We start from the raw sequence: 71,920 nt of genomic DNA, 5'->3' as shown, positions 1-71,920 counted from the left end.
TTTCCAGGTTAAAAAGAATTTTTAAGCGATGGGTGCACATTACCTCGGTGGAAGGGGTGGGTGTGACAAAGAGACAATCTCTCACAAAATTCGGATTTTTTGCAAAATTGATTTGATGTTGATTTGTGATGAATTTATGTTTTAAAAGCTCTTTAAAGTTGTATTTTGCTAAAATTATGGTCTTTGTGAAAGTTTGGAAGCTATCTGTGAAAATTGATCTTTATATACTTTATGTATGCTATATTTAATTATTTGAAAATTATTGAGGCACTATCGATCAGCTCAGATGTGCATACATTGTGGCGAGGCATGACCTTAGTAGATCACTGTTAGAGTATGAAAGCTGAGTCGGGGTTGAGTCAAGATGCGAGTGGGTCCCCTCTATTTGTTGGTGTGGTGATCTTGTAGTGATTGTACCCTGCAAATTGGAGATAATTATATTTATTAGTATTTATGTACTTGAACTACGTGGTTGGTGTAAAGTTGTAAATCGAGATCACGTAAGTACGATTTGGTTTTTGAGAGGTGTCAATTTTCTAGTTAAAAATGGATTTTTAGCGATGGGTGCTAGCATTTATCTCGATAGAAGGGAATTGGGTGTGACAACAATTATGTATTTTGGTTGTGTTATATCTCAATGAATTTTTTTATATCATGATTTTAGGATACAAAAATTTCATTAAGTTGTGTTGTATGCAAATCCACTTTTGTAATGTACTCCCACTTTATTTGCAAATTAAACTAGAGAGAGGGAGCGTGTTGTGTCTATACTTAAAAATTTTCGCATATGAAAAATAAATGTCTATATATATTTTAGTATTTGGTTATAAGATGCAAATCTTAATTTTAAAAAGTATAATTCCTAAAGTTCCCTACTACTTTTTCAAATTTATCTTTTAATCTCATTACTTTGAATTGTAGCTTTGTGGCCCCTTTACAATTTTTAATTTAGCCATGTCGGGTCTCCATAAACCCTAAACTTTTAATCCTAAACCATCAAAAGAGGGGCTAAAATGGCTCGCTTAAATATAGTAAAGGGACTAAAAATGTTACAATTTAAAGTGATGGACTAAAAAGATAGTTTGATACAGGGAACTATTTAGAAATTATACCTTTTATTAAAATGATTATATTTATATTAGTTTATAACTTACTTCCTCCATTCATATTAATTTGTCACATTTGAATATTGCACAAATATTAAATTTGTCAATCTCCTAAAATTTAAAAATATTATAATAAAAACACTTTTTACTATTGTCAGAGTTATTTATTTTGCATTAACACACACCTTTCTCTAAATGAGACAAAATTAGAAAAATAATAATAATTAATGTTTTATAGAACTTTTTAAATGTGACAAATTATTTTGATCAAATATAACAGTTAGTATAGAGGAATAAATAATTTTAATGTCTCCAAAAATCCTCATATATATATATATATATATTACAATTAAAACTCATAACTTTGTTTTACATCGTCACAAAATCTAAAAATTATACAAAATATACCCAAACTATTAGAGAAATCATATTGGCTCCAAAATTATCTTTTCATTTTTTCCTCTTCATACTTTCTTTTATTTATAAACATGCTATCAATAGTAACATAGTGAATATTTTAATTTTTTTTAAAAGAAAACATTAAAATTTATATAGCATCTAGTCTATTATATTCAGCTTTGGAATCCAGCATAAAATGTAACAGGTTTAGTTTTTATTTTTAGTATTTGTTCTAAAATTATATTACATTATAAAAGTAATCAAGTAATTCCAACATTCATTTAAAAATCTATTTTCCATAATTTTGCCCTCACATGTATATATTAATATATATATATATATATATATATATAAAAGACGACTCAAGGTAATTAAAGGTTCAGAGTCAAACTTCAAAAATTAAGCCTCTAATTCATTTAATAAAAGGAAAAAAATTACCTGTTCATACTCTGTCATTTTTCAAAAACTTCCCAAAACCCCTCAACTTTTTGACACTAGGACAGCCCTCGTTATATTTTTACATTCCCTTTAACCCCCGCCGATGAGTTGAAGTGGGTCCATGATATGAAAATTCCTTTTTGCCCTTGCAAAGGAGGGAAAAATGGCGCCCAATCACATCATGTCGAACTTTATGCATAGTTTTCAATGCTTCACGTCTTGCTTTTTACTCAAACAAAGTTTAGGGGTGCTCATATCTTGTTCTTCTTATTCTTGTTCTTATTCTTGTTCTTATTCTTTTTCTTCTTCTCATTTGGTGTACTCAATTTTAGCTCTTCCGATTAAATTATGGAGAGTTTTTGTGCTGTCGCCATTGCCACCCTTCCGGTCCGCAAGTTGTGTTGTACCATTACCACGCTTCCGGTCACAATCGTAGATCGTGCAATGAATCTGTTGCCGAGTAGGCATTGTGTATATACTTCTTAGTATTGTTTAAATATTGAACTTTAGATTTACATATATACTTGTTATTGTTTTAAATATTAAGCTTCATGTTTAAATTTGTTCTTTTATCGTTTAATGCTGTATTTTTATCAAGCTAAAATATGTCTGATGTGATGGTGGCGAAAGTGGTCCTCAGCGTAATTAATGCTGCAATTTCGGTTACAAAGCAGTTTTCAGCTGCCGTCCTATACCCTTATAAAATCGAGAGCGCGAGCGGCGATGAGTGCTGTTGGATTTCGCGGTATAAATGGGAAGAAGAACCGTTTTAGACTGAGCGTACTCTCTGGCGCCACCACTCACTCTTCCTCTTCTCTTAACGCTGTACATGATGAGTCGTCACAATCGAATTCGAGACATTTGAGTGATTCGCGACATTACGCTTTCATTCGAAACCACATAGATCATGGACATTTCACCGGGATGTGTCATGATTGTTTTCCTAACTTATCGTCCCTAAAGCGACTGTGGGTGAAAACTCTTGCCCAGAGTCGAAATGCTGCGCCTTCTTGCTCTACTCTCACGGAGTGAAAAGCAATGGCGGAAGTGCGTTTAGCCTTGGGTCGAGAAAAGGATTTCACCTACGAAAGTTGATGTATGGATGATTACTTGAAAGAAGGTTCGTCAGCGTATCCTTTAAAAGAACTTAATCGATAGTAGTGGTATGGTAGGTGCAGTGTTGCTGTGACACCGTAAATACGCTGGTACTTGATCTACTCCTTGATGACGCAATAGTGATCGAAGTTACGTCGATGCGTTAAGCAGGAAGTTTGGAAGCTTAAAGCAAGAATTTTGTATTTGTCTTACAGTCTATGCTCGAGAGATTTGTATTTTAAGTGATGGTGGAATTTTGTAATTACTTTGATATTTAATAATAAAATGGATATGTTGTATTGTGTGTGTGATACGTGTATTTTTAATACAAGAGATTTGTATTTTAAAGTACATTTCATTGTAATTACGATTGATACTTTATAAGAAAATGTTAAAGCGATAAAATCGAAATTTAAGCGAGGGCCGAGGAAATAAAGATAATATTGAATAAGAATGTTATCGAGATATATATTTTCAAATTTAAAGCGGAGGCATGAAAGAAACGGCATTGTAAACAATACAAGCAGTTATCGATAATCGATTTACTCTTTAAGCAATGTAGTCGGGTGTTTAATCACATCACGAAAAGATGTTTTAAAGCGTTTTACATATTATTTATATTATATAGACTTTTAGTTAAAAAGGTAAAACCATTATTTTTAAACACTGTATACATTCTACATAAAAAGCAGCGTTTAGCAGAGACTCGTGTTGGTGAGAACTTTTCATTCCCGGCGATGACATATATGTCTTCCTGCGTGACATTGACATATATTTCCTTTGCCCTTGGGATGGAGGGAAAAATACACGCCCAAGTGAGATTGGACTGCGAATTAAATAACAAACAGCATCGGTCGAATAATTAAAGAACTTACCATGTCCCATAGCGTGCTCGCTAGTACCCAGCAAGAATAATCACGCATCTCACATTTGTCATTGTCAGGGGCAGCGACAGCAGGTAGCCATTCATTATGATCGGAGATAACAATTTAGAACTTCATGCCTTGATGCATCTCCGATCCTAGCCATAGTTGTCTCATGTCGTCATCTTTGACATAAGCAGTATGCGATGCTTATAATGGGTACCGCTTCTTGTAGGGATATGGCGCTGCTCGTGACTTTTTATTATGCATCTAGCGTCCATCCATCATCTGCGACCATCTCCTTCCTCAGCGGCTATAAATTAGCACGTGTGGTCTGTGAGCAGTGATCATTCTTCACTGCAGCCGAGTCTTTGAGATAAGCGATACGTGAGATATAATTAGCCCATATTCTAAATAGTTAAATGATATTATCAGATGTTGAATGATATTATAAATAATTAGCGTTAATGAAAACTTAAGCGATAACATATAAACATTTAAACAATATCAATAGAAAATTAAACACTATAAAACAAAATTTAAACACTATAGAGAAAACTTTAAACTTACACATCCATCTGTGATTAAGAAAGATCATCCATCAGACTCCGCTCGTACTTGTTAAGCCGAGATTGCTGACCCATCTTGAGCGAAGACTTGCAGCCGTCTTGTCCCATTGTTGATTGGCCTTGATCGTCTCTCATGCGTTGATCGGTCGGGGGTCTTCATGGAATCTGTCGTTGTGCCTTGAAGATTATTCGGCCAGATAGCATCTTCCTCGATCGGCAGACCGGCCATCTCAACATGGACATGCCATCCTTACGTGGTTGTTCTTGTTGTGGGATTGTGTACGACGGCGTCATGCGGGGGCGGCGGCAGCATCAACCGTGACGAGCGTATCCTTATATGGTTTTGTTGTTGTGGGATTGTGTCTGCTGATGCGATACGATCGCGCACAGCGGAATCAACTTCTTCGACGGTAGCCCGCGCGGCGGCATCATCGGGGAACCAGATCCTTAGCTTGTTCTTATTCTTGAGGATTGTGTCCGTCGTTTTGATCTGACTCGCCAATCCTCGGTAAGCCGGTTCGGCGAGATCGTGGTTCGTTAACAAGAGAGTTAACGTCTATCTTCTTTGACGATAGCGCACTCGTCTCCACGATGTCCTCGTCGTCGTGGCCGTGTCATCCTTGTGACAGCTCGATAGCGGCATCCGGCTGAGTGGTTTTGCTTATTGTTTCGTCGATGACGTCGGTACGCGGTGAGCAGGAAACGAGGCGATGTGATTACTCTCTTTTACGCCGTCTCTCTCGAATGTAGCGTCTTGGAATGGCTTCTGCTGATGATGTATTCGTCGTCAAATCGAATCTCCGCCTCGATACGTCCGGGTGCCCGGTCAGTTTGGAGAGCACGCGCGTCGATTGTCGAAACGTCGCTTCGAGCCTCGGCCACGACGAAGCGAGCCGAGAAACTCGATACGTCGATATCTGAAGCCTACTTGCGTAAAAGTTGCGGTGGCGTCTTAGCGTAATGCATGGGTAGGGCTGCCGCAGTCTGAAGTACGCCACTGATCAGGCCCTTGTCGTTAGTCGTGGTGAAGTATTACCGATCGTGATGGTGGGCGGGGCTTCTCACGTCGAGAATGCGTCTGGCGTGGTGAAATGCGAGATACGCGAAACGTTGGCAGCGCCGCGATGCGCGACCGTCTCATCAGCAGCCTTGAGCAAGTGGTTACGAGGCGATAAGCGTCCCTCCGTCGGTTGGCGACTATATATTTCCTTCTTGACTCTTTCCAGAAATAGGAACCCGGCCTACGAGCTAACGTATGTAAAGCGAACAATTTCGGTGAAATGCATTCCGGTTTAAACTATCACTTGACTAAGTTAAACATGAGTATATATATTAAACGTTGTCAATTTATTTAAATGGAAGCTTACAATGTTTAAACCTTTCAATAATAAATTTTACCGACAGATAAATTAACATTTAAGCGCTAAATACAATGTTTAAACATCAGACTTATGTTAAACTTATTGTCCGTGATTTCCAATACCTCTTTTATTGAGCCCAGCGATGACAGAGTTAACATGGCTGGTTTCTCACCGTACGCATGGGCTAACGACTTCTCACGCCCATGCACATCCTTGGGATCTTACCGAATGGGACTTTCTTTCCCGTTCGTCGGCTCGTAAAACGTCGTTTAAAGCGCGTGACCAAAGAGCACCCTTAATATATCACGTGTTGGTGCTTATTTCTGTGGCGCATCTATCTTGCGCGTGGCGGTTTGCTTGTGGAATGTCCTCCGCCGGCCACTTGTGCGTCGCTGCGCCATGAGTGCTCGCCCCATGGCGGGTAGATCGTCGAGCGTAATCGATGATCCGATTCGGGCGAGGCGTGATGTAGTTTGGGAAAGTACATGTACACGCGAGGTACACGTCGAGTTTGACAAAATTTTCTTCTGCCCTACCGGCGAACAAGTTGGACGAGCGCTCTTGATGGAGTCTGTGCGTGTCTCGTAGAGTTTTTGATAAATATCTATCTTGAACCACAGTCGGATATTATCTGTACACACAATGCAGTCGCCCTTGCCGCCTGTGAGACCAGAGCGAGGCCACATCTTGGGCACACTGCAAACTTCGTGAGCTTTCCCAGTCGTGAATTTATTGAGTGCGGCCGCCATTACCTTTGCAGCTAGAGAAATCGAGAAAGGGCCCTACTCTTGGTAGATAGCTTCGGCTCGGTGAATGCGCTATGGCTTAGTGTCACTTACGGATGATCTCCCAGGTGTCGGCGTAAGTTGTTATCTTCCGGTCAACCGGGTCTCCGCTGCGATGTAGCCGAATAGCATCGCCGTTAACTAGGTTGACCGCCCGTGAGTCAAAAGCTGCGACAGTATGCCAACACACGTTAGGAAATAAAGAGTTTTAAATGGTAGCGTTCGGGTTGATAAGCGGAGATGCTCAGTTTTGTTAAGCAGAGAACTGGTTTATTAAGCGAGAGGCACGACGACATTTAAAGCTGTAACGTCTCATTTGTTAAATGTAAACCTCGTTTTAAAAGCTGATATATCGAATGAGTGTGCGTTATAAAAGTATTGCGCAAAATCATGTGATCGATGTTCGAATGAGTGTGTCTGAGAACCAGCGCATAAGCAAACCAAAACCCTAAGCGAGAAATCTCCCGCGGACTAACAAAACGGTGAGGAGGAAATCCGCGCGACTTGATATCTTGCGACAGCGGAGCGTGACAACCAAACCCAGAAAATGCTAACTTTGTAGCGAGGCAATTAACACTAAAAGCCAGTACTACGATCTCCTTGGTTTGCAGGCGGTGAAATGCCTGACTACTTTTGCCTTGAGGGGACTTCTCGCCCGAGATCTTTGGTGGAAAGGGAAAAGCTGCGTGATTCTGAGAGAGGCCGATGATGAACCAACCGGAGGCGACGCAGGAAAGTGGTTTCGCCGAAGACTACTAGTTGAGATAACTACACGAGCTCCGATGAGATTCCTCTCTCTTAGAGTTACCCTGCACGGAGAAAACACTTTTCCTCATCGAGCAAGTCGCGAAATGGCTGCGGTCCCGACGTCGATGCGAGGGCGTTTTGTCCATAAAATTTTAAAATAACGACCATTTGACATCCGATTACGTCTACTGCAGTTGAAAAGCGTGGAAATAAAGGAAGGGGTTTTTGAGTGCAAAGCCAACCTGTGAGGTGTTTTTAGCGATAATCTGTAGCTTAGAGAAGTGTTTTTGCAGCAATTCCACTAAAAATTATTTAAATTTCCGTTTACAAATACCTATGTCACAGATAAGTAAAACGACACGAGAAAACATATAACAATATAAATAAATTATATAACTATGTATTTATAATTAAAATATTATATTAGTTTGGAGTGATATTAGTTTCTAAATAGGCTAATAAAGAGGATAAAGAGGATATTAGTTGAGCAAATATACGGAATTTTATTGACAATTAATTTTAAAATATTTAATACTTTAATTCATTATTCAATATCTCGTAAGTTGCCACCATATAATATTGATTAACCAATACAATTATAAGATCTTAATTTACTATAATAAATAATTATAAGGATCCATTGAAAATTTTAAGACTTTTATATTATTACATTTAAAAAGTCGGGCAAGAGGGTTTTGAGTCTAGTGGTACTAAGCTGATGTCACTACATCTCGAGTCTCTTATACAAATTATTCATTGTCAAAAGTTCAAAATGTACTTAGATGTAGTGCATGAACAGAACGATCAGTCTCTATGTGCGCACGTTAGCACGTAACAGCGCATATCCATTTTATTAAAATATATTAAGGTTTAAAATTAAAGTAAAAGTGCGTGCTTAGCCTCCACCTTTCACGCCGCCCTGAAATATAAATATATATACACATATATCTTAATTTATACTTATATTTTATATACTAATAACTAATCATAATCTGACTTTCACACACTATCAAATTGGGATGTCAATATGAAATCTCTCATGCATGAATTCTTAGATGGAGTGCCTGACCTTCTATATTGTTGATAGTGAAAGAGGCCCTAGCTCTTATTATAGATGCTACAAAGTCTTTGTGTATCATTCATTGGTCCTGCCCTAAAACCAAAAAGTCTGTATGTTTCAATTGAAATATGGTTTTTAAAGCTCATCAAGTTGCAACAGTGTCCAAAGCCCATGAACCTTTGGGGGAGGACCTTAAGTATGGCCAACATGTATTTCCTAACTAACTCATGTTGGTTCATTAATGATTTTTCTTTTCTTTTTCAACATCCTTCCGACAAGAAGAACTCAATGTTTGAGTGAAAAGCGATTTATCTTCATGAGTGTATTGATGAAAAGATAAAATCTAAACTACAAAATATTGTTTTAATTAATTGACAATAATTGTTTTTATAAAAAAGATTCATATGTAAAATAAATTGAAAATGTTATTAAACTAATGTAATAATTAATTATTACTATAGTATCACCTCCGCAATAAAGGCAGTAGGTATTTCATTTAACTTGTAATTCAAAGATTAGCTAATTGAAAATGTTATTAAACTAATGTAATAATTAACTATTACTATAGTATCACCTCTGCAATAAAAGCAGTTAGGTATTTCAGTAACTTGCTAACTCAAGGTCAAAGCTAATTCAATGGTCGAAAGTTCAAATCCTAACTTAGTCTTATTATTTTCCTTTATTTTTAAAACTTTTTAGTAAAAAGTGATTAAGAGGTGGTTCAAATGTGAGTCTCACTCTGGCTTTGTGTGATAAATATCATGGTGATACTACACCAACCAAAATTATTGGAAGGATGAAAAAATTATAAAGAAATAAACATCACATTCTTCTTTGCATTTTATTAGTGTCGGCTCAATATGACTTCTGTTCATCTTGCAATATTTATTTTTATTTAATTTTTGTCATTTTTTTTCGTTAGGGTTTTGCATGGGATCTCCATCTTTGCTTACTTTAGGTTTGGCATCTTGAGGGCCTATAATGGGGGCCAAACCATTTGATGTCACATGCATGGATTGATATACACTTGCTTTTATATTGTGGAAGATTAAGTGACACATTACCAGTATGGTTTATGATCATGATTATATTTTATAGTTTTATTTTATTAGTTTGTTTTAGAGAAAGTGGATATAGCACAAATAATTAATCACATCGGAAGAGAATTCAACCCTCGACTTTTTACTGCAAGAAAAATTAATTATTACTACTCTTTTAATTAAGAGAAAAGTATAATTTATATTTTTAAGATAAAAACTGCAAGAGAAATAAAATATTACTACTCTTTTAATTAAGAGAAAAGTATAGTTTATATTTTTAATAATTATTATTTTTTTATTTAAAAAATCAATTTAGAGACAAGAAAATGATGATGAAGAATATTCAACGTATGGGTGCTCTCTCTCTTTCTCTCTCTCTCTCTCTCTCTCTCTATATATATATATATATATATAAAATTAAAATGTAGAAATGCAATTTTAAAATATAATTGTCTTAAATACAAGAGACAAAGTTTGAAAAAATTGATAGGGATTGGACATAAATATTCAATTGGGGAAGAAGTGGTTTTTATTCAACTCCAAATCCATCAACTTATTTGGTGAGATATATATATAGTACACTTAAATTTGCTTTTTATTCTGATAAATATCTGAGATTTTTGACTTGTAAATATTGAAAAATTTTAATTTAATTTTATAGACTTTTATTTACAAGTAGAAAAATAGCAACATGTTTCATTTCATAATATACAATCATATATATATATATATATACTGCAATCAATTTAAATTCTAATCATTGTTAAGGTATGAGATGAGCCAAAAGCTAGCAGCTGAAGCCCCTCTTGGCGTCGAGGAGATTATCTTTCATGCTATATAAAGATTTATTAAATTGGGTTTTTTATTCAAATTAATGTAAAATAAAATATTTAGACGACTTGAAATTAAAAGTATATATTTGTGATTTAGTGGTTAGTGGGCGTTCAAATCCTCTTTGATGCATCTTGGTATTTTTACATTCCATTTTTAATTATTAGGATTTCAAAAATTTAAATAAAAATTTTTAGCAATTTTAAAAAAGTTTAAAATATATATATATATATATATATATAGCGTATGATATCATGATGTGAGGAGGGATAGATTTTACCATATTTTTATACAAAACTTGAGATATATTCTTATTAGTTGAATTATTTGAAAATCTTATATATTTGCTATATAGATAACAAAGTTTTTAAATTATACTTTATTTTTAATATATGTATTTAAATTTTTCTTTATATTAGCATATTATTGTTCATTTAAAATAATCATTTTATTGGATTTTTATATTTTTATGTTTTGCCTTTAGATTTTTGAGCTCCTCCTACCATCAAGCTCCTGGCTCGTTCCTCGTATTAAAATGATATATTTTTTAAAGTTGTTGAAATAATATTTGATTGTACATATTAGCATCTTTATATAATATTAATTATATCTATATATAAAAACCAGTTATCTTATGAACGCAAACATAAATGATATCTGTTTATAGTATTATTATTCAAAAGGAAGATTATGCTATCATTTGAATAGGGAAGTTTTTCAAAAAGAAAAACACTAAAAAAACAATTATACTATCATTTAAATAGGAAGATTTTTAAACTTTAAATGTACAGTTGGGATGTTTATATTTTGTGCTGATTATAAAATTTCTGAACTCTTTGTGAGACAATTTAGAATACAAAGATAAAAAATTAGATAGCGTTTTTATAATACCATTGTTTTTAATTATCTTTTTTTTTTTCTCAAAAACTTGAATCTCAATTTATGAATTTACAAAAAATTAGCATAGGTTTTTCCTCTCCCTTAGTACATTATCAATGATAAAGTTGTTTGTTTTTACAGGAGTGGATTGAGGAGAATAGAGATATGAATGAAAAATAAGAAGGAATGGATTAGGAATAATAAGAAGAAAATGTGTTTCAGTCGAGAAAGTATAAGAGAGAGTAATTACATCGTGAAATCGAGAAAAATAAGAGAGGTAAAATCGTAGTAAAAAAACTTTTTATACCCTTAATACAAGTTAATAAGAAAAAAAAATATTATGTTAGATAATAATTATCTTTTATAATAAATAATAATTATTTTTAATTTAAATTATTTTGACTATTGTTATTTTCATTTAACTAAATATTTCACTTTAATTATTATTTATTATTAAAATTATCTATTTAATTATTATTTAAACTAGATTATTATTTTTTTGACATTATTATTTATTGTTAAAATTATTTATTTAATTATTATTCGAACTAGATTATTATATTTAATTAGTAGTTACTATTATTTCACATTAATTATTATTTATTATTCAAATAACCTAATTAATTATTATTTTATTTATCAATTATTATTATTTTTACTTTTAATAATTATTTATTATTAGAATTATATATTTAATTATTATTAAATTAAATTATTTTTAATTATTAAATAAGAGGGAGCAAATGTGATATTTCACCCCTAAGTGTTTGAGAGAAATGAGCAATTTTTATTTTTATATTTTTATTTTTTGAGGATTGTCACTTACTTCTCACTCCTCACTCCTCCATTTCTTTCTCACTCACATACATGGTAATCCAAATAAAATATTAAAATCATTTTTACTCAATGCCTTACAACAAAACACTCCCTTAAAAATGATGTTTCAATTGTTCCGGGATAGAAGACTTTATATATATATATATAGAGAGAGAGAGAGTTTATTTTTTAACATATTCTATGTTACATCTAAGTAAATTTATTATTCTATTTCTTGCAACTTGATCTGTATTAATTTGATTATTTAAATTAATCATGTTATGATGATATTTTCCTAAATTAATTCCTAATGATATTAAGAGATCAAATGTTGTATTTGGTTGGCTATTTTCTTGATGCATTGAATGATGGAAGATATTTTTATAGTTATTAAAATAACACTTGTGTTTAAATTGTTCCAGCTTTACTATCTTCCTTCCAATATTGGATATTGCTAGATCTAAATATTCTCTTTTTAATTCCATTTTTATGTGTAACATATGTGCTTCTATTGTTTCTAGGCTAATAAGTAATCTTTTTTCCATTTTTTTCAAATAATCTAGCTTTCTTTGGAGTTCTTCTGGATATAATTTTTTTCTTCTATAAAACTTAATTACCCATTCTCCGTTAAGCTTATGTCTTTTTTCATGGCTTATTACTTCTTCTCCTTCTAAAAAATATATTCTTTTTATTTTTGAAATCTTTCTTACACCTAATAACCACGCAGCCTTTCTTCCTTTAATTTGATCTTCTACTCGTATATTTAACCTAATTACATATTTTATTAATGGTATTAAATAATTTTCTATTGTTTCTAGATCTATTTCTTTTAACAATTCTCTCATTTTTGAAAATTTCCTATACTATGGTATTGATCGATTATTCCATGTTTATGGTATATTATTTGTTGTTCACAATGATCATATTCTCTAGGGTTCCATTCCTTTCGTTTTATCCATGCTATGTAGAAGTATTCATTCCCTTTCTCATCTATTTGTTTATTATGAGTTTCACAATACTGTTCCCACCTTCTAATATGATAATTCTTATTTTTTAAATATCTTTTAAGTTGTATTAACCATAACACTCTTCTATATTTAATTATATCTTTCTTTCTTCTATTTCCCTTAGTAATATATTGGCGTAAAGGTCCTAAAACAATATCTAATCTTTTGCAAGGCTATACTTAATTCTTCGTTTATACCTACTGGAAGATCTATTAGTTCTGTCATTATATAATCAGGCCTTTGATACCAATTTTAAGGGTCTACTATACTATACTTAGCTATATTCCACAATCTCACTCAAAGTCACTACTGTATGTGTATTCATTATATATTACTTGTAATATACCGCGATAATGCATTAATATGTGGTAGTATATCAGTTTATATCCTAAGTCCTCTTCATTGAGAAAAGTGTTATATATATTATTATATAAACTATTAATATATTCATATATTTCTAGTACAGTGATCATAGCCAATATAGTATAAGAGCCTAGGATCTAAATGGAATACGGGTATTCCTGAGAGGTGTGCAAGTGAACTCTTTTAGGGAGTAAAAAAATGGTCAGACCAGACTGAGTCTCCTTATTTTCCTTGTTGCCCATAGCTCTTTTAACATAAACAATATACTCCATTACTATAACATAAATTTTTACAAGAATAAAATGATAAGATTATTTGAATTTAAATAAACTATTGCATTAGTAAATAAATAAACTAGATCTTCTTCTAGTAAATACACTAAACTATCTTGGAGAAAATAAATTACACTACTTTGCTTGTAAGAAATTAAATCATCTTTGGAAACTATAAACCGCGAACCAATCTTCCTGCTGTTGTGGAGAAGTATATGAACAAGGTGATGATTGAAATTTCAGAAATCATTCTCACATTTTGTTATCTAAGTCCTTGTTCTGATAACTAATGCAAGAGCTAGAACTAGAGAAATTCATCACCCATGAACTGTATTCGCCGAGATCAACAAGGCTTACGAGTTCATGCTCAACGATGATAGTCTCCGCTGCATCATTCGCATGGATGGTTGATCTGATTACTACATTTTCTTGTAAGGAATAACTGTCGTTCATAATCGAAATAAGTTGTGGAGTTCTCAGTAACTCTTGTAACTTCGCATATAAAATATATTTGCTTGTTTAAGATGTCAAAGTTTTGGCAACAGACCCTTCATTGAAAAGAATTATATGAAACAATTGCAACACTAAAAAAAAATACCAAAGTTCAGTAGAATTAGTGCTTTCAATTACGGCAAATGCATTCGGGAAGTGGATTTTCATAGAAAGATTCTTCGGTCCTAAGACAGTTTTTTCCTTTCATTCCTGGTAGAGAACCATATCGTTTCCTTGGAGATCCTTGTCTGTCAAATAACAAATTCAATATCAGTAGTTTATTAAGAGGTGGTTACACAAATGCCATCGACATTACCTTGATTTATGCATTCGAGTTACAAGTGGCTGTTCTGAAGGCTGGAGTGGGTTCAAGTAACCAGGCAAAGGATTTAAATCCAGAGCATGTGATGGGGAGGTTGTTGGCTGATTCAGCAAGTGACGAGGCAGGAGAAAAGCTGAGTGGGCGAAGAAGCCAAAGGATAAGAAGGGCCAATACAAGAATGGAGGGGTTCGTTACTGGTGCCAGCGTGTCCAAGCCTTGTTGAGAAGGAGGTACAACTTTAGAGAAGCCTTTACACCTACGTGGCAGTGAGATATACAAAGGCCGTAAAGAAGGGAAAAAGGGTAAGAAGAAAGAAGAGAAAGCTAGGCCTACTGTTGGTTGTTATACATTTTGATGGACCGTTGGTTCCATGGTACCAAATGTTGAAGAAATCTGGTATCTTAACATCTTGGACAACATTAATTAAAGCATTAGAACAAGCTTATGGACCCTCAATATATGAAAGCCCTGCTTATGCGCTGTTTAAGCTCATTCAGGAGGATTTTGTTGCCAATTATTACGCCAATTTTACAGCCCTAGCAGATAGAGTGGAGGGAATGTCTGATTCAGCATTCCTGGCTTATTTTATCATTGGGTTAAAACGAGATATTCAAAGAGATGTTATACCGTGGTAGCCAGAATCAATTCCGGTAACAGTATCTCTGGCTAGAGTATATGAAGAGAAGTACCCAATGGCTGGTAGAGCAGTGAATAGAAGGCCAACTTTCAGCCCAGACATCAATGCTATCTACAATCCTGGTAAAGGAGTGGCCACTCCCACACTTGCAATTAAAGCAGGTCCAGGACTACCAACTTTGGGACCACCTGTTGGGTATGTGGAGCCTGATTGTGTGACACCTCAGGAAGTGCAGGAGAGCATCGGTTTAGGTTGGAGGTGCGAGGAGAACTCCCTGCAGTAGGATACAAGGGTAATTTGTATATGGTTAGGATTATAGTTTTATAATCTTGTAAATTGTACCCAGATAGGATTTATATCCAGATAGGTTTAGGATTTGGATAAGTTTAGGATCCAGATAGGGTTAGGATCCAGATATGATTTACCCTCTTCCAGGTATGCATCAGAGTTCTAATCCGGATATGCCTCAAAGCTCTAATCCAGATATACCTCAGATTTCTTCTATATATAGGCAGTCCCTTGTAAGATGTATGTGTGCTTCAGATATTGAAATAAAACCCTAGTGCGGCCGTGGACGTAGGCAATCTTGCTGAACCACGTAAATCTTGTCTTTCTTGTGATTGTTTTCTACTTTATTTTTCTCTCTCGATCTTCAGTGGGAATCCGAATTCCCAACACCACCAACTACACAACCAGCTCTAGTGCCATCAGGTAATTACACTCATCCATATCGGAAAATTATTTTCAATGAAATGCAAATAAGGAAGGCAAAGGGATTGTGCTTTAACTGTGATGAGAAATTCACTCCATCACTAAAATGTGCAAATAGAAGGCCAACGACCTGCGGGTCTATTGGTACACGGGTCACCGATAGAGCTCTCACCAAGTGGTGAGAGTTCGATTCTTGGCTGGGGCACATTTCTGGGAGTTGTGAATAGTGGTTGTGTACGAGTGGTTCCAGCGCCCACGTGAGCGCGGCCTCGTGCCCACTTGTTCCACCGAGGCTTGTGCACGTCCCTGGGTCTCTAGTGGGTTCGCCCCGCTACTCTTCCCAAAAAAAAATGTGCAAATAGAAGGCTATTATTGTCGTAGTGGGATGAAGAACCACCAGATAAAATACAGCAAGAAGATACTGAATTTTTGGTAGAGATGGAAAACAATCTTCAGGTTGAAGAATCAGAACCTAAGAGTTCACATAATGCCATGACTAGTGCAGCGGTAACAAGCACCTTGAGGTTTTGGGGAAGTATTAATGGGCATCCAGTGATAATACTGTTAGATGGAGGAAGCGATGACAACTTTATTCAACCAAGATTGGCTTAATTTTTGAATTTGGAGATTCAACCCACAAAACCTTTTAAGGTTCTAGTAGGCAATGGACATGCATCACAGGTTGAAGGAATGGTGAGAGAATTATCGATTAAGGTACAAGGCTACATGCTGAATTTTCCAGTTTTCTTATTACAATAGCAGGAGCTGAAGTGATAGTGGGTGCATCATGGCTGGCAACCTTGGGAGCACGCATGGTGGACTACAATAAACTATCAATACAATTCTATCATAATGGTTAATTCATAACCTTGCATGATGATTAGGACATTGCTCCAAAACCATTGACAATGCATCAATTGAATAGATTGTCTTCTATGAAAGGAATTATTGAGTGTTATGAAATGTCTGTGGAGGAATTGAAAATTTTCATTTCTAACTTAAATTAGCAACAGATTAGAAACGGAAAAAGCTATTTTTAAACTGTGAATTTGTTGCAGTGAAAAGCAAACATCATTAATGATGTCCAATTACCTTTTAATTATTTATTTATCTAATTCCCAAATTATCAAATAATAATAATAATAATAATAATAATAATAATAATAATGTTTCAACGAGTTTGACGTATCATCCTAAGTATAAATAACTAAATAAATATGACAAAAAGTTTTCTTTGATGCATCTGTTTGGTGACCTATTTTGTTCCAATTTTTCTTCTATAACTTTTGACCATTCACATCTTATTATTTATTATTTTATGTAATGATCTGATATAGAAACAAGTTGTATATTATACTATCAAATGCCGAACATTCAGCGGTAACTAACACTTCTGATTGGCAGTGTTTTGGATTACAACAACACAGATGGAAATATCAACATCCTTCCATTGCTCAAAACCATAATCAGCCACAAAATACCAGTATGGATCTTCAGGCAAGATGTTACTAATTTATTCTTCGAATCAAATTGCATATTTAGAACATAACCAAAAAGATTAATTGATGAACAAACACTGTTCTATTTACTTTACAGTGGTGATCAAGACTCAGTTGTTCCATTGTTAGGATCTCGAACACTTGTCCGAGAACTAGCACATGAGATGAAACACAGCATTACAGTTCCATATCGTGCATGGTTCTATAAAGACCAGGTATATACACATATTCGTATGATGTCGAATTAATGTTGATATAGATTAGCTAATATCTAAAGATGGTATATATACTTGTGATTCAATTAAGGTGGGAGGATGGATGACAGAGTATGGGAAACTGCTGACATTTGCTACAGTGAGAGGTGCTGCTCATATGGTTCCTTATGCACAACCAGGAAGAGCTCTGCAACTCTTCAAGTCATTTGTGAAAGGACAGAGACTTCCAAACATAACACAAACTTCCTTTTGATCTTTTGTTTTTGTACTGTTTCAAATCACATTTTTGTGAACTTTTGAAGAAGCACAAATAATAACAGAAGAATAGTTTGTGTTATATAATATATATAAGAGTTTGTGTCTGTATATGGGATTTTAGTCCCACATCAGCTGGGGAGTGAGAATGGTCATGGATGAAGGCTATAAATAAAGGAAGGGAGGCCTATAAGAAGGTATGATCCTTCAGGCAGTCCAATGGGAGGTGATGAGTGGTAAAAGCTTGCGCTTTGATGCGTGATGGGTGTGCGCCCAAAGCCTGTTACGACAATGAGCACACTCTAATCTTTACCAATCTGATCCCTAATTTATTTAAATATTTGTAATTAATTTAAATTATTACTATTTTTATAGTCAAGATTATTTAAAATTATATCATATTTACATATTTTGATTTTATTTATTGTATTAATGGACCACATTTTGTAGGTGTGTTTTTATGTTAGGAGATGAGTTTGGTATTGCAATTTTAGCTGGAAAGTGGGAGCACAAATAATATAAGTGAGTTTGGTGTTTGTATGGTGTTTTTTTGTTTTTTTTTTTTTGTTTTGAGATATCAATTTTTGTATTTTTTTTTTAGAGATATCAATTTACCCTGAATTGGACGGTGAATTTGATTCAAATTCATCGGAGTAGGAGAGGTTAAAATTTGGTCTCCGATGGTGGTGAATTCTTTCCTCGCCCTCACCTTAAATATAAAATTTAAATATTTTGTACATATATATAATATTAAATATTAAATAAAAATATATTAATTATATTTGATGTATGTATATGATAAAAATAAATAAATAGATGAAAAAACTCAGCTCAGGAATCTCTTAAGTTCTGTAATTTCTGTGGTATATTATGTGGGAACAAGGATTAAGAAATCTAGTGAGAATGGGATCGAAAAAAATTTTCTCTTGAAAATGAGTCCGAAAATGGGGTAGTCCAGGAATATATTTTTAGTGAATTTCTGTTATATTGATATTTCTGTCTTCCCTAGAGATCTCTATATTTTTATTAAAGATGAGTTTGAAGTTTTAAATTTTAATTGTAGTTGTACATTGAAGGCATAAATAGACTAAAGAGTTAATCTTACTTAAAGAAAATATCAAAGAATTAGTTGTAGCTCAAATGTTTTTTTTTTTTTAATAAAATTATTATATAATTAATTTTTTTAAATTTGCTTTTATATTTTTTTTAGAAATTTAGAAGATTTGAGTTAAGCAAAATTCGAAAATTCAAACTCATTTAATTTAGACAAATTATTTTTGAAGGATTTTCTAATTGATAAATAGAGCATTAGGTGGGATATTGCTTTCAACCAGTGAGAAAAATCAGTAGTTTGATGTAGAAAAAGTCATTTTGCAAGCCAATAATTTTGCTTACCAAATCAATTATCTAGATGCATGATGTCTGTTTGTGTCTATATATGTACCTTGAGATAGAGAGATTTTGATTTCTTTTTTTCAGCTATCAATTTCACCTTTTAATCAGACACTCAAATGAGAATCATTTTTTTTTTTTTTGAATAAAGTGGATAAACCACAAATTTATTAAAAAGGAGTAAATTGGAAGCAATAAAGTACAAATGAAAATACAACAAACACTGAAGCAAAACAGAAGTCTGTTATCCTCACCAGGGATGAGAATAACAGAGAACAAGGAAAGCGTAAAGGAAGATAAAAGAGGAAGCAATCAGCTGCGAAATCAACTATATGGAGACACGAGGCCACTCGGAGGAGAAGAAGGCGGACTACTCTTGAATCGATCGGGCGCGATCACCCAGTGCGAGTCAGGAGGATCCGGGACCCGGGGAAATGAAGGGAACGCTGATCTTCGAGTACCCTCCGAGTCGTGGGCGTCAGAGTCTGCAGTAATCCAAGAAAGAATCATATTAGCCGTTTTATAAATTGTAACAGAAGTTTGTAAACATTTTTGGTTAAAAATACGGTTATCGCGTTCCAGCCAGATATTCCAGAAAATGGCTCTGGAACAGAGGTCCCAGATATTTCTGAGGGGAGAATAAATAGAGGGAATCCAATTGGTCCAAATGTTATATACTGAGGAAGGTAGAATTTCGGCATCGAATAAACATTTGAAGAATGACCAAATTCGCTCAGCGTAGAGACAGTTTAAGAAAAGGTCGTCCACTGAGTCAGTGTTATTATGGCAAAGGGTACATGTGTCAGTGGCAGAAGGGTTGCTCCCTTTTTTGAAAAGGTTTTCAAGAGTTAGAATTTTGTTATCCCAGGCAAGCCAACAGAATAAGGTGATTATGCTAGGAGACTTAGTTTTCCAGAAATTGGAATAAAGTTGATTGCGAAGTCCTCCATCAATTAGAAAATTGTAAAAAGATTTGATCGTGAAAGTTCCATTCTTTTCTAATGACCAGGAGTAAGAATCATCATGATCATTGGAACAATCCGGTAAAGAATTTAGAAGTCTGGTAAGATCAGTTGAAGTGGTTGATCTAAAGAGATTACCACGGAGTTGACAATATGAATAAATTGTTTTAAAGGTAATCCAAGGGTAAGGGACAGGTCGAGAAAAGAGATTCATAACAGTTTCTAGGTGACCTGCCCTCAAGCCATCTATCAAACCAGAATAAAGTTTTTTCTCCATTGCCAATTGATTTGGTTAGATAGGAGCGGAATGAATGAAGTATGGTATTAATTCCGGCCCAAAAGAAAGATTTATTTCTTGGGGGTTGTGAGAAAAGAAAGGTTGGGGAATTACTGTATAAATAATTGGCTTTAATGATCGTGGACCAGCATGAATCTGGTGTAGTAATGAATTTCCACCACCATTTGCCAAGTAAGGCTTTATTGAATTCCTGAAGATTAAGGATGCCCAGCCACCCATGCTTCTGGGACGACAGATTCTGTTCCAAGCAATTAATCTTATCCCCTTAGATCCCAGGTCTGGACCTTTCCAAAGAAAGTCTCTCCTGATTTTGTCAATATCATGTATGACCCAGGTAGGAAGTTTGAAAATTGACATCCAATAAACTGGGATGGAAGATAACACAGAATTGATAAGAGTTAAGCGACCCCCCAAAGAGAGGTAAATTGCTTTCTATGGAGTGAGTCGAGTACGAACAGAATCAATCAACATCGCCCAGTCAGCTCTTCTAGAGCGTCTGCCAGAGAGGGGTACCCCTAGGTAAGTGATGGGGAGACAATCTCTATTGCAATTAAGAATTCTTGCGGAGGAGAAATTCGGTTGGTAACCAAAAAAGGTGGAGTAAAGGCAGCTCTTTGAGAAGTTGATTGAGAGACCGAAGCAGCCTTCAAAGAGGTAAAGAATTAATTTAACAATTTTAAGATCTTCATGTCCACCCCCCGAGAAAATGATAAGATCATCAGCATAGTGTAAATGGCAAATGCTATTAGATTGGTCAAGTTGTACCCCCGAGAAAATGAGAATCATATTCCTAACTCATAATTGTACGTGAAAAAATGAGTTTAAAAAATAATTGTTTTTCCAATCACTTGCATGTATGAATAAATAAAAGAAAAATCCATTTTTTTTATTCTCGTATAGGGTCAAGGTTGTCACAAAGGATAAATATTCTATAGTAATATTTACCTAACTTGTAATTCTTGTTTTCATAATTTTTTTTTTTAAAAAATCGATCACAAGGGTTTTATATTTTTTTACAAAATATGGATAAATCAGGGAAAACATATATAGCATTGAAATAGTTCCATAAATTGTTTCATATATATATATAATAATAATAATAATATTGGTAATTAATAATATATATATATATATATATTGAAAAAAATTAATGGATGACAACTTTATTACAAGCACCAAGAGTCACAAACAAGGGAACAATCAAACAAGCACATCAGATGCAAAGACAAGCATAAACCTTAGGCTAAGGGAGAGTTTCCGCTTAGAGAAAAAACAAGTAAAGCAGAAAGGACACTGGCCAGCAATTAAATCAGGGGTATGTGTCTCCAAATCGCACTTGTCGCCTGTGGGTGAGCCAAGGAAGTGGATAGACCTCCTCACTGCCACTAAAACAGACTCAAGATTATGTCTCTTATCGGCTAGTGAAGCTTCATGAGAGCGTCATGTGGTTCCTTTTTTCCTTTCCGTCTATGAGAACGTGTATCGAGAAAATTTTTTCCCAAACTCATGTTTGAGAATGGGGTTAGACATAGATTTGGTAAGTCAGTCCAGGGAATACATTTTTGGTGAATTTCTGTTCTGTTGACATTTACTATCTTCGCTAGATATCTCTATGTTTTTACTAGAGATGAGTTTGTAGCTTGAATTTTAATTGTTGCTGCACATTGAAGGTATAAATGGATTGAAGTTTTACTGTTATGTAAAAAAATATCAAATATTGGAAGACAAATTAGTTGCAGCTCAAATTTTTTTTTTATAAAATTATTATATAATTAATTTTTTTAAATTTGCTTTTATATGATTCAGTTGTTTTTTTTTCTTATAAATTTAGAAGATTTGAGTTAAGCGAAATTAGAAATTTCAAACTCATTTAATTTAGACAAATTATTTTTGAAGGATTTTCTAATTGATAAATAGCGCAATAGGTGGGATATTGCTTTCAACCAGTGAGACAAATCAGTAGTTTGATGTAGAAAAGTCATTTTGCAAGCCAATAATTTTGCTTACCAAATCAATCATTTAGATGCATGCATGATGTCTGTTTGTGTCTATATATGTACCTTGAGATAGAGAGATTTTGATTTCTTTTTTTCAGCTATCAATTTCACCTTTTAATCAGACACTCAAATGAGAATCATATTCCTAACTCATAATTGTACGTGAAAAAATGAGATTAAAAAATAATTGTTTTTCCAAACACTTGCACGTATCAATAAATAAAAAACAAAAATAAAAAAAAAATCCATTTTTTTATTCTCATATAGGGTCAAAGTTGTCACGAATGATAAATATTCTAGTATTTACCAAACTCGTAATTCTTGTTTTCATAAATTTTTTTTTTTTAAAATCGACAACAAAGGTTTTATATATATTTTATTTATAAAATATGAATAAATCATGGAAGACATATAGCACTGAAATAGTTCCATAAAGTTGTTTCTTATATATATATTTTTCATTTTTTTCATATAAATAAATAATACAAGTCATCCGCCCAGTAAATAATAATAATAAATAATAACAACAATAATAATATTGATAATTAATAAAATAATATATATTGAAAAAAATGGATAAACTATAACTTTATTACATTAAGTACCAAGGAACAATAAAACGTATAAGGATCCACTAGAGGTGGAGACAACAAAAAAACAAAAAAGACAATCAAACAAGCACACCAAAAGCAAAGACAAGCATAAACCCTGGGCTAAAGGAGAGTTTCCGCCCAAAAACAAAAACAAGTATAGCAGAAAGGACACTTGTCGACAGTAGGATTAGGTGCTTGTGTTTCCGGGTCGTGCTTGTCGCATGTGGGTAAGCCTAGGAAGTGGATAGACCTCCTCACCGCAGTTGAAGCAGACTCAAGCTTCTGTCTCTTATCAGTCAATGAAGCTTCAAGAGAGCATCATGTGGTTCTTTTTCTCTTTCTTATCCTTGGGGGTGTTACAAAGTAGCCTGCCTTCTTGTTCCAACATGAGGATGGCTTCTTTGGTCTAAATGCTGCGCCAACTAGCAGGTGGGACCTTTTTAGGAGTTGAGGTATAGGTGTTAGTACTTTCAAAAAATGCTGCACTTTCTCTGCAAAATTTGATATTGAGTCGTCTAACATTGACTCAAGCAGAATAGGGTTGTCTGAGTTCTTGCCATCATTCCTTGTAAGTAACTCCGATGTTATCGGATTGTAGTCAGGGATATGATCCTGTGAGTCATTATCGATCCAATCTTCTCCTTCCTCTTACCTGATTCAAGGATTATAAGGGCATGAGCCAAGAGTCAATGAAATCCAAGTTCTTTTTTGGAACAAAAGACTATATTTCCATAATGTAGTGCCATTTAAATCCTCGAGGAATGAAATCCCAGAAGGAGGTTTTGAAGCAGCCTTGTACAAATTGGCGATACTTTCATTACTTTTGTGAGGAATTTCAGTAATTGAATCTGTAATTCAGATAGGTCTTTTAGGGCCTTGAGCAGGCTTGATTTGAACCAATTTGGTATGTGGTTCAATCAAATTGATTAACCCAACTTGATTAAATTAGAGTGGATCTAACTGAGCTCATTGGCCTTGGTTGTGATAGACACAACTTCACTCCACTTTGCCAACGAGCAAATGGTTTATTGGTATACACGTCGCCGATAGAGCTCTTCACCAAGTGGTGAGAGTTCGATTCTCGGCTGAGGGCACATTTCTGGGAAATGTGAGCGGTGGTTGTGTGAGGGTGGTCCCAGCGCCCATGTGTGCGCGGGCCCCACCCCCACTTGCTCCACCGAGGCTTGTGAAAGCTCCTGACGGTTTAGCATGGCCTTCTGTTCCTCTTGTAAAAAAAAAAAACTTCACCCCACTTTAAAAGATTGATTTTCATTAGTCACAACTCACAACTCCTGTGTAGTCAGGTACGACATTGTGTGGCCCAATCTTAACATGTTCCGCATGGGGTGTTATTGAATCACCCTCAACATGTTCCGCCGGGCCATGATAATCGCACAAGACACCAGCATCTTCACCAGAAACACCCTTATATTGATTCGCCGGACCATGATAATGGTGTGAGTCACCAGCACAACTTCACGTATGATTGCATGCATTGTGGCCGACTGCGCTAGGTGAGATAAGTCTAGGGGTGTATTTGAGCCGAGCCGTTCGTGAACGGCTCGGTATTCGGCTCGATAAGGGCTCATTCGTGTTCAGCTCATATTGTAAATGAGCCAAGCTTGAACATCATTTTCAAGCTCAATTAATAAACGAGCCAAGCTTGAGCAGCCGAAAGCTCGGCTCATTTTGGCTCACGAACACAACTCATGACCAAGCTCGTTTATAAGCTCGGTTGTGAGCTCGTTTATATATATATATATATATATATATATATATATATATATATATATATATATATATATATATATTAACGTGTATATGTGACTATATCGTTGTTGTCAATTTGAGTCACACATATAGGGCTCTTAACTACTGTTCGAAGGCTCAGCTCGTTGAAAGCTCAGGTCAGCTAGTTCATTAAGTTAAATGAGCTCGTAAGATAAACGAGCCAAGCTTGAACACCACCAAGCTCGCCTCATTAAATCTTTTGAACAACTTGTTTATTATATAATTAAAAGCTCGTTTATAGTATCATTTGCAATTTTATTTGTAACAATCATTAATATAATCATTCATAGTGTCATGAACAAGCTTATTTATTGGATCGTTAATAATATCGAAAAAAATATTTAAAGATAGTTACATCACAATGTTTATTTTTGTTATTATTATAATTATTTGTTAACTTATTTAATGAAGATTTTAACAAGCTTGAACTCAAACCTTAATGATTCAATAAATAAGCTTAAATTATTCTTTTAATCCTCAAACTCAAATCGAGTTGAGTCACACTTGATAATAATTCATTAAATAAGCTTTAAATGATACTTTACTAAATAAAAAAAATAGAATATAAAAAAATAGTCAAGCCTTAATTAAGCTAATGAGCCAAGGTTAAGCTTCGAATTTTCTTAACAAGTTGAGCTCGAGCATGAAACTCGAAATAAGCTCGATTAGAGCTCGAGCTCGGTTAAAATAGTAACGAGTCAAACTTGAATATGAAAAATGAAGCTCGAAGAAAGCTCGGCTCGAGCTCAAGCTCGATTAAATAATAACGAGCCAAGCTTGAACAAGGCAAAGCTCGGCTCGGCTCGGATCGGCTCGGCTCATTTATAACCCTAGAGATAACATGCTCTAGGGAATATTCTCCAAATTCTCAGATATTATTAACATAAGAATCTAAACCAAAACCGCCAAAACTGACAGCTCCTAATAGCGTGTACCGCATGATCCCCCTAGACTTAAACTTACATGACTCTCCCTTGTATTCATTTGATTCATGATCATAAATATTTACGTTTTATAATATTATAATTAGAATTTTTTTTTATAATTAGAAATTTTTTTTAACACAAAAATCACTTCATTTTTTTTTCAGTTACATATAATGCAATAATGACATGTTTTAAAACAATTTTCAGTGTCACATAAACGCTATGTAAGTGTGATATCAGCATACTCACCGAAAATAATCTTAAAAAGCAGATACGTACGTAACTCGAGAAAAGTTAAATAATTTTTTTATATTATAAAAATTTACGCCCACATCGATATAAAGTACAAACATTTGTGGCCACGAGTGAAATGACCGTTCTCCCTTACTTAACTAAATATGATCCACCGGTAAAAAACAAATTCATTTCTTGCCCACCATTAACTTCCCTATGTTTTATCCACATCAACCATTTAAGGTAAACTAAAAACAAGGTACAACTAGAGAATCACCCGTTTTTAGTTAACTGACTTTAGGCAAGTTTGAGAGAGAGAGAGAGAGAGAGAGTGAGTGAGCATCCTTTTTCTCTATAAATTCATGCACTGCTTACCATTCTTCTTTAATATATTACAGTTAAACTTCAGGATTCAGCCATTCAGGAATACCTTGAGTTTGAGAGAGACAGACATGTCAAGCACTGCAGGTCAAGTGATTAGATGCAGAGGTAGTTGATAATAGTTTTCGATTTTAATTAATTTGTTTGTTTATTTTGAATTTATATGATGAGTTTATATATATATATATATATATATATATATATAATTGTTGAACATGCAGCTGCTGTTGCATGGGAAGCAGGGAAGGCATTAGTGATTGAAGAGGTTGATGTGGCTCCTCCTCAAGCAATGGAAGTTCGCCTTAAAATACTCTATACCTCTGTCTGTCGTAGTGATATTTATTTTTGGGAAGCTAAGGTTTGTTTCTTGGTGTTTTATTTATTTATTTATTTATTATTATTATTATTATTATTATTATTATTATTATTTTGCTTTTTAATTTGAATAGTTATGTTTACTGGTTTTAATATATAATATGTTGGATTATGTTTTCAGGGTCAAATACCATTGTTTCCTCGAATTTTTGGGCATGAAGCTGCAGGGTATTTTTGTTGTTTTGAATCAATCTAAAAATATTTCTTTTTGTTTGTATGATTTATTTATTTATCTATTATTATTATTATTTGATGATTAATTGGACAAATCACTCATACAGATTGCTAATATAGTTGTTGTGTTTCTTTAAGAGCATCTTTAACGCCCATTGAGCAAAGCTCAATGAGTGTTTAAACATTAAACGCTCCCATAAAAAGCGTATGGTGGTCATTAAGCGTTTGGTGGCCACTATACTTTTAACTGTGAGACCCACTATTTAAAAAAAAAACACATAGGTCCCTCTCAATTTTAAATATAATTATGAAATTTTTATTAGAAAGTGATTTTTATTAAATAAATATGTATTCAAAAGTGATTTTTATTAGATAAATATGTATTTTGAAATTTTTTTAAAGTGATTTTTAATAAATTAACTTATTATTTAAATAATAAAATAATTTTGAAATAAATATATTTAAAATAAAATATTTTGAAATAAACTATTATGGAGAAGATTTAATAGATATGAGTTAAATGGGTTGATTGTGGGAGCAACACTTGAGAGAGGAGAGAGAGTCACACACGAGAGATGAAAAACATGTATGCCCTAATTTCTCCCCTAATTTCTCTTTTTATTTTTAATTAAAAATTGACACATCACTAGCTACATCATTCGTGTGGCTAGTTTCGTGTGATCTCTTGGATTACATGTAGCATTACTCAGACTATATGGGAGATTGTTTAATTGATAAGAGTTTAATGGGTTGATGATGTGGCGTGGACGTCGACTACATGATAAAATATAACGATTAAAGTTGCTCTACAAGTTAAAAATGAACATATTCATGATAAGGTGGCAACCGAGCAAGGTGAGCCCATAAGTTGGCCCATTTAATTTTTAATTTTTATTTAAAAACAAATCATTTTTAAAATCATTAAAGTTTTAAGTAATAAATTGGTAAAATTGCTAATGTTGGGCTAGCCAATTGGTTGAGGCACTCTTTACTCTCATCGAGGTCACTTATTCAAATTTTACCAAATATATAGTAAGCAAAGGTTTCCAATGTCCAAGAGGTGCTAAAAAATTCTCTGTATAGAAGCATGTTTGTAACTAGGGGCTGTAAGCGAGGCCGAGCGGGCCAGAGCTTTGCTTGTTCAAGCTTGAGCTCGTTCTCTATTTAATCGAGCTTGAACTCGAGCGAGCTTTCTTTGAGTTTCATATGTTCAAGCTTGGCTCGATTCTTATTTTAGCAGAGCTCGAGTCTACAATCGAGGCTTCTTCGAAACTTCGTGCTCGGGCTTAGCTCTACATGAAAATTCGAGAAAAGCTTAGAACTTAGTAGCTAACTTGATTAAGGCTTGACTATTTTTATATTTTTATTTTTATTTAGTAAACTTATTTAATGAATCGTTATCAAGTGTGTACTCAATTCGATTTGAGTTTGATTATATTAATGATTGTTACAAAATAAAATTGTAAATAATACTATAAAGCGAGCTTTTTAATTATACAATAAGCGAGTTCTTCACAAGATTTAATGAGCCGAGTTTGATGGTGTTCAAGCTTAGCTCGATTTATCTTGTAGCTCATTTAAGCTTAATGAGCTGAGTTGACGTGAGAACTTAATGAGAACTAACGACTGAATAGTGGTTTTCTAGCCGTATATGTGTAACTCAAAGTTGACAACAATGTACGTAGTCGCATATACACCTTAATATACGTATCATATACATATATATAATGTAATATATATATCACGAGCTCTGTCGAGCTTATAAAGCGAAACATTCGTGCAGAACGAGTCGCTGTTTGTCATGTGAGCCGGAGCGAGCAGAGCTTTTGAGCTGTCAAGCTTGGCTCGTTTATTAATCGAGCACCCCTATTTGTGACCCAATTCTCGTACCACCAAGTGAGAGCATATGACCGGATAATTAATTTCCAATTGTGCACACACCTCTGATTATTGCACATATCACATTTCTAAAAAAAATAAATCAATAAATTGGTAATTTTTTTAAGCATGTACAAAAAGTATCTTAAAATAAAAAATCTGAATATATGAGGCCCTGTCTTTGGGGATATTCGTAGATTTCCATCTCCAGACATCTCTCAGGATTTGTTAGATCTTAAATGTTGATATATCCCTAGGTAGATTTTCATCTACAGACATCTACCACTCCTTCCTCACTCTCTCTGTCTCATTGAGAACATCCACAAGTGACTTATTTTACAAGAGCATAATATTTATTTTTTTTATTGTAAGAGTTTATCTATACATATATAAGAAAGAGGTATTTTCACATGTTTTATTAAAAAAATATTTAAAAAATTAATTAAAAATCATTTATTATTCACTGGTGCACAAAACCCGATAAACCTATGGGGGGAAAAAGGGGTGGTTGATTGGTTGGTTGTAATAGGATGGTGGGCTAAGGCACGGTCCAGTTGGCATCTTAACAAAGGACAAAAACGTAATTTTATAAATCAAAGCAAATATATTCAAAAAAATCAAGAAGATCAAAATGATATTTTCTTGGATTCAAAGACAAAAATTAACATTTGGGTATTGGACATGAATCAACGTGAATATATTTGTAATCTATGTACATTAGACACCAAACTGGCATTTTTTTTTTTTAAATTCAAGAACAAATCAATTGTTAATTCTGGGCCGTTTGGTTTGTGGTAAAAATATATTACTACGTAAAGAGATTTCTATCATAATATGGGGTGGGAATGTTATATAGTTAGGAATATTATGGTAATTTGATATGACTATTTTGGTTGGAAACTCTTATTACCGGTAATATATAGTTCATTACTGTGTTTGGTTCATTATAATTAATTTGGTAAAATATAAAAAGTTATTACATTACCACGGTAATCAAAAATAGACACCAAATTTGATAGTAATAGGATTATTAACTTTTTTGATAATATTCTCATGTTGGTAATATGATATTATCAACAGATTACCATCGGTGCAATGCCAAACAAAGTAATATTTTCAAATTACCACATAATACAGTAACTTTTCTACATACCGCGAATCAAATGGCTCTTTACAGACTAATATTTGTTTGTATTTCTCATGTTAGAATTGTTGAGAGTGTTGGAGATGGAGTTACTGATCTTAAACCCGGTGATCATGTCATTCCGGTAGCCACCGGAGAATGTAAGGAGTGTATACATTGTAAGTCCGAGGAGAGCAACATATGTGATCTTCTCAGGGTAAACTTAGGCCGGGGAGTGATGATCAGTGATGGGCAATCCAGGTTCTCCATTAATGGAAAACCAATATACCATTTTGTCGGAACATCGACATACAGTGAGTACACTGTTGTTCATGTCGGTTGTGCTGCGAAGATCAACCCTTCGGCTCCTCTAGATAAAGTTTGCATTCTTGGTTGCGGGATTTCATCAGGTGAAAACTCTTGATTCATGTTTCCATTCATTAACTGATGCATGTCATTGTTGCTCAAGTTCTTTGTTTCCTTTGAAGGTCTTGGTGCTGTTTTGAATGTAGCAAAACCACCAAAGGGATCATCAGTTGCTGTTTTCGGCCTTGGAGCTGTTGGACTTGCGGTGAGTTATCTTTCAATGATATAATTTAAACTAGTTAATATAATATGAACAAATAAGATCATATATATCTAATGATATTGATGATGATTCACAAATAGGCCGCCGAAGGGGCGAGGATTTCAGGGGCTTCGAGAATTATCGGTGTTGATGTGAACCCGAAAAAATTCGATCATGGTCTGAATTATATATGATGTTCTTGATTGAAGTTCAACTCGGTTTATCTGATTTGATAAACAGATTTTCTTGCATTTCAACAGCAAAAAATTTCGGTGTCAGCGAGTTCGTAAACCCAAAAAGATCATGATAAACCTGTTCAAGAGGTTATTGCCGAGATGACCGGTGGGGGAGTTGATCAGAGTATTGAGTGCACCGGTGATGTTGATGCGATGATATCTGCATTTTGAATGTGTTCATGATGTATTTTTTTCTTCGAAACTCTTTTTGTCGTGTTTGATTTTCGCTCGGATGCTTTTATGCTTGTGAATTGTATGGATGATTTGATATCTCAGGGTTGGGGTGTTGCTGTTCTGGTTGGAGTGCCGCACAAAGACGCCGTCTTTAAGACACATCCTATGAATCTGCTGCATCAGAGGACATAAAGGAACCCTCTTTGGAAACTATAAACCGCGAACCGATCTTCCTGCTGTTGTGGAGAAGTATATGAACAAGGTGATGATTGAAATTTCAGAAATCATTCTCACATTGTGTTATCTAAGTCATTGTTCTGATAACTGATGCAGGAGCTAGTACTGGAGAAATTCATCACTCATCAAGTGCCATTCGCCGAGATCAACAAGGCTTACGAGTTCATGCTCAACGGTGATAGTCTCCGCTGCATCATTCGCATGGATGGTTGATCTGATTACCTTGGAAAAGCTAGAAAACGTACAGTTCAAAGTAGGCTAATTAAACGCCTACTAGTGGTACCTTAATTTCTCAGCTTTCCCATGTAGTGCCCCTAGTATAGAATAAAACCAAGGGCATTATTGTCATGAAAAAGAGTCATGTATGTCTATATAAGAGTCAGTTGTAAGGCTGAGATACTAAGCAAGAACCAAAGAACTTCTCTTTGGAACATGAGTGTGGTACTTCAATAAGCTTCTTATCAATAAAAGTCAGTTTCTCTTTCATAAATAAAATTAGCAATAGTAGATTTCTTTTCTTTTACTTGCATATAAGCTTATGGTAGCTTAGTCTTTATTCCCGAAAATGAAAGAGAGGTACATGGGTTTATATTCTCACAATCCAAATAACGCTAAAACATCCCCAGGTTAGTAAGATCAACCTAAGTATGAACCCTATGATATGAAGGTATTATGGTTACTTAGATGGAAGCCCACACTAAAGGACCGGCGAAAAGTACCCACGAAAGCATGAGAGCCATGAGGGGAAATAGTAGCGTAGGTATGATATGTGGCTTACATAGAAGCAATAAATAATATCTTTATCCATAAGTAGTCGTACTGGCCCTTTTTTCTTGGCGGGTCTTTGGTCAGCCTACAAATCAAAGAAGTGATAATTAAACCAAATTTATCTCCTAAGTACTGAATAGGGAATCTTTTACTCATGAATTCAGCTTATTAATTGCAAAGTAGTGTAATTTATTTCTTCCAAGGTGGTTTAATTTCTTACAAGCAAAATAGTGTAATTTATTTTCTGCAAAATAGTTTAGTATACTAGAAGAAGATCTAGTTTATTTACTTACTAATGCAGTAGTTTATTTAAATTCAAATAATCTTATCATTTTATTCTTGCAAAAAATTATATTATCGTAATGGAGTATATTGTATATGTTAAGAGGGACATGGGCAACAAGGAAATTAAGAAGACTCAGCATTGTCTGGCCATTTCTTTACTCCCTAAAGGAGCCCACTTGCACACCTCTCTGGAATACTAGTACTCCATTTAGATCCTAGGCTCCTATACTATTTTGGCTATGACCACTGTACTAGAAATATATGAATATCTAATAGCTTATATAATAATATGTATAACACTTTTCTCAATGAAGAGGACTTAGGATATAAACTGATATACTACCATATATTAATGCATTATCGTAGTATATTACAAGTAATATATAATGAATACACATATAGTAGTGACTTTGAGTGAGATTATAGAATATAGCTAAATATAGTATAGTAGACCCTTAAAATACACATACCGTAGTGACTTTGAGTGAGATTGTAGAATATAGCTAAGAATGGTATAGTGCCATGTTGCTTTACAGTCCTTTAAGTGCTCCGTAAGGATATGTTCAGTTATGATAGTTCCCTGCATAAGAGATTTGTAATATCGAGCACTTATTGTTGAATAGATTTTCAAATGGGGATGTTCTCCGATTAGATAGAAAGTGCGAAATTTTTTCGGAGCCACGGTCAAAGAATAGGCTCGCCACCTCATAATTCTCTCTTCTGTTGGTATTTGGACATGATAAAAATTGGTATCCCATTCATGAGTTTTTGGTTTGCCATAATGAACCACATCTATTCTGATATAATGTTGGGCTGGGGCAGGATAGTCTTGGAAATGCGGAGGAACACTTTGAATTTCAAGCACCACAAAGTGTTTTGGATAGCTTTCCATCATAGAATTAATGATATGTTTCAGTTTCCATGGAAAGTGGGTTAGGCCTTGTAGTTGTTTGGGTTTGGAGATTATCAATTTTTTCAGCAAATCGTGTTCAAATAGTGCGTTACGAGTTATAACAATATTTCCAGTTCTTATCTCTTCTTTCCAAGTCAAAAGGTTGATAGTAGCTTGTATTATTGAAAATCCTTCAGCACAGATACAAGCTTGGGCCTCAAAGTATGTTTGGGTTTTGTACTTAGTAAGGCAAAAACTCAGCCCATCTTGTCTTAGTAATGATGAGAAGGCCAATGTATGGAATGAGTTTACTAGTTCAATATACTGGGTCTCCTTTTCGAAATAAACCAAGTTCATAATCATTGGTTTCACTGGACTCAAAGACTTATGGGATTTTTTCATATTTTTCTTCTTTGTTTGTAATTTCTTTCTGCCATTCTTCTCTTAGTATTTCTTTTTCTTTCTTTTTCTTTGTGTATTCTGATTTTATTTTTTCCGCTTGTTGTTTCATGTCACTTACCTCTCCTGCCAATATTTGGTTTGTATGCTGTAATTCTAGGAATGCATCTAGAGATTTGGGCCTCAAGTTCGGGTCAACCAATTTTGTTTTAAGGTTTTTTTGAGTGGAGATAGTCACAAAACTGAGTGAGGATTTTTGGAAACGAGGAGTTCCTATTATTGGTTTATCAATATAATTTCTCTCTTTGTGGTCTAGCATGAGATTTAGAGGTAGGTTGAAGGACAAGGGAGATCCCAATGGATACATGGGCAGGCCTGTGTTTTGGTTTGTGGAATAATAAACTTCGGTGCCTAGTAAGGTTGGACTTTTTTACAAAGATTGCGCCATCTTGTAGATAAAATTTTTTATTAGTATGGTGGATTAATAACATATTATAAAGGTGAGGGTTTCCTTGAGTTGTCACATTAACACACATAACTCAGAGGAGCTACTTGGTTTTGTAATCCCGTTATAGTTAAGCATATGAACCAACTAAGGTCTAGTACAAGGTAGCTTTGCTTCCACATTAGTAAAAATGCAGAGGAACTTACTGGTCTTGTAGTCCCCATTTATTACTAAACGTATGGTTTAGCAAAGGGCTTAGACTTTCATGAAATTGATGATATCTCATGGAGGATGCTTCTTTTGATACTTCTAGATAATCTATACGCCATTACGTTTCAATACCTCTATGATGTGTTCAAACTTAACATTGTATGCTGAAATTAATTACTATTACGCCCTAAATGCTAACCATCTTCTTTGACTAATTCATTTATTATTTTTATTCTCATAAAATTTTACTATTGCCTCACAATCTGTTGTTACTAAGATCTCTTTTTACCAAGCGGGAAATAGTGCGAGCTATCTAAGCACGTAAACTATCGCTAATATTTCTTGGTGATCAATACTTGAGTTAAGTTTTTTCTCTTGTATTTTCCACTACTATACCCACAAATTTGTTCTTCCATTTTAAGGGAATATTTATGAGGGTTTTACTTTTTAAAATAGTCCTCCCATCCAAATTCACATCCATCGAGTTTCAATTATTAGGTAATTAGATTCTAATGGTAATTTTTAAATCGGCGCAATTTTCAACGAGTTTTTGATCTTATCTATTTGCTTGAAATCTTCTAAATTGAATGAGCTTTGAGCACAGTGGTCATATTTTTAGAATATAGTGTCTCCTACTAGTCTGCTAAGATATAAAAGGTCGGCATAATTAATAAAAAGCATTACATGCAATGCATGCACTGCATACTCACGTGTATGAATAAATAAATAAATAAATAAATAAAAGGGTCTCACCATGAAGAGATATGCGTGAACTGAATAAATGATAAGGAGAAAAATGAGAAGCATCGTAGTGCATGCATACTCATGTGCATAAAGAATTTTTCAAAAAGGTGGTCCCATCATATACAAGGGATGAATATGATAACATGGATTTATATATAAATATTTTTTTTAAAACATCCGAAGCCGAAAAATTATATATATATATATATATACTCATTCAAAAGCAATGACAAAGACGCGCTCATCTCCAAGCGCGGCAATGAGACAGGACATACAAAACAACAAGGCATATGCAATGCGGTGAAGAACCACGTACGGCTGACATATAAATTAAAAGTCCCAAAGAAACCAGTCGAGATTCAAGATGCTGAAAGAGTGAGATTTGAAAATCCATATAAATGTCGATAATTGAATCGCTCTCGAGGCATCGTGAGTTAAAGTGCCCAGAGTTTGCAGTCAAGAGCGGAAGGAGAACTTTACAAGCATAAAAACTCGCTCACAAAAAGTCACAATTAAGTTTATGAGTCATTAACATAAAGGATTCATAATTTGAAATCCAAATCAAATTCAAAATACAAATCAAATCCATGACGCAAAATGTCCAAGACACAAGTTCAGACACAAGTTCACAAGTTTCTAAATCATATCCGAGATTCAAATTCTCAAAATTTGATAAAGACTATATATCAACAAAAGTCAAAGCATGCTTTTCGGCAAAATAGTCAAAAGGAGATAAAATGCTACAATCATTGTTTACGTAGGCCTACAAGCCTGAGTGGCGTTAAGATGATTTCAAATTTATTGTACTTTCAGAGAAATCTAGGAATTCATATTTATTGTATTGAATGAAATTGATTGTCACAATTTGTTTCTTTGTTCACACTTATTTCTTAATCCGAGCTTTCTGTGACAATGTCCATGGTAATTAACATTAGAGGCTTACCCTTAATGGAAGTCATGAACCGATAATCTCTTATAGTCATAAAAATTAAAATTTGATTTGTGATCCATTATTTTTAACTCGTCTAACCCTAATTAAAGGCTGAGTGAGAAAAAAAGAGCCCACAGAAATCTACTGGGAATTTTTGTTTATATGATTCCCAGGTAACCCTTGTTGTTTCCCCTAGATATTTTTTCTAAATATGCATACATTTCTAGGGTTGTTTTTTTGACTTCTAATTCATCAAATTTCCTACAAACTAATTGGGACTGTACTTAATTACCATGTGCCACTTTTGTGGATCATGTGCTACTAGATTCAATATTCTACCATCATCTACTAATAGTTTCCTATCTGTGATCTCTAAAGGTAATCGATTGTCCTCTTGGTCTTTCATAATCCCTTTCTTCTTTGTATTCATTGTAAGAAGGCCTACTAGGCTGCCCCACACTTTGGTTAGTTGTGCTATATATTGGGGTTGGATTGCTGCTACTGCTAGAAATGTTACTACGACTTATGTCCATCAAATTTAAACTAGGTATCTCTTCTAGAATTAAATTATTAGTTTCATGTTCATATAAAATGATTAAATTATTATCTTGATCATAAACTAGTTTATTAGTTTCTAACAGTTATCCTTGATTTATCAAGATTGTTTCTAATCTTAATATACTATTATAAGGTAAATTGTATTCTACTCCGGGTATTTGAGTTCCTTCTTTATACCTATTCATCTTCTAATTCTTGGTGTTGCTGAAGTTGGTATTTTGAGAATCTAATACTAAACGTGCCATTATTATTTTCAAAAATTGATCCGGTTGTAGGAGCATTTATTCTATTATTAGTATTGTCTAGATTTTTATCTATAGTCCATTTTGTTCCAATGTTATTGCCATCTATTGGTAATGGTTTTATTAACTTAATACCTCTACTTGCTATTCCGGACATTAGTTCTTCTATATGTAACTTATAATTTATGTTACTACTATTAGTTACTTACCCTAAAAATCCTATGTTAAGCAAGAGGTTGTTGTTTCTGGTTAATTCTTCATATCCTTTAGATTGTATACCTATTTCTAAATTATGTCCATCTCTAATAGACATTAGTATGTCTGGGCTACAGTAAAATAACCATATATTCTTATCCATATCTACTTCAATACTTGCTATTACTGCTTTATTAGACACGGACCAACTCTTATCTAAGACCATTAATAAAACTTTACAACCTTCTTTTTTCTTGGTTAATCCCTTTATACCTATTACTATGAGTCCTGTATGTATAAGACTTTTACCACTCTCTTTTATTTGTCGTATAGATTCTTTATTAAGTATAGGAACATTACATGGATTAGTGGTTACCAATATCTCTTGTTCCCTACTAAACTCCAATAAACTGGTAGTAAGATTCAAAGGTCCTACATGATACAGTGTTTTGGGAGACATCAATTCTATCTAGTCGTATAGCATATTTTTCTAAATCAGAATCTATGTCTATTATTTCTTCTAAAATCCAAGTATTTTTTTCAATCTTTTCCTAATGCCATAATTTTTCCTAAAAAATTATTACTAATACTTCTCTTTTCCTGTTCGTTGTTTATTGTTCTACTTGTTCCTGTAAATGGTCTAATATTCATTTTAAAATTTTTTTATTTTTGATATACTAAATACCATTGTTGCTCCCTTCTTCTTAACAGATATTTTTCTCGTAATAGTCTAATATTTTTAAATTATTGATTTGCGATATTAAACTATCTAATTTTTCATCTTCTGGTAGCACTTTTTCTTCTAAACCTTTTATCCTACGCTCTATTTGATCTAATTTATCATAAATTTCTATTAATATTTGAATAATAGTATTATTTTGTCAAGAGTTCCCTTATCTTGCCTAGAAGTTGCCTCATAGGAGCTAAATCCTACAGGGAGACTCAGAATGTCCCTTGTTACTTATAAAGCTTTAAGATAGATATTTATACCACTAGTCATGTTACTATTAATTGTTTTAATTCGTCTAATGAATGCTTAATTTTTTGGTATTTATTATCTAATCTTATAGTATTATTTTGTGTCCAATTTATGACATCTAATATTTCTTGCTTATGAGTTAATTTCTTTATTTCTCCTAAAGATTTTATTAAATCGTTATTTTGGTTTTTAATATATTCTATGTTACATCTAAGTAAATTTATTATTGTATTTCTTGCAACTAGATCTGTATTAATTTGATTATTTAATATGATATTTTCCTAAATTAATTCCTAATGATACTAAGAGATCAATTATTGTATTTAGTTGGCTATTTTCTTGATGCATTGAATGATGGAAGCTATTTTTATAGTTATTAAAATAACACTTGTGTTTAAATTGTTCCAGCTTTACTATCTTCCTTCCAGTATTGGGTATTGCTAGATCTAAATATCCTATTTCTAATTCCATTTTTATGTGTAACATGCTTCTATTGTTTCTAGGCTAATGAGTAATCTTTTTTCCCATTTTTTCAAATAATCTAGCTTTCTTTGGAGTTTTTTGGATATAATTTTTTTCTTCTATAAAACTTAATTACCCATTCTCCGTTAAGCTTCTGTATTTTTTCATGACTTATTAATTACTTCTCCTTCTAAAAAAAAATTTTTTTTTTTTCTTAAAATCTTTCTTACACCTAATAACCACCCAGCCCTTCTTCCTTTAATTTGATCTTCTACTCGTATATTTAACCTAATTACATATTTTATTAATGGTATTAAATAATTTTCTATTGTTTTTAGATCTATTTCTTTTAACAATTCTCTCATTTTTGAAAATTTCCTATACTATAGTGTTGATCGATTATTCCATGCTTATGGTTTATTATTTGTTGTTCACAATGATCATATTCTCTAGGGCTTTCGTTTTATCCATGCTATATAGAAGTATTCATTCCCTTTCTTATCTATTTGTTTATTATGAGTTTCACATTACTGTTCCCACCTTCTAATATGATAATTCTTATTTTTTAAATATCTTTTAAGTTGTATTAACCATAACACTCTTCTATATTTAATTATATCTTTCTTTCTTCTATTTTCCTTAGTAATATATTGGCTTAAAGGTCCTAAAACATTATCTATTCTTTGCAAGGCTATACTTAATTCTTCATTTATACCTACTGGAAGATCTATTAGTTCTATAATTATATAATCAGAGCTTTGATACCAATTTTAAAGGTCTACTATACTATACTTAGCTATATTCTACAATCTCACTCAAAGTCACTACTGTATGTGTATTCATTATATATTACTTGTAATATACTGCGATAATGTATTAATATATGGTAATATATCATTTTATTTCCTAAGTCCTCTTCATTGAGAAAAGTATTATACATATTATTATATTAATAGTAATATACTGCGATAATGTATTAATATATGGTAATATATCATTTTATTTCCTAAGTCCTCTTCATTGAGAAAAGTATTATACATATTATTATATAAACTATTAATATATTCATATATTTCTAGTACAGTGATCATAGCCAATATAGTATAAGAGCCTAGGATCTAAATGGAATACGGGCATTCCAGAGAGGTGTGCAAGTGAGCTCCTTTAGGGAGTAAAAAAATAGCCAGACCAAACTGAGTCTCTTTACTTTCCTTGTTGCCCATAGCTCTCTTAACATAAACAATATACTCCATTACTATAATATAAATTTTTGCAAGAATAAAATGATAAGATTATTTGAATTTAAATAAACTATTGCATTAGTAAATAAATAAACTAGATCTTCTTCTAGTAAATACACTAAACTATCTTGTAGAAAATAAATTACACTACTTTGCTTGTAAGAAATTAAATCATCTTTGGAAACTATAAACCGCGAACCGATCTTCCTGCTGTTGTGGAGAAGTATATGAACAAGGTGATGATTGAAATTTCAGAAATCATTCTCACATTGTGTTATCTAAGTCCTTGTTCTGATAACTGATGCAAGAGCTAGAACTAGAGAAATTCATCACCCATGAAGTGCATTCGCCGAGATCAACAAGGCTTACGAGTTCATGCTCAACGATGATAGTCTCCTCTGCATCATTCGCATGGATGGTTGATCTGATTACTACGTTTGCTTGGAAGGAATAACTGTTGTTCATAATCGAAATAAATTGTGGATTTCTCAGTAACTCTTGTAAGTTCGCTAATAGTGTCAAATGGGCCGGCCCGGCCCAGCACGGCCAGCCAACCACCAAGGTCGGCCCAGCACGTGGCCCGGCCCGGTTATATTTATATTTTTTATTTTAAATCCCAAAAATATAAAAGAATACCCTAAAATTGCTAAAAAAATATATAAAAAAATATCCTAAAATTCACAAACCACAAACATAGAACCAAGTTCCTTTATTGACTAAAAACAAAAAAATATACCAAAAAAATTAAAGAAAAAACTAGTATTTGACGATGCCAGCCATGTTGGCCCGAAGCGGGCCACGGACTGTGCCGGACCACTGGCTGCAAACCCCTAGCCTAGCACGGCCTAGGGTTTGGGCCGTGCCTGACCCGGGCAAGGTACCGTAGCACCGTGCTTGGGCCAGCACGGCCCGTTTGACACCACTAAATTTCGCATATAAAATATATTTGCTTGTTTGAGATGTCAAAGTTTTGGCAACAGACGCTTCATTGAAAAGAATCATATGAAACAATTGCAACACTAACAAAAATACCAAAGTTCAGTAGAATCAGTGCTTTCAATTACGGCAAATGCATTCGGGAAGTGGATTTTCATAGAAAGATTCTTCGGTCCTAAGACGGTTTCTTCCTTTCATTCCTGGTAGAGAACCATATCGTTTCCTTGGAGATCCTTGTCTATCAAATAACAAATTCAATATCAGTAGTTTATCAAGAGGTGGTTGCACAGATGCCATCGACATTACCTTGATTTATGCATTCGAGTTACAAGTGGCGATAAAGTCGAACTTTCTTTCAGCTCTCCATTTTCCATCTTGTCAAAGAGTTCTACTAATCCTTTCCTGAAGCCAACAAGAGTGCGAAATGATGAAATTTAGAAGATGGTAGAGGTGCAACATGTCGACAATCTCAACTACAAAACAGGTACAGAGGAATACCTATCTGGGTTGATTGTCTTCCGGTGATCGAGATATCTCCGATGTCCCTCAACAGCTCTTGCCATGTTGCCGGTATACGATGGAACAAATACATCACTTTCGACTGATATTATATAATCAATAGCCGCAGCCTGAGATGCATGACTAACAATTTTTTTCAATTCTTCTGCTGTCGCTAATGTCTCCTGTAAAAAATTCAATGTAATTATAGGTGGAAGAATTGGTAACATAGTTTGCACCAAGCATAATTTAGCACAAGATGGGAGAACCTTGAAAACCAAGTTAGGGAAGCGAGATCGCAAGTCTGAGAGATAAGTGTCTCCACCGAACATTTCACCCGCCGCTATATAGATATAGGTGGCTGGAGGGTAACCCAAAGCTTGCAAAAAGATCCCAACCTCTTTGGGGGTCAAAGGACAAAAGCCTCCTATTCTCTGTTCGGTTGAGTTTATTTTCTTTAATTTCCAATGTTTCGTATTCTCCCTAAGAACAAGAAAGTCGGTTCACAACCAAATCAAGGAAATGAAAGAAAATCCACAATAAATAGAGAGCATCTCACCTCAAAGCAGTCAGCATTTCAGCTTCGGAATCGTTGAGGCCATAAGTACATCCAGTAAAAGAAAGCATATCTTTCTCATAGCGAAGATGCAGCGCGATATATCGTCCGTGTGATTTCAGCCGCTCCACAAGCTTCTGTGGTGCCAGCATCATGCATGCTCAGAACCTAATATACAAGATACCCCAGGAGATATCTTAAATGCGCCACAATATGAAAACTAGATATCTCCTAAAAAGATGATGACATGGTGCAAGAATTAGAAAATCACTACAACCTTCCCCAGGTCCTGAATTGGAGCTGAAAACTGGAGTGCATGATATAAAGCACGGCACCGCAACCTTTGAATGTCAATAGGAAGGTCATTGTTTGCTAGTCTTGAGTCAGACTTTGGCACATGAATTACCTGATTTAAATGTTGCTGATAAGTTTTATGTAAATAGAAGCTTGAATTCTCATATCATAAAAGAGATGCACTATCAATTAATAACACCAAACTGGAATGACTAACAATACCCTGAGCACAAGCATAATGTGAGCAATTGAAATATGATCGTTCTTGAGAGCATGAAGCACCCAGTTACTTACCTTATAATCCTTGAACAGATGTGACACCTCCTCGTAATAGCTCACGCTTGCCCATGAAGTGAAGTGCTTGCGGGCCCTTGGAAGTGATGCCAACTCCTTAGGCAACTCACGAACAATATGAATGTCTCCTTGCAAGGCATTGATGAAATGATTTTCATCGAAGATATCTGAAAAGGTGCTGTTAAGAAATAAAAACAAACAATGAATTATGAGGCCCAATTCAGATGTGCTCTCTTCTTCATTTATTTATTTATTTTGGTTTCAAACCTTGAGTCTTGCCAAAAAGACCGCTTATCCAATTCAGGAATTACAAGTGTTGCATTCATTATGCGAGCTACAGCAACCATATCACATATCTGTAAACATTAAATAATTACATAATCTGACACTCTTGAATGAACAATGCTACATTGGGCATACTTATGAGCGCTTCTATTGATTCATGCATGTATTACAAAGTTCATATGCATGGTAGAATGGCAGAAGAATGTAAGCAATGAGTAAAACAGATGAAATATATAACTCCGGCAGACAGTCAAATATCAAATGCAACAAAATTTCCTTTTAGCAACTCACTCCAGTGCGCATTTGGTTGAGTCCTCCATTATTTCTAACAGTAAGATAGCGATTCACGTCTTGAGGAGCTGAAAGAATAAACTACCAGTCAGATCAAATAAACTAGAATTCATGGCGTAATATAAGTTATGATTGGTATTTCAAATTACAATGAAGTTTATTTAAAAACATATTCTTCACAGAACAGAGAAATCATTCACTAAATAATCAGAGCAGCAAAGATTTATACGTTTATATCTATGAGTAGGTTTGATACATTGCTTGTAACCATAGCCATGAGAAGAATCCCACAAATGCTTATCTTCAAGCTGTACAACAAATAAAAGAGAGAAATTTTAGTTAAAATCAGAAGAAAAAAAACCAAAAGAAATGCTTGTAATAGCTTAATTTATGTTATAAAAGATTCAAAGGAGCAAACTTTCCTTCAAAAATTCCAAATTGCATCAATAAAAATATAACCCTTTACATCAAGATCATCCTCAAAGCAATTAAACCAAAAAGGAATAATTTTTAAGCAAAAAATCACAGAAGACGCATGATAAACTTCCAAAAATAACGAAAATAACGAAAATTTCGAGACAAAAACAATAAGCAAAGAGAAATCAGTACCACGGGAGGCAGTTCAGAGACAAACGGCTGGTGGCTAACTTGGGCGATCTGGCGATGAGAAAAGAAGACGACGACGGTGGAGAAGAGGAGGAGGAGCAAGACATACACGGAGATCGGAGAAGGAGAGAGAAATCGGGAACAAAGGGGATCCAAAGAGGAGGAAGAGGCCCTCGTGTTCGCCATCGTTGGCCACTTTGGGAATCTCTAGAAAACCTCTTCTTCGTTTCTTCTTCTCTTCGATCTAGCGATTCATTCGCGTGGGTTCTGGAACTCCGCCGGTGAATTTCAATGGAGTTCTCCGCTTGGAGAACGGGGACAGGTGTACGGCTATGATGATGCATTGCGATTAGATTACATGAATTGGGCTTCATGGGCTTTTAACGTCGAAAGTGGCCGGCCTGAGGCCCAAACTACTTCAATGTTAATTTATTATAATAATGGGCTAAATTTGTATATATACTTTTTAAAATAAAAATGCTTGGTTGGATTATTAGCAGCTTTATTTACGTATGTACTTTAATATCTAATTATTTACGAAAAATATATGTAGATAACAAATAGTACCAAAATTTATTTTTTTTTAAACTAAATATATTACCTTCATATTATAAATTCCGAAACAAATAAATATAAATATACGATGGCCCATAATTTAGAGACGTCCATAGATTTTAAATCTAGGGATGTTTACAGTAACTATGGCTCTTATCATTATAAACAGTGAATACCACTTTTTGCAGTGTTATACAGTAAACATGAATATTAAAGAAGGTGTACAATGTTTATATAAACAAACAACCATCGGGTGATGATCCAATGACTTAGATTTAAAATGTTCCTAGATTTCAAATCTAGGAACTTACCTACCTAGATAATCTTTTTCCTAAATATATATATTTTATAGGGTAAATTACAAAATTAGTCACTAAACTATCCACCAGTTCCTATTTTGGTCACTAAAAATCTATTTTTGGTCACTAAAACTTATAAATTGCTTTTCAATTTGGTCATCGACGCCTAACGCCGTTAGATCTAGAATCGACGTGGGCTTTAGCCATGTCGAGAAACTTCACGACGTTAGCACATCAATTAAAAAAATCTATCTTCCTTACTTTCTTCTTCTTTCTTCTTCCTTTCCCTTTCTCAAAACCTCTCTCAAAACCCCAAACATGTTCAACATCCCACACCCATCACCAATGCAACAGCAAACTCTCCATCTTCATCTCCTCCTATTCCTCTCATTCCCCTTCATTGACATGCAGCACATGCTCATGCAATTCCATGACATAACCCTCCATCAACTCACTAGTCACTACCCCATCTCCACCTTCTTCTTCTTCATCTCCTCCTTACTCCCTCCCTCTCCTCTCTTGCCACCACCTCCATCCCACCACCATCACCAACCATTCCTATTCCCTCAACTCTCTCCTCCTCCGCGACCAACTCCGCATCCTCTCCCTAACTCATATCCTCTCCTCCTACCACATTTCTGACTTCTCCTTCTCCATAACTTCCGGCCTCAACCTTGGCTCCGGTGAATTCTTCATCCGCATCAGCGTCTGTTCCCCTCCTCATCCTCAATACCTCATCCTCGACTCCGGCAGCAATGTTCTCTGGTTTCAATGTCTTCCATGCTCCCAATGCTACTCCCAATCTGACCCATGGTAAAATAAAAAAAGAAGAACAGTACTTTACCAGCTGCACGATGCCATGGCAAGAGGAAGAACAAGGTTAGCCTTGCTAACATGGTTAACTCTATTTAAAAGAGAAAGGGAAAGGAAGAAGAAATACGAAAGAAGAAGAAAATAAGATATGTTTTTTAATTGTTGTGCTGACATGGTGAAGTCTACTGACATGGCTAAGCCACGTCAGATCGTCGTTAACGGTGTTAGCGTCAGTGACTAAAATGAAAGCAATTTATAAGTTTAGTGACCAAAATAGAAATTTTTTTTGTTTAGTGACCAAAATAGGAACTAGTGGATAGTTCAGTGACTAATTTTGTAATTTACCCTATTTTATAATAAAGCACCTCAATGGAGAGAAAATAAAACCATAGATTAATAAGCAGTTTGTACCACTATTTAATTCTCCAAATATCATATATAAAATGTAATAAATATTCACAAATAAACAGGTTATGATGAAGTTTTCAACCTTAATCTTGAAAAATGGTGTCTATTATAGGAAATGAAATAAAAAATATTTTATGAAATGTATACAATTTAAAATAAATAAGTTTGATGTTGTTATAGATTTAAACGTAAAAAAAAAAAAAGGTTTGAATAATAAAAATATATTTCCGTTAGATTAAAATGATAAATAATCCATATAGGGATCTTTAAAACATTGTTGGTTTGTTTTCTCATCCCTTTGGTGCCTAGCAAACATGCTAAAATCTATTTCATCTTCATGTGTCTGCTATCAAAATTTAGGTTTAGGCTATGAGTGTATATATATATATATATGCTTGTTTAGATTATTAATTGCTATATGTTTTAAATTTCTAATATTTCTGTTTTGATGAAATTTCGAATATTATATAGTACACAAATGAAATTAAAATAAAATTAAATATTAGAGGAATATCAATTAATTTTTTACTATTTTTTGAATCAAGCATAAGCTTTTAAATTTATAATGACTGCAAATGATATTAAATATAAAGAAAAAGATCTTTGAAAAATCATTGGGTCTTTAGAATATAATTACAACACACTACTAAAAAATATCCCATTTTTTCATCCTTCAAAAAAGACTTTAGAGGATCATCATCATTAATAAGAGGATTGTTTATGAAAAAAACTAATACAAATTTACATTCAAATACGTAAAATTTATATAGGAATAAATAAAATCTTTTATTATTTTCTTTTGAAATTGAAAAGACATGGCATTTGTGCCCTCCCCCATAGCCCAAATGGAATATGGGTAATTGATGGCGTGGCCCTTTTCTTTTTCTTTTTATTGGAAGGCAACATTTAAATTTTTATATAAACATATATAAATTGAAAAAACATATTATAAAAATAATTTTAAATATATAATTTATAAATTTAAAATTATGTAATTTACTTATAATAAAATAAAATTAAAATATTATGAATAATGATATAATATTATATATGTTGTATGAGGATAGAGAGCAGAGATAATGTTTTATGATCATCTTTTCAAGGTTTTATTTATTTAATTTAAATAAGGCTTGAACCTGTCTTCTTCATAGCCATAAAACATTTACGCAAAGAATTTGATCCAAAAAATCAAACTGGGTCAATGCATATATATATATATATATATATTGGAGAGTGTGGGTGGACAAAAAGTTATGGGATTAAAAATGATTTTGTTTTAAAATACTGGGTGGATCAAAATTTTTATTTGAGCTCAATAAAAATTGATTTCATTAATATTTAGATAAATTAATAATTAGAATATATTTATTCTATAATATTGAAAACAAGGAGTATTTTATAGGGAAAAATTATCATTTATCCCTCGATAATTTCAAAAGCTTCCCAAACAAACTGTCTGAGTTTTTGCATACGCTCAGATGACCCTTCCTTTATTGTTTCACTTCCTTTTTACCCTGCGATTATGAAATTCCATCATTGCTTCTTAAACCTTTTTGCATACATTTTTTCATTCTTTTTGCATTCTTTTTTTGCACGTACTCATTTCTTAAACGAGAAGTTTCAGTTTTTAAAGCAGAGAACTCATTTCTTAAACAGAGAGTTCATTTCTTAAGCAGAAACCTCATTTTTTTAAACATAAAACTCATTTTTTTAAACAAAAAAACATTAATATTTAAAGCAGAAAAACAAATATTTACGTAATAAATTAATCATGGATATAAAAACCAATTAATCTTGGCTCACTGTACATATTTCAATAGAAACAACGATATTTAAGCACTTTTTTTAAACGTAAACGCAATATATTAAGCAGAAACATCGATAGTTAAACAAAGACAAACAAGCATATAAACAGAGAACTCATTTTTTAAACAGAGACCTCATTTTTTTAAACAGAAACCTCATTGAGTATCTCATCGTCATCGATCTCGCTGCGAGCGGCTGAGTCTCGAACTCCGAGATCCGGGCGAGCGATCTCGAAGGTGGCTCGCTCGTGTGGGCGTCTTAAAGGAGAAATCTTTATTGGCGTTGGCGATCCGGTTGGCGAGCGTTCCTCGTCGGTCGGAGTGGTGAGGTCTTCGGTGGCGACGTCGGATAAGACGGGATCGAACTTGAGCGGAACCATTCTCGATCGCGGAGACCGCAACATGGATAGCAATAGGGTTAGGGTTAGGGTTAGGAATCATTCCGGGGTTTGGATCCATGGTGCCTAAGTCAGTGACGGGAACGGAGGGAGGAAGCGGCGCCGATGAGGGTTCGATCTCGCCGTCTTCGTCTTCATTGTCTTCCCTGTCGTCGACCTCATCTCTTTCATCTTCTTCATCGTCGACCTCGGGAAGACCGCGATGCTCCTCGTCGTCGAGCGAAGGCGTCGAAAGGTTGCAGCTCGAACATATTTAAATAGAAACAACGATATTTAAGCACTTTTTTTAAACGTAAACGCTATATATTAAAGCGAAACATCGATAGTTAAACAAAGACAAACAAGCGTATAAACAGAGAACTCATTTCTTAAACAGAGAGCTCATTTTTTCAACAGAGACCTCATTTTCTTAAACAGAAACCTCATAGAGTAGGGACATTGAGTATCTTATCGTTGCTGATCTCGCTAGAAACGCTGAGTCTCTGAGCTCCGGATCCGGGCGAGCGATCTTGAGGTGCGCTCGCGTGTGGGGTGTTAAAGGAGAAATCTTTGTCGGCGTTGGCGATCCGGTTGGTGACGTTCCTCGACGGTCGGAGTGGTGAGGTCTTGGTAGCGACGCTCGGATAAGACAGGTCGAACTTGAATGGAACCATTCTCGATCGCGGAGACCGCAGACATGGATAGCAATAGGGTTAGGGTTAGGGATCATTCCGGGGTTTCGATCCATGGCGCCTAAGTCGATGCAGAACGGAGGGAAGAAGCGGCGCCGACTGAGGGTTCGATCTCGCCCGTCTTCGTCTTCGTCTTCATCGTCTTCCCTGTCGTCGACCTCATCTCTTTCATCTTCTTCGCCGTCGACCTCGGGAAGACCGCATGCTCCTCGTCGTCGAGCGAAGGCATCGAAGGTCGCGACCTTTTTCTCCTGCAAGATCGAGATCTAGATCGAGGTGGAGATCAAAAATTCTAGGATTCGAAATCCCATTTTTCATGCAGACGTGATCGTGATTGTGAGCAGCACGCTTTTGTCCTCCCTACGGCCCAAATTTCAATCGCAATAAAAGAGATTTTGGGAGGGTGATAAATACACCACAAAAACCTCATTTTTTTAAAACAAAAAACCCTCATTTCTTAAACGGAAAACTCATTTCTTAAATTTTTTACCTCATTTTTTTAAACAGAAACCTCATTTCTTAAACAGAAAACTCATTTCTTAAACAAAAAACTCATTTTTTTAAACAAAAAACTCATTTTTTTAAACAAAAAAACTCATTTTTAAAGCAGGAAACTTCGTTTTTAAACGAACCTCATACCTCATATTTTTAAATAGAGCTTCAGTTTTTTTAAATAAACTCATCTGCACCCAAGGCATTATAGTCAAACCCTCGTCACACTCGCCACAACTTCCCACGCATGGACAATTTCGTCCAAAAAATTCCAAATTAACTCTATCAATCACCTAGATGTTTGAGGGGTTTAAAAAAATCATCGTATTGCAAAGGAAGGGGTTTTTGGGAGTCATGAAAACTAAGGTGTTTTTAGTGATATTCATGACTTACAGGGTGTTTTTGGCAATTTCCACTATTTTATATAATATTAAAGTACTTATTTTTTAATTTTTAATTTAACTTCAAAATTCAAAAGCCACATATAAATATATTAAAGAGAAAATTTTGGTTTGACTACTAAGTTTTTATATAACATACCTTTTGTTTTGTAGTTATTAAGATCATGAAAGGGAAATTTTATTAAATGCAATAAATATTGAAGAAATATCAATTAATTTGTCAAAAATTTCAACTTGATTTTAGAGCCTCATGTTACATAGGGTTCATATTAGTTCTAAGGTCACATCTTACATATGTGAAACATTTATTACAAGAAAGAGAATCAAACATATTTTATAATTAAAAACGCTCCTCTCATTAATTAAAATATTGATAGTAACTAATACCACAATAGAATACCACACAATTAAGCACATGATTACAAAATAAACATAGCTCTAATCAAGTAAAATATAAAATAATCAACGTTCTAGAAACCAAGATCATAACTAGAAATCACACAATTATAAACAAGCTTACAAGTTAATTAACATTCTTAATAATCAAACATTACCATTGGATTCTATCAATTAATTAATATGAGATGAGAGATGAGCATCAATTGAGTGGTAAGGACCACGGACTTATAACAAAATAGTAAGTGGAGAAAAGCACTCCACGTTTGGCTCCATGTCTCTTTGGCTCACATAATTTTTTTAAAATAATTTTTTTATTTAATCAATGTTTTTCTAGCTTTTTGTCTATTTCACAAAAAAATGGAGAAATTTATGGCCATTTGTCTTGGGATCTCTTTGGAATATCTCCCTTTCATGCCTTTCTACTTATAACAACCACTACTTTCTTTTTAATTATTTCTATACATATATCAAAAAAAATTTAATAAAGTAATTTTCATATCTCAATAGGATTTATAAACTACATATAATTTTATTATGAGAGACCGGTCCAAATAGTAGAAGCTTAATTCATTTGAGTAAATAGTTTTTAATATATTTCTTTGGAATGGTCTAAATCCATATATTTTACAAAATCAATTTGTTAATAACTTAAAAATATATACATAATGTTTTAACAGTGAACAAAACTAAAATTATTAGAATTTTTAATATATATATATATATATATATTTGTACAATTATATTATAATATATATATATATATTTTATTCATATGGAATGTAAGTGTTAGAACTTAATAAGAAAACAAATCGAAAATGATGGAAATTTAAATAAAATATACGTTATAGAAAACTGAAAATTAAGTGGCTAATTTGCCCTTTATATCACCATAATTCTTGAGGTTCTTAAAGAAGAAATAAAATAAAAACAATAAATAAATAAATAAATAAAATTTTGATTTTTAAAAAAAAGTAATTAAAAAAAAAAACCCTCTAAATTCTCTCAAATTTAGCTATAAAATTCAAAGGATCACAACCTCCATCTTTAACAACGAACGAAGAAGAGAGAGCGAGGGAGAGAAAGAGGTTTGGGGGAAGGCGGAGTCGGAGTAATCACGGCGAGCATTGGAGCCGGCCGGCGGGGACTCCTCAAAGCTCAACCAGAAGTGGAGAATCCCCGCCTTCTCCTCGACAACCAGCGTAGCCCCGCCCCACACGGTGGCCGTGGCGCACTGCCTTCAGCTGGAGGAAGCCCCTCTGACCTCCTTTTCCTCGCCGGCGGTGGTCCTTTCTCTTAGATTCTAGCTTCTCCTTCTTGCCTTCTTTGTCTTTTTTGCTTTTGCTTTAGATAGAAAGAGAGATAGGAATAGAATAAGGATGTTGACAATTAAGAGGGTGCCCACCGTGGTGTCGAACTACCAGGAGGATTCCGGCGAGCCGCTTGGATGTGGCCGGAATTGCCTCGGCAAGTGCTGCTTGCCTGGTGAGACGGTTTTTCTTGCGTTTAATCTGCTAAAGTTTGAATTTTTATGGGATTTTGTGATTTTGATTGGGTCTGATTTTGGGCGATGTGCTTGCAGTTTCAAAATTGCCCCTTTTTGCGTTTGGGAGCGAAACCCTAAGGGCTGGTTCTGTCCCTGATGATGAGAAGCCTCCCGCTGATTTCTTCCTCAATACTCTGTTGATTGGACAGGTTTGGGGCAAATGCTCTTCTTCTTTTTTGTTTTCTCCCTTGAATTAGCATTGATTTTTGATTTTTTTTAGGTGATCTTGTGATTTTAGTGGTGGATTTTTGGAGCATGACTTTTATCTTTCTTGCTTTCTTTGTTTTTCTTTTGCTTGTCTTTATGATTGTCAATTTTTACACCAAATGTCACCTTTTTTGGCTTAGGAATTATACCGCGTAATTATGGTTGTTTGATTGTTCAATTTGACTCATAATGCTGTCTTTGTTTCATGGAATTTCACCTTTCATATCTATAGGTATATTATTGTTTTATATGACTGATCTATATGCTTGCTTTATGGGTTTATATGATTCTCTCCTTTTATTCTAGAATTTTAATTTTGTACTAAATTGTTCTTTTCTATGGCTGCTTGATTCTTTGATTGTATTAGGATTAATGATTCCTTTTTAGTTTTTTAATTCCATCTTTCCTACCATCTTGATTGGTAAAGATGTTTGATTGTGACATCATTTGGATCCATATCTTTTTATCTTTGTACCTTTTGATTATTGGTTTTGAATTTGATGATGTTTTATAGTGGGAGGATCGGATGAGCCGGGGCCTGTTTCGGTATGATGTCACAGCTTGTGAGACGAAGGTGATCCCCGGGGAGCAGGGGTTTATAGCTCAGCTGAATGAAGGCCGTCACCTTAAGAAACGGCCTACCGAGTTTAGGGTCGACCGTGTACTTCAACCATTCGATCCAAAGAAATTCAACTTCACAAAAGTCGGACAAGAGGAGGTGCTCTTCCGATTTGAGGCCAGTAAGGATGGCAAAATTCAGTTCCTCGAGAAAGCATTTGTCGAGGAGAACTATTCTCCTAGCGTCGTCGCTATTAATGTGAGAGAGCTACATCCTTATCTCTGATTAGTTAAATTATGCCATAGCCATTTGCTAAACTGAGTTTGAGTTCCTGTTTGCAGGTGAGCCCAATAGAGTATGGTCATGTGCTGCTAATTCCCCGTGTGCTTGAATGTTTGCCTCAAAGGATTGATCTTGATAGCCTCTTGCTCGCGCTTCATATGGCCGAAGAAGCTGCGAGTCCTTACTTCCGGCTTGGTTACAATAGTTTGGGTGCCTTTGCCACCATTAATCACCTCCACTTTCAGGTAATTAACCTTCTATTCTCTCATGAAGTTCATCAAAACTCTGAAACAATTAACAATGGAAAGTTTCGATTGTATGATAACAGGCTTATTACCTATCAGTGCCTTTCCCTGTTGAAAAGGCTCTGACTCGAAGAATTCTCATTGCTAAAGGTCTGGAAAAGAACAGTGTGAAGATATCAAAACTTGTCAATTATCCAGTGAGAGGTCTGGTTTATGAGGGTGGAGACAATCTGCAGGACCTGGCTAATGTGGTGGCAACCTCCTGCATTTGGCTTCAAGACAATAATGTCCCATTTAACATACTCATTTCTGATTCAGGAAGGAGGATCTTCATCTTCCCACAGGTAAAATTTCCATACTTAAGATTCATATAACTGCTATAGCTCTGTTTTGTTCTTGCTCTCATACAGAACCATTAATCAACAATGATAATTAGAACTTAGCTACATAACAACATTGATAGATTTTGATACAGTTAACAAACATATGTATATATTACTGGATGAATGCTATATTGCCATAATAAACACAACTGTTATTTTTTCCTAGATAGTCTGGTTCATCATACAGATGGTATTGTGAAAAACTCACTTAAAATGCTCATAACTCTGTACATATGATGCCTATTTGGCTGATGATTTTGAACTTTACAGTGTTATGCTGAGAAACAAGCTCTTGGGGAAGTTGCACAAGAACTGTTGGACACTCAAGTAAACCCGGCAGTATGGGAAATAAGTGGGCACATGGTGCTTAAGCGGAAGGAGGACTACAACAATGCATCGGAGGATTATGCATGGAGGCTCTTAGCTGAAGTTTCACTCTCCGACGATAGGTTCGAAGAGGTGAAGGCTTACATATTTGAGGCTGCTGGTCTGGTGGAATCGAAAGAGAACGAAGCAGAGGCCAACGAAAACGACGGAGCTACCTATCAGCAATCTCAGCCTATCCCTGCTGCTCAGATTCCAGTGGATGTCTGATTCTCAGTTGCTTTTGTTTAGATGTCCTCCTTCAATGAAATAATTAAGGGCAATACTCATGTTTGTATTGTTTCCTCTGTGTCTCCAGAGCATGTCACTCATTGTTCATCCTATAATTTGTTTGAATCTTTGAAGCTTCAGCTTCAGTTTCAGTTTCATGTCTAAGCAGAATGACAGTTTCTTTGCCTGTCAATAAAGCAGTATGATATATTTGCATCCAAAACTTAACATTCATGGTATGGCATGCTTGATTCTGCAGAATGATAAAAGCACACCATGTTTTACAGGATTGAAAACAAGCTTTGGTTAAAAAGGAGCAGAGGCAATGTCTCTTGTTTCTTCAGCCAGAGAGGAAGTCATCATATTGTCGGAAGATAAGTGATTAATCTCATCCGTTTCTTCATGCATCATCCCTTTTTCTGTAAGGCTTAGCACCGGCTCCAAACCCTGATATATCAACAACTATGATTAGATAAAGATGCATATGATCACTGCCACTAACCTCTCTCTCTTTCCCACAAACACACACACACACACACACACACACACACAAACAACTTCTTGCAAGGCAGAGAACAACAGAAAAGATGATAAAAAAGAAGACATTAGAGCTCTCATGATCACCTCAGTGAAAATACCAACAGCTTCCTCTAAAGACTTGGTACTAAGAATATACAATGCTGCCTCCTGCAACCAAAACAACAAGATCATAATCTTCATTAACACTACAAACCAAATACAATTAACATCTCCAAACTATTCACACCATAAATTCAATGAAACAAACAAACAACTACTCTTCAAAATACTAATCCAAATTAAGAACCCAAAGAAGAAATCAATAAGTGCTAATTAATTAATTATATATACCCTTGCATATTGAAGCTGGTCAAGTGTAAGAGTTCTAGGCTCCAATTCTATAGAAGACACTCTCTCTATCCTCATCCCATCCCTACTAGAATTCCTCATCTTTCTCTTAATTTCCAAGTTCTAAGTACACAAAACTCCTACGTCCTTAATTCTGCTTCAATTAATCTCATGCAAGTGCAATCCTTTCCATATAGCTCCCTGATTTAAATACAACTCTGAGTTACACTGTTCGACACGTGTCGTTTTCTTAGAGCTCAGAGTCTTACACGTGGCGTCATCATTGTGGTTCTCTTCACACGTGGTGCACTTCTAAGGTCTCCCTCCCATTCCATCCAATATCTACTTGCCACGTAGGAGGTGAACAAAGTCTTAATGTCACCCGCGGTGTTTCTAATTGCATGGATATCTGTTCTCCTTTTGTGATGAGATGTAATGGAGTTACGTGAGAATGTTTGAGAGGATCACAAAGGTGGCCAAGTGATTACCGAAGTTTGATTAAAGATTAATTAATTTAATGGAATTTAATGGAACTCGTGGCTGAGAATTAATGGAGAGGAATTGGCAGGCGTTAATACGTGTTATGGTTGGAGTAATATAATTATTCATTGTTGTTATGATTATCAACTAAGTGAATTATAAATAGATATTTAATGCATGAGTCATCAACTAAAAAAAGACTATTATTGATTGTTGATGAGGGATATTTTACGTTTTAATTTTTAATATTTCAATAACGAGACTTGATTAGGAAATATGTGAGACCGAAGTTTTTTGCTTATGTTGTTCGATATCGAATTGTGCAATCGTTCTTTCATTATTTGAAGTTTAAAAAATAAATTTGAGATTATATTTTATTATATAAATAAGTTATTATTATTATTATTATAATGATGGAAGGCTCTTAATTTAACTATGTAATGATATATATTTTTTGTTTTTAAAATATAATAGTTAATTTATTCTAGGTTTAGAAATAAAATATTTTTAACTATTAATTTGCTCCTCTTCTCCCTAAATAATTGTTGTTTTTGAAGAAAAAAATGCGTTTCTAAATAATTAGTGTTGTTAAAAAAAACTAATATTCCAATTTTTTTTTCTAATTATATCTGTATTTTAATAAAAGGTACCTTTATTATTATCCTTCAACTTCATTCTTTTATAGGTAAGAGATTGATCTTGTGTGCAATAGAATTAGTAGGTGAGAGTATTTTCATAAATGAATATCTTAACAAAATATCTTTATAATTAATTAAGTTATTAAATACTTTCTTTTGTCATAACATTAAAATCTTAAACAATATTTATTTTAAAATAGACAGAATATATTAAATAAAGATACAGTAAAAATGCATAATTATATAAATAATTATATTGATTGATTATTGGAACCATCCCATTCTAATATTCTCATGTACTATTATCCTATAAAAAATGACTAATACTATAATCCTATGAATAGCAATAGCATTACTCTGTAAGAATTGGCACAAGTTGTTGGTTTCCCATGAGACAGCTAAACTAATCCATGAAAACAGCTAACAATCCCATGCCAAGTAATTGACCTTAAAAAATAGTATTGTCACGATCCATAAGTCCAATTCCAATTAGATTGATGGTACCAATTATAAGGAATTGAATATTTACTTTTTTTTTTTTTCTTCTTATTTCTATGAATATGTTAATATAAAATAATTTAATTGTAATTATTTTTAATAAGAATTTATAGCATATTGCCTGTAAAGAATTACAAGAGTTTTTTAGAAGAAAAAAAATCACCCTTTTAATATCAACAACGATGGCTATATAAAAGCCTTACAAACCAACTAACTTAAATACAAAGAGATAAGAAACCACATCTAACAAACTCATGATATGCAAAAACTAATTTAATCAATATATTTATTGACTAAATCATAATAATAATAGGGATTTATTAACTAAATCCTAACATTGCCGATCTAGTATAGCTGAAGTACAAAATACGGGAGTCCTATACGAAAGGTCAAAAATTACTACATGATAAATAGACATGTAACACATTCAATTTCACTATTAATATATGGTATTTTTTTTAATAAAATTAGGTTTTTAACTTTTGAATTTTACATGAGGGATTTCATATTAAAAAAAATAATAATAAACCCATTTAATTTTTTCACTATTTTTTAACAACCATCAAGAGCATTTCTAGATTATATAAAATAAAAGAACATAAGCTTTTTCATTCAAACAAATAAAATGAGAAAGATCTTTGCTAAACAAACAGTAACCCATGGATTTTAAGTGAATATTTTTTATATAAAAATTAAACCATTAAAATAATTATAAAAAAGAACCTTAATAAAAAAAATATAAAAAAAATCTCAACATATATATATATATATATATATATATATATATATATATATATATATATATATATATATATATATATATAAATTAGGAAATAAGAACATTATAGTACTGCCTTTTGGATTGGTACCTGCCTGCCAAACCACCTCCAGCTTTCTCATTTATCTTATGGGAATCGTATCAGGAAACGCCTATTTATTATTATTATATATAGTTGTAAAAATTGTGAATCATTTTTATAAATATTTATTTAAATGGAAATACCCACTCTAGTTCATAAATTAGGAATTTATAGTTAATTTTTCATTCTAATAAAATAAAAATGTATCTTTATAGTCATGCACTCCTTTTTTTCTTGCCACATGAAATTTATTTTATTTTTTAAATTACAAAATAGTTAATAATGTAATATTTTTAATGATAAATAGATTAAAATTTTGTTTCTAGAATATCTAATTAATCAATTAATTTCCGTGTTCTATTTTTATAAAAGGTGTCTTTTCAAACTGTGAATACAACTTCTACGGTTTTTTATAAAATTTTATATGTAAGTTACTCATGTAAGATCGAGTGTGGAATTTTGTTTACTCACATTAATATGTATATATGTATTTAATGTAAAGAATGAAAATATTTTTTTTTATGTTTTAAATTTAAATAAAAATAAACCATATATAATTAATTCAAATGAAAATAAAAAATAAAAAAAAAAGTTTAAAAAACTAACATCCAACACCGTTTCTCCCTCGTTCCCGTCCTTAGCACGCTTAGAGAATGAGCTTCATTGGAAAAAAATGATATTGTATTTATGCACTGTTCTCTCTATTTTGTTTGTAATGAATTTGTGGTTTATTTTCTTTTAAATACTGTTGACGGAGATAATCCTAATGAGAAAACAAATCTCAGCAGCAATAAGCATCACACCTTTTGCTGAGGGAGTAAATTTTTTAACAGGTTACTTAAGTTTGGGGTTGTTTCTTTTTAGTAACCTTGCTTTAATTTGTATCAAGAAGGCTACTCAAGTTGTGTTTGAGTTACATCGGCAGGTCACCCCAACTAATCCGGCCAATGTATGCTGATGTGGCAGCCAAATTCACACAGTCAGTAGACATGAAGCACTCTTCATTCCAAGCTGGGTAGCCACCTGGTGGTTGTAGTCCTCGTCAGCCAAGTGTGGATGAGTTAGCATTCCACATCAGATGGTGGTAGCGTGTCTTGGAAAAAGCTCTCCCACATGTCATCAAACCCCCATTGTCTCGAGAAAGCCAAAGGGAGACAAGACAAGAGGAAGAAATCAAGACAAGAACCTCCTCTTCCTGGTCTGAAAGGGAGTTAGGGTTGAGAAATAGTTGAGGGTTTCGATGGTGTTGGCCTAACTTCTCCACGAGGGTGGTGAAGGGAAAGTCTTCATTTCTAGGAAAAAGTAGTAGGGGGAGGTCTTTCCAGTGAATATGGCTGTAAATTGGGAGGTACGACACGCGTGGGATGAAGCCCCCGAGTACTGTAAGTGTGTTCTTGTGGCCCTCTTCACATGTTGCCGATTTAGTGTCTATTCTCCTTTTTGTTGGTATTTTTGGCTGATTGTTTGTGTGGGTTTCTTGTTTTGTGTTTTGTGGCATATTTGTGCTTTGATGCCCTTTAAGTTCCATTTTGATCTTTTTATGTTTTGATAATTGGAGTCAAACATTTGGAGAAATTCCTAGTAAATTAGGTTTATGAAGATAATGATGGGCATGGCCTTTGATCTGAATACTTTGTTTGTAGGAATTGAAACTAAGTTCAGATTGATGATTGACGGCTTGCAACTAATGTTTTCAAAAAGTTTTTAAGAAAAAATATTTTTTTCTATGAAGGTAAGATGAGAGGTTAGTTTTATTGTTGAGATTCTTAGTAGCCAACAGATCAGTTTTTTAGATAACCATGATTTAAGATAAAATTTTAGAGCATGTTTGTGGATTCATAATTTTTTTTTATTAAGATGTTTCTCTCTGTATATATGGTCTATTGTTTCTCCTCCATTAGGTCATTCCCTTTGTTTCTTTTTTTTTTGGCCCAAATTTCATAATTTTGAGGTTTTATATGATATTTGTAAATAATTTTATGACCTTAATAAAGTAACATAGTCTTTCAACAGATCTTATTGTACTGATCTCTTACACCACACATCAAACATTTGCACATGTAACGATGCCATAGATATCTCAATGTCAACATTTGTTTTATTGTAATGTGGAAAAAAGTTTTGTTAGGTTACCTAAGTTTGTATATGTTTCTTTTCTGTAGCTCTACTTAAATCTTGTTGGACTGTGTATAACATGAAGTTGTTATGTTGTTTTTTTTATTAATTGAGTTCATGGAGACATTTCCATTCTTTAATTATGAGATTGTTATGTGATTTTAAGGTCCTTTGCCTGGATGGAGAAATTTTGTGTATTACCTCCATGTAATTGTCACAATTGTTGAGTGAATAATCCTTCATGTTATTCCCATTTCGGTTAATTTTTGTTTTAATTATGCATCTTGTAATGGGATCTTTATATACTTGATTGAATGGAGATTTCTGTGTTTGGAGATATCTTTGTTCATTGTTACATTGTTTTTTTGTATTTGATTCCTAATTTTTGGATCATGAGCTATAGGATTGGTTCCTAAATTTTTTCCTGTAAGCTTATGCCATTAATTTTTGCCAATAGTTGTTTTGCCTAAACTTTTTTTTTTAAATGTTTTTCAATCTATTTAGGTCTTGTTATCAGTTGGTTTGAAACCATTTTTTCATTGCTTGGAACTAATGTTGTCAATTCTTCTATATTTGTATAAAATCCCTCTAAGAAAACACATGTGCCATGAATTATTTCCCTTAATGACACTTAAAAAATTACAAGTACCAGGTTGTTCAGTCTTGCCATTTTAATTGAACTTTAAACTTTTGTGAAACAGTACCAGACACTGGGTTATTTACCATAAAGATGCATTACAAGCTTGGTGAGTAGAAGCCATAGTAGGATATATTGATTATTGTCATCTTGACGATATCCAAGGTAGAACTAATAGCAATGGCCAGGGAGTTGAATTTGAAGATTGATGGTTGTTCCATTTGGTGGTTAGACATAATAAGTAATGATAGAGGTTACAAAGAGGTAGCCCGACCTAGATGCCTAAAAAATGGCTAATTCGATGAGAGTGTAGCAAGGAGATGTGTGTTTGTGTTGGACTCCCCAATGGTGGAAAAACCTATGATGGAGGATGAAGAGGATTACGTACATGATGAGAACATGGAGGACATTCTAATTAGGGGACATGGCAGAAGGAATAGTAAAGATGATGAGTGTGACTTTGAAGACTCAGATTATAAATTCAGTGATGATGGTGAGGAAGAGGAGATTAATCATGTTGGTGGATCAAAACAAAATGCTAACATTGGCATTGAAGCTACACAAGTGGATTATGGTGATTTTGCAGAATCTGACTATGCTGACTCAGATGGATTTCAGTCATGCTCTTCAACAGATGAAGAAGATCTGTCCCCTCCTAGACCTAAGTACTCTGAGTTCAATGAAGAGATTGACATGAGGAATCCAGTGTTTAGAATTGGGATGAAATTCAGGAGCTTCAAACAGTTTAAAGATGCAGTGAAAAATTATGGCATAAAGAACAGATATGTTATGAATTTTAGACCCAATACAAAGAAAAGGTGCAAGGCATTTTGCAAGAAAGGATGCCCATTCTATTTGTGGGCATCACCTATGGTTGATGACAAGAATACAATACAAATAAAATCAGGTGTCTTGGAGCATGAGTGTGCTAGGGACCACACCAATAGACATGTGAGTGCTTGTTGGATAGCTAGACACTATCTTGAGCAATTTAGGGCGAGACTCAAATTGGAAAAATTTCTGGTATTGTACAAGCTGTGAAGATGAATCAAGCTATGGACATCAACAGATTAAAAGCTTATAGGGCAAAATGTATTGCACTCAGGTAAACCTTTCTTTGTATTTTCATATGCATATTGGTTTTTCTTAATTCTGTTTTTTCTGTATTAAATAGGATTATATATAGATGGTGATGAGGCATCACAAATGGGCAGATTAAATGATTATAGGCTGGAGATAATGAGGACACACCCTTCATCAACATTTATTATTAAGACCGATGAAGAGGTCTTCCAAAGGTATGTATATCCGCCTTGCTCCATTAAGAGCAGGGTTTTTAGCAGGTTGCAGGCATTTGGTGTCCCTTGATGGTTGTTTTTCGAAAGGAGTATATGGGGACAACTTTTTGTCATTGTGGGGATAGATGCAAATGATTGCATCTATCCCATTACATAGATCTGTAGTCAACAAAGAAAACAAGGAGAAGCCGGATCGGTTCTTCGCGGTTGCTTGCGAGGATCTCGGAATTATGGACAGCCATATATGGGCCTTCATGACTGATAGGCAGAAGGTGAGAAATATAGGTTCCATTGCACATATTTTAATTATTTCAGTTCAAAACTTTAATTCTGATCATAGGGACTGACTGACTGCATTTATTCTATGTTGAATTTTACTCATTCTCAATGTGCTATGGTTGTGGATGATGGTGTCATCTTGTCACTGAATATATAACCTAAACCTACCCACATTAGGGACTAATGCCTGCCATAGCTGAGCTATTCCCCTATAGTGAGCATAGATATTGTGTGAGGCATATTCACACCAATTTTAGGAACACATTTAGGGGCAAAGCTCTGAAAGATCAGCTTTGGTCTTGTGCTAAAAGCAACATACAAAGGACGATATGATAGATCCATGGAAAAATTTAAAGGACATGTGCTGTAGGGGGCATTTCGAGTACATACAAAAAGATTGAACCCAAACATTGGACTAGATCTCATTTCCAAAGCCAATTCAAATGTGATATCCTATTGAACAATCTATGTGAAGTTTTTAACAGTCAAATATTGGAAGCTAGGACCAAAGGGATTATCACTATGAATGAAATGATAAGGACACAATTAATGAAAAGAATCCAAAAAAGGAGGGATGAAATGAAGAAAGTCACTACCACCCTACTGCCTCTAGAATTTTTGAAGAAACTTGAGAGATCTAAGCAATTGAGTTGGTTCTATACCACCACATGGTCAGGTGGAGACAAGTACCAAGTACTAGACCCTGATGGTCAATTTGTTGTTGACAAGAAAGATTGGTATTGCTCATGTAGGAGGTGGAAACTTAGTGGTATTCCCTGTGGTCATGCAGTGTCTATGTTATATTACAATAGAGAAAAGCCTGAAGACTACCTGCACTCATGCTATGAAGTGAGAACCTTTATGGACACATATAGGCACATATTAAACCCCACTCGTGACAAGGACTCATGGCCAAAGAGTGACCAATGTCCCATTATCCCACCAGAGCCAGTGAACAATAGGAGGGGCAGGAGAACTATACTAAGGAGGAGAGAAATGGATGAAAACCGTGGTTTTGCCAAGGGGAAAGTTAGTAAAAAGGGTGTGAAGAATAAATGCAGCATGTGTGGTGCAACAGGACATAATAAGAGATTTCATGGGCAGGTTGGTGTGGTTTTTATTTTTTTTAATTGTTCTCTAATGCAATTTAAATATCATGTAGTTAACCAAATTTAATTTTCATGTATAGCAGGACAATACAAACATGTCAGCAAGAACATCACTGGCACAAGGTTTTTGTGGTGAGGTAAGCTCAATATTCCATACAATTTGATTAAATGGTGCATCAATTAATTAGGGTTGTTCAACCTCGCCAAACAAATACATACAATTGCAGAACCACCATTACCTGAATTTGATTTAAACACACGGCATGTCAGCAATGACCTAAGTGATGCAGTTGGTGCTTCAGAAACACAGGTAAAATTGGAATTTCTTTGGGGGATTGAATGATTTCAATTATAGGTTGCCATTATCTAAAAATTGCATATGTTTCCAATCTATTTTTTTAAACATGTACGAGATGGTCATAATTGATGAGCAACCAAGGACCACTCGCAAAAAGCAGTATGTGCATACTTGTAACATCACAGGTGAATGGTCTCATTCATTCACAAATTTTTCAAGTGTTCATTCATAGTATTTTTTTCAACTAATTAATTATGTAATCAGCTATAATGCTCAAATTTGTCACAGGCACTCCAAAAAGGAACAGTTTCAAGAAGGCAACTTGATGCTGGGCAAAGGACTCAACTGCAACAAAAAGATGGAAAAGAAAGCAATAAGACAGGATTGGTTCACAACAAGAGGAAAGCATGGTTACCACCAGGAGTTGGATCCTCTGCAAGTGTAGGTGACACTTATAGGAAGGCACCTTGATGGGATTAACTGTCATTTTTTTTTCCTTTTTTTATAGAACTCTGCAGCATCTATGTATCTTTTGTAAAGCTGCAGCTCTTATGAGGAACTTTGGAAATTTTTGTATTTATGCAGCCTAGTTAAGTAGTTAAATGTTGCACTTTGTCTGTGGGGGTTCCGACTTTTTGTAAATCTGCAATTTTTGTAAACTTCTGGAAAACATGTACCTATTGCCAGGTCTATATTGCAAGGAATTGTATCTTGTGTAAAACTTCATCTTAATTATATCTAAAGTTCTTATTATTCTTTTCATCTTAATTAAATCTGCAGCTTATGAAATAATTAACTTCTTTTTGGCATGTGAGAATTATAATTAAATCTGCAACATCACCTTCTTCAACATTGACAAACTGCAAAGTTGCATTATATGTATTTTCTTTTTGTTAATATTTACATTTAATTTTTTATGTGTATTTTTCTAATTTACAGCTCCTATAATAAAATGTAATTTTCTTTTAAAAATGTGGTTTTCACAAGGCACATACAATTCAAAGTGCCACATGGAAAATTTTGCAAGATGATTTTGCACAAACAATCCACAAGGCACAAGAACACCATCTTCTCAAATCAACAACACCAACCGAAATTGATAGTTATGCATTCCATCCATTTTTACAAGGAAAAAAAAACCAAAGGATCGCAAGAGATCAAAAGATGTGAACAAAAACCAAACACTATAGAACACCAATTAAAAAATCATCCGAATTTTGGCAAATAAAACTCATAACTATAACACAAAATAGGTCCACTACAACCGGTCACAATGTCCCTTTGCCGGCAAGCCCGTGTAAGTGACTTCTAGTCCTCCACAAACACAAACACTACTTCACTTGTCATCATTGATGTGCCCACTAATAGCTCACACTCCATCTCGCAAGAATGGTGTGCGCGAGCGACTAGCCCTTCTCCCTATGGCACACGGCGCCCTCCCCTGCCTCCGGATTGCAAAACCTAGAGGAAAAGAAGAAGATCAACTATTTGATGTGGAATGCTGACTCATCCACACTTGGCTGACGAGGACTACAACCACCGGTGGCTGCCCAGCTTGGAATGAAGAGTGCGTCATGCCCTGCCGATCGTAAATCTGGGTCGCCACATCAGAGCTACATTGGCCGGATTAGTTGGGGTGACCTGCCGGTGTAACTCAAACACAACTTAAGTAGCCTTCTTGATACAAATTAAAGCAAGGTTACCAAAAAGAAACAACCCCAAACTTAAGTAACCTGGCAAAAAATTTACTCTATTTTGTTTGTAATGAATTTGTGGTTTATTTTCTTTTAAATACTGTTGACGGAGATGATCCTAATGAGAAAACAAATCTCAGCAGCAATAAGCATCACACCTTTTGCTAAGGCTATAGAAGTTCCATGATGAGTATGCCTTGTTTGGAATAGGGAAGAGCCACCTATACGAGAATGGGGAAATTGCCCTTTTTAGTTTTGAAAAAAAATTCTTTTAAAGTTTTTTTTTATCATATTATTGAATATTTTTTTTTAATATTTGACTTGGCCCTTCTATTTTTATTTATTATAAGTTATGATAGGAATTTTTGTATTTTCACCCTTATAAAAATATATAATTATATATATGCTCTTATAAAATTATATTTACATGTTCATCCTCACTCATAAAACATAAATATTTATTGATTACCCTTTATTTTTCTCTTTGATAGTCTTTGGAAAAGAAAGTCAACGAAGTCATGCTCTCATCTCATCCATAGGAATCTTTGGGTATTTGTTTCTCATCTTCACCTTGATTTCTCATCCTCATCAGTCATCACCACCACGCTCCGCCAGTTCGGCCTCCGGGATTTGGTACGCTATCTCTCTCATTTTTGTCTTCAATTAGGGTTAAGAATAAGGTTCTCATATTCAGTTAGTCACGCTCTCATAATTGCAAAAAGGGCCTTGTCAACCTCGAAACCATACTTTTAAGCAAACCATGCAAAATATGAAAACTCGTAGATGTCAATTATGAATTTGTTCTTGTTAATGTTTTGTACTAGTTGTTTATGTTAAAGACTTTAAATAGTTATGATATTTAACTTGTGTTATTATATAATTTTGATTGTATTCAAAATTTAATTTACAAGATTTTATTTTGCCCCTTATAAAAATTTTTTAGCTCCGGCACTAGTTTGGAGGGCCCTAGTTTTATTTCTTTTCCTGATTTATATGGTTATATTACCTTCTCATAAAAATATCAGTATAATGTAATTGTTTTGGATGCATGTTCTGTTTCTGTAAACATATGTGATTTTGAGTTGCAACTATATAAATGGGGTAAATTTTTTCTAGGTTACTAAACTGTGACTTATTTTCACTTTGATCACCACACTTCAATTTACATCAATTTGGTCACTCAACTTTAATTTAATTTCACTGGGCAATAAATCAAAGATTTCAACCACCAATTGATTACATGGTTGTCTAAAAATTTGAGTTAGTCCTCCTCATGATACATTATTAAGTCTATTGAAGGTGGCCATGCCATCGAAAAAGGGCCACGTCATTCATTTTGGGGCCGCAATCCCTTAATATACTACCTAGTGAAATTAAATTAAACTTGAGTGACTAAATTGATGTTTGATGATCAAAATAAAAATGAACCAAAGTTTAGTGGCAAACTAAAAAATTTACCCATATATATATATATATATATATATATGGTGCTTTGAAGGAGTTTTTCCTCTCTGGCAGACTAGACAATGTTTTTTTTTTTTGAAAAGAGAACCCAGGGGGCTAATTTTATTAGAACCTAGAGCACCAAAGTAAACAACCAGCCAGAATATAAAACAAAAAGAAAAATACAATTAGAATTTGAATCCAGAATCAACAAACGCTTTCATAATCCAACGAGGAAGATCCCGACCAGCAAGGAAGAGATTGAGGACTGAGAAGCTGAATCCATGGGTGGCTAAGTTAACAGCAAGGGTCATCCAGGCAACAGGAATGTAATGGATGGAGGGGGAGCCAAGTGCATTCAACAAGGAACGAATGCTAGAAATCTGAAGAGTATAATGCCAGGAGATAATAGGGTCCGAATTGTTAAGGGCACTGAGGGTTGCAGGTGTATTAACAAATACATGCTTGATGGAGAGCTGCTTGTCCAAAACTGTTTGAAGAGCAACGCTGAGTGCAAAGAGATCATCCAGTGACGTATCGACCATGGATTGAACATAGCAGCCTGCAAGGTTCACAACATAGTCAGTATTAGATAGGAAGAAACCCGTAGATCTTACCTTGTAAGATTGGTTGGTGTTAGTGTGGGAGAACAGGAACAAATCATTCAAGCAAGAAAATTGTTCAAGATGAGCTTCTAACCAAGTAGATTGTAGTTGCTGGAGGAGAATTCCTGCACATGGATGAGAGCTTTGTAGACAATAGCAAGGAAATTAATGTTAACACCGCGAAAGATGGCATCACACCGGGACTTCCAAAGCAACCAAGCAGTTGCAGCAACAACTGAGGTCATGTGTTTAGAAAGGATCCCATCGGTGATCCAGGAGCCAGAGGCAAAGCCACTGGGGAAATGGATATAGGTATTAAACTTTTAAACTAAGGCGAGCCCAAACCTACTTAGTTTTGATACAATCCCAAAATAGATGATCAATCATTTCCAAAAAATGGCCGCACAAGATACATGGATTATCAGGTCCCAATCTCATTTGATATAAGAAATTAGATGTAGAGAGACGACCATGGAATAGGGTCCAGAGGAAGTACTTGGCTCGAGGAGCGATGTTGTGTTTCCAAAGAAGCCTCCAACCATTCCAAGAATCAGATAAGGAGAGACTCTGGTTCAACTGGTGATAGACTGAGGTAGAGATTTTGTGATGCTTGGAAGTGGGGCTCCAACTCCAATGGTTACAAGAGTTTGGATCAATAGAGTTGAATGACAGCTCCTACAGGTTAAGGTTAGGACCAAAGATATGCTCTAGTTGAGCTTCATTCCATTGGTCACCAATGACAACCACAGAAGTGGAAAGAAGATCAATATCGACATTCATATTAAGAAATGTAGGTTTAAGGGCAATGGGGATTTCAAAACACCACGGGTCCCAGGAAAAGGAGGTGATGCCAGGATTAACACTATTGATACGGCAAAAAGGCTTGATACGGTTAGCAGTCTTGTAAAGGCTTTTGAAAAACCAGGAGCTGTTGCTAGGAACAGAGTTCTTCTAGAAATTAAAATCACCGTACTTGTGCCGCAAAATATTGACCCAAAAAACATTCTCATTATTTAAGTAATGGAAAAGATGTTTAGCCATCAAAGAGTATTTAGCAAGAGAAAGGTTTCTAATACCAATACCCTCCTTAGTCTTACCATCATTGACAATATTCCAACTCATGTTATGGATGCCCTTTCCATTGCCATTCCGACACCAAAGAATTTCCTAACCTCACGGGTGATTTCAGAGATAATGATCTCAGGAATGGGATAGACTGAAAGGGTATAAGATGGGATTGAAAATAATGAGGAATTTATCAAAATGGCTTTGGCGGCTTGGGAAAGCTTGAAATTACTCCACATGATACATAAATGTCTAATTTTATCAACCATGGGCTTAAAGGCAGACACAACAATACGTTTGGGGAAATCAGAATACCGAGATACTTAAAGGGGAAAACTGCATGAGTAAGGTTAAGGATAGAACAAATACGAGAGGAAACATACTTATTACACCAGGTTGGGAAAAAAATTTGAGACTTGGAATAGTTGGGCCGTTGACCAGTAACCTGCCGGTAGTAATCCAAGCAATGGTTAATACTACGAGCAGCTCTCCTAGAGGCAAGAGTGATCAGAATTAAGTCATCGGCGAACATAAGGTGGTTAAAGTTCTGAGAGAGTCTAGAATTGAAGCCAGGGATCATATTGTTGGCTAAACCCAAATTGAGAGTAAAGATGAGAATCTGGGTTACTAAGATGAACAAATAAGATGATATGGGGTCCCCTTGGCGGACACCTCTAGATAAGGGAAACCAAGGGGTGGGACTACCATTGATTAGTAGAGAGAGAACATGAACGGAGACAAGTGGAAATCCAAGAGACCCAACGAGGAGGGAAATTCATTTGATCAAGAACGACAAGAATTGCACTCCAATTGACAGTATCGTAAGCCTTCTCGATATCAATTTTAATAAGCATCCTTGGGGGGTTTCTGATATCAGTTTCAAGAGTATGAACGATCTCTTGCACATCAATAATATAATTGAAACAACATCGATTAGAAACAAAACCGGCCTGCTCTCTACCGATCAAACTAGGGAGAACAAGCTTTAACCGATTGGCCAACAGTTTAGAAATAATTTTATAATTAACACTGCAAAGGGAGATCGGTCTAAAATCAGAAACACTTTTGGGTCTATCTTTTTTAGGAATAAGGGTGATGAAGGTTTTTCCCCAAGAGGAAGGTAAAATAGATTTTTTAAAGAAACAGCGAATGGCCAAAAAGAGATGATCGCCGATAAGAGGCCAGAAATTACGATAAAACTCAACGTTAAACCCATCGGGGCCAGGAGATTTACCTGAAGGAAGGTCTAAAATTGTTTGGTAGACTTCCTCTTTGGTTACCACCCTGACGAGAGAGACGGCATCCGAATCAGTGAGACGGGGAAGGTTGCTAGGAAGGGCATTATGGAGGCTGGCATTCGCTGTGGTCGGGGGCCGCCAAAGATCCTTATAAAAAGTGAGAAAGGCACTCTCGATACTACTCGGGTCCCGACAAAGGTTACCATACCTATCAGTGATCTGAGAGATGAAGTTAACATGAGTACAGATACGAGTAATAGCATGAAAAAAACTAGTATTCATGTCCCCATCCTTAATCCACATCATACGAGCACGTTGAGCCGACTTGGTGCTGCACTGGCGCTGCAGGGAAGCAAGATTAGTATAATAATCCGAAAGAAGGGATTGCGAAATAGAATTAAAGTCAGAATTTTCCAGATTACAAATCACATCCTCGGTGGACAACAAATCAAATTCGAGCTTATTGACTCCAAGACGGCTCCACTGAGTGAGATTAGAGCTAGTACAGTAAAGACGGTGCGAGAAGGCATGCAAGTGGTTCCCATGAAGGCGGCAACTCCATGCATCACGGGTGGCGGTATGACAACCTACAAAATCCAACCAATTATTGTCAAAACGAAAGAAGCGTTTAGCCCGAGAAAGAGACAGAAAGGAGGAAAGAAAGAGCGGCGAGTGATCAGAGAAAGAACGAGGAAGGTGCTTCAAAGTATTCGATTTAAAATAGTTAGTCCAGTCCAAATTAATTAAGCATCTATCAAGCCTGGCCCAACGGCGAGCCAAACCCGACTGGTTATTGCACCAGGTGTAATGGGGACCAGGATAGTTTAAATCGATCAGGTTATTACTCTCAATGAAATCCAGAAAAAACCTAGCTTTCCTATCATAATAAGCGAAAGAGCCCCCATATGCTCAGTCCTGTGGAGAATGGAGTTAAAGTCTCCCAAGACAAGCCAGGGGATGTGCAAAGAAGAGAGTTTAGAAAGCTCATGCCAAAGCAAACATTGGTTACAAAAACGCGAGGAATTATAAATAGCAGAAATAAGGACGGTGTTAGAGGGATTATAGGTAATGATGATATGAAGGGCACGCTTAGACACAACAACAGGAACCTTCAGACATGATAGCAGCCCAATCCCAATTCTTGGGGAGTTTCCTACAAAAATGATCAACCCGATCAGAGTTCGCCCTGGTCTCAACAAGACAAACAACAACTGGTTTATGGGTACGAATAAGACGGAAGATCCGAGAAGAGGTGTTGTCAGCGGAGATACCCCTACAATTCCAACAAATGATTTTAGGCGTATTCATGAGGAAACTAATGGGGTTAAAGGAAAAAACACTCCCTGAAAGAGAAGTAGGACGAAACCATCAGGAGCTGGACCCAATAGGCTCCACTCTCCCCTTCTTAGGAGAAGTACTGATGATAATTGAACCTTTTCGAACAAGGGCTTCACGACGAGCTTCTGTCTGATACTGGATGAGGGTCATGTCATCATCCAGGTCATTATCAGCTGGGCTCATCCTCAGACATTCCCTCATCTTCGTCTTCACCAGAGAGATCCTTCTCATGACTGTCATCTTCCTCCATGTCCTCACCGTCAAGGGCATCAGCTATTTTATCAACGAGGTTGGAATGGGAGCTAAGGTTTTGATGCGAGGGCGGTGCTTGCATCGACAGTAACTAGGAATGAAGGACAGGTGGTGGGGAAGTAGAACGGTTTGGGCGAACACTCTTCCCTTTGCCTGGGTATATGCGTAGAGGACTGATATGAGTGGACGAGTTGGGCGGCAAAACAGTGACCAAAGTCAAATCATTTCCTTGGGACCCCAAAGAGTTAATAAGAACGTTGGGAGAGGAATAAGCAACGGGTGAGCTAGGAGGTGATTGAGCATGGAGGATAGGTGGCTGAGCGGCAACAACAACCACATGAGTAATGTCAGAAGAAGAGGCCTGCCACCCACTAGGGACAAAGGACCTCCCTCCACGTAAGCTTCGAAGGGCGGCACCTCGAGACTTGTCAGCTTTGGGACTCAGCACAACCCTGGGTCACGCGACTGGCACGTGCACCACCACCGCGACCACGAGTGCCGCCACGCCGGCGAGACACCAGAAGCCAGGGACCGTAATCAGACTCCGGAGTCTCATTTTCTAAGCTTTCCGGCAAGGGGCATGCAGGGGGAGGGTCAGAATCGTCCATGCGCTGATCTTGAACAACTGATACCGTACCAGAGCCAGTCTCAACCGCCCACTCCGGACGAGTTGAGTTGTCACTGGCGGCACCGGTCGTCGTAGATCGAGCGCAAGAGTTACTTCCATGACCAATCATCCGCACGTATAACAGAAAGTCGGCAATCATTCGTAAAGGACAACAACAAAAACCCGGTGAAGATCGTTACTGATCCAAAAGCCACGACAGAGTGGTTTGGACAAGTCGATCTCGACACAGATGCGAGCATACTTGGAACGGCAGAGAGAAGAGGTGAAATCGTCAACTTTAAGCAATGTTCCGAACTAGTTGGCGATGGATTCTACGGTCTCACCCTCCCAGAATTCGACAGGAAGATTATGGAGTTGAAGCCAGATGGCTGCAGTGGAAAGTTTGGCGAATGTCGGTTCAAAAAAGGGTTTCCACGGCGAGAGCTGAAGGATGATGCCATTGACACACCATGGCCCGTCAAGAAAGATGTGTTGCATTGTCTACTGGGAAGCCCACCAAATGAGGAGAAAGCCATGAGGGAGATCAGAGATGATCACTTCTCCAAAAACGCTCCATTCTGCAAGTAGGTCAGTCTTAACTTCAGAGAACGGAGGAGGCTTGCCGAATAGCTTTCCGTAGAGAGCATGCTGGAATTTGAGACGAGCTCTGCTCAGGGTGTCTCCGTCAAGCTTAATGAAAGTAGAAGTGGATTCTTTGAGCTTAAACAGGATGTGTGCGTTATAAAGGGGAGAGTTGTTCGAGGACTGTCGAAGAGAAAAGGCGATCTGTGCCCAGGACTTGGGCTGCACAGGGTTGGAAGGCGGGGCCGGGTGCCAGTCTCTGCTTGCCATAGCAAGAGGGGAGCGGCGGAGGGGAGAACAAGCTTAGGACAGGAGGGTCAGGAGAACTGAGAAAGGCCGCAAGAACCTTGGCAGACTAGACAATGTTAGCATGTCTTTTAATTTGCTCATTAAAGGTCCTCTCTTCTTAACCTTCTCATCTTCATCAAATGTTTTTATTTCATTTAACTTGTCTATTTTTTTAATGAGACCAGAACTGAACAATTAATTGATCACTGAATTAACTGAAAACTGAGTGCCTGTGTTATCTAAACCTTACATCTGATTCTTCTCCATTCCCAAAGCCTTTGACATCTTCCATCACTTCATCAAGCTTGGAATAATCAACTGGGCCATCCACAAGGCTATTTTCATCTGGGTCGTCTTACTTTTTTTTTTCCTATGGGAATATATATACTTTAAAAACAAAATATATTTACTTATATATTTCATGCAAAAATATTATTTATTTATGTCAATTTATGATAAACGA

General features: G+C 34.9%; 5 protein-coding genes, 1 non-coding gene and 1 pseudogene across 6 annotated transcripts; 5 read left to right on the top strand and 2 right to left on the bottom strand.

Annotated features, from left to right (window-relative positions):
• Positions 1-15,137: 15,137 nt before the first annotated feature.
• LOC120270770 (serine carboxypeptidase-like 42) lies at positions 15,138-17,834 on the top strand. The gene is made up of 5 exons (XM_039277841.1): positions 15,138-15,333; positions 15,739-15,793; positions 17,198-17,290; positions 17,390-17,507; positions 17,599-17,834. The coding sequence occupies exons 1-5, from the start codon at positions 15,138-15,140 to the stop codon at positions 17,758-17,760; spliced, it is 624 nt and encodes a 207-aa protein (XP_039133775.1). The 3' UTR covers positions 17,761-17,834.
• Positions 17,835-17,983: 149 nt separating this feature from the next.
• Positions 17,984-18,087, top strand: LOC120271403. The gene has a single exon (XR_005540013.1). It is a non-coding gene; the product is annotated as a small nucleolar RNA Z279/snoR105/snoR108 (small nucleolar RNA).
• An 8,230-nt stretch (positions 18,088-26,317) lies between these two features.
• On the top strand, positions 26,318-31,624 carry LOC120270174 (annotated as a pseudogene).
• Positions 31,625-40,259: 8,635 nt separating this feature from the next.
• Positions 40,260-43,455, bottom strand: LOC120270491 (O-fucosyltransferase 38-like). Its single transcript, XM_039277523.1, has 10 exons — positions 43,216-43,455; positions 42,836-42,914; positions 42,607-42,674; positions 42,298-42,386; positions 42,031-42,208; positions 41,720-41,848; positions 41,446-41,579; positions 40,887-41,369; positions 40,695-40,790; positions 40,260-40,626 (listed from the first exon to the last, which is right to left on the bottom strand). The coding sequence occupies exons 1-10, from the start codon at positions 43,396-43,398 to the stop codon at positions 40,509-40,511; spliced, it is 1,557 nt and encodes a 518-aa protein (XP_039133457.1). The 5' UTR covers positions 43,399-43,455; the 3' UTR covers positions 40,260-40,508.
• Positions 43,456-50,494: 7,039 nt separating this feature from the next.
• LOC120270493 (GDP-L-galactose phosphorylase 1-like) lies at positions 50,495-53,424 on the top strand. The gene is made up of 6 exons (XM_039277526.1): positions 50,495-50,935; positions 51,033-51,145; positions 51,718-52,020; positions 52,104-52,289; positions 52,373-52,633; positions 52,943-53,424. The coding sequence occupies exons 1-6, from the start codon at positions 50,830-50,832 to the stop codon at positions 53,264-53,266; spliced, it is 1,293 nt and encodes a 430-aa protein (XP_039133460.1). The 5' UTR covers positions 50,495-50,829; the 3' UTR covers positions 53,267-53,424.
• A 124-nt stretch (positions 53,425-53,548) lies between these two features.
• LOC120270500 lies at positions 53,549-54,233 on the bottom strand. The gene is made up of 3 exons (XM_039277534.1): positions 54,137-54,233; positions 53,891-53,953; positions 53,549-53,713 (listed from the first exon to the last, which is right to left on the bottom strand). Exons 1-3 carry the CDS (start codon positions 54,209-54,211, stop codon positions 53,573-53,575), a joined length of 279 nt encoding a protein of 92 aa, XP_039133468.1. The 5' UTR covers positions 54,212-54,233; the 3' UTR covers positions 53,549-53,572.
• Positions 54,234-61,517: 7,284 nt separating this feature from the next.
• LOC120270769 lies at positions 61,518-62,816 on the top strand. The gene is made up of 3 exons (XM_039277840.1): positions 61,518-62,042; positions 62,131-62,184; positions 62,634-62,816. Exons 1-3 carry the CDS (start codon positions 61,518-61,520, stop codon positions 62,814-62,816), a joined length of 762 nt encoding a protein of 253 aa, XP_039133774.1.
• Positions 62,817-71,920: the final 9,104 nt, after the last annotated feature.

This window comes from Dioscorea cayenensis, chromosome 10 (genome assembly GCF_009730915.1).
Source record: "Dioscorea cayenensis subsp. rotundata cultivar TDr96_F1 chromosome 10, TDr96_F1_v2_PseudoChromosome.rev07_lg8_w22 25.fasta, whole genome shotgun sequence".
Classification (NCBI taxonomy): Eukaryota; Viridiplantae; Streptophyta; class Magnoliopsida; order Dioscoreales; family Dioscoreaceae; genus Dioscorea; species Dioscorea cayenensis.
This window is presented reverse-complemented; position numbering and strand designations above follow the sequence as displayed.

What these genes read in the sequence shown, in the direction of transcription:
- LOC120270493 (XM_039277526.1), top strand. Translation starts at nt 50,830, where the DNA reads ATGTTGACAATTAAGAGGGTGCCCACCGTGGTGTCGAACTACCAGGAG. An exon ending in CTAGCGTCGTCGCTATTAAT is followed by an intron (nt 52,021 to 52,103) that starts GTGAGAGAGCTA and finishes TCCTGTTTGCAG; the next exon opens with GTGAGCCCAATAGAGTATGG. An exon ending in TTAATCACCTCCACTTTCAG is followed by an intron (nt 52,290 to 52,372) that starts GTAATTAACCTT and finishes GTATGATAACAG; the next exon opens with GCTTATTACCTATCAGTGCC.
- LOC120270770 (XM_039277841.1), top strand. Translation starts at nt 15,138, where the DNA reads ATGGCTGGTAGAGCAGTGAATAGAAGGCCAACTTTCAGCCCAGACATC. An exon ending in ACCAGCTCTAGTGCCATCAG is followed by an intron (nt 15,794 to 17,197) that starts GTAATTACACTC and finishes TCTGATTGGCAG; the next exon opens with TGTTTTGGATTACAACAACA. An exon ending in CATGGTTCTATAAAGACCAG is followed by an intron (nt 17,508 to 17,598) that starts GTATATACACAT and finishes GATTCAATTAAG; the next exon opens with GTGGGAGGATGGATGACAGA.
- LOC120270491 (XM_039277523.1), bottom strand. Translation starts at nt 43,398, where the DNA reads ATGGCGAACACGAGGGCCTCTTCCTCCTCTTTGGATCCCCTTTGTTCC. An exon ending in ATCTGTTCAAGGATTATAAG is followed by an intron (nt 41,849 to 42,030) that starts GTAAGTAACTGG and finishes CATTTAAATCAG; the next exon opens with GTAATTCATGTGCCAAAGTC. An exon ending in AAGACAATCAACCCAGATAG is followed by an intron (nt 40,791 to 40,886) that starts GTATTCCTCTGT and finishes TGTTGGCTTCAG; the next exon opens with GAAAGGATTAGTAGAACTCT.
- LOC120270500 (XM_039277534.1), bottom strand. Translation starts at nt 54,211, where the DNA reads ATGAGGATAGAGAGAGTGTCTTCTATAGAATTGGAGCCTAGAACTCTT. An exon ending in ACCAGCTTCAATATGCAAGG is followed by an intron (nt 53,954 to 54,136) that starts GTATATATAATT and finishes TTTTGGTTGCAG; the next exon opens with GAGGCAGCATTGTATATTCT. An exon ending in CTGTTGGTATTTTCACTGAG is followed by an intron (nt 53,714 to 53,890) that starts GTGATCATGAGA and finishes TTGATATATCAG; the next exon opens with GGTTTGGAGCCGGTGCTAAG.
- LOC120270769 (XM_039277840.1), top strand. Translation starts at nt 61,518, where the DNA reads ATGAAGAAAGTCACTACCACCCTACTGCCTCTAGAATTTTTGAAGAAA. An exon ending in ATAAGAGATTTCATGGGCAG is followed by an intron (nt 62,043 to 62,130) that starts GTTGGTGTGGTT and finishes CATGTATAGCAG; the next exon opens with GACAATACAAACATGTCAGC. An exon ending in CACAAGGTTTTTGTGGTGAG is followed by an intron (nt 62,185 to 62,633) that starts GTAAGCTCAATA and finishes AATTTGTCACAG; the next exon opens with GCACTCCAAAAAGGAACAGT.